The following is a 72,089-nucleotide window of genomic DNA, read 5'->3' as shown; positions in this document are numbered from 1 at the left end:
ATGATACCTCCTCTTGAATATCAATTTCCTGATGTGCCCCTACTTCTGGAGGAACAAGCATTGTAGGCAGTTGTGCCGCTCCATGAACCTCTAGTTGCAACTCTCCATGCACCTGTCCATGCGCCTCTCCTTGCGCCTCTACTTGCGCCTCTCCTTGCGCCTCTACCTGCGCCTCTCCTTGCGCCTCTCCTTGCCCATGTACTTGCGCTTGTACTAGTTGCACCTGTGGTTGTCGTTGCGGCTGTGGTTGTTGAACACTCGTCAGCTGAGTTACACCCGGTGTTGATTGGATGGTACTTTCTTGTGATGAGCCAACATCACTGGTTGATGGTGATTGAGAAAGTAAAGTGGCCGCCACAGCAGCACCCATGGTCTTGGACCTAACTTGGTGTGGTGGCACTGAGCCCAAAGAAGCTGAGGTGCTGCTTCCAGCTTGGTTCTCGGCGGACACCGCTGCTGCTGCAGGCGTAGTTTTTTTTCCCAAAAAAGGTGTCGGTTGTCACACCAGTCTCCTTGGTAGGTGGTGACACTTGGTTCTTCTGCTCCTTCCTACCGGCAGTGGCACTGGCAACTTTTTTCGCTGAGGCGCTACGGCCACCTTTCTTTGGGGCCATCTTCTTCAGATGTCAGAACAGCAGGCCGCATTTGCACGGGTTACAGAGTTGTCTTGTCTCTGGCCACACGTGAAGTCAAGTGACGTTGTGCTGCACACACCGCTGCAGGACTTCTTCCTTGCACTGGTGGTTCTCTTGTGCAACTAAAAGCAATGGAAGACAGGAACATCAGTTAAACACCCCAAAAAGTAAAAAAACACACAAAAATCACCGCAATCGAATGAAATCCATGCCCTCAATGATGCTTAAATTCAAGACACCCCACAGAAAGACTAGGTCCATGCACCACTGAGTACCCCTGGGCATAATGGTTGAAAGCAAGGCAAACTGGGTGCAGGCCTGAGCACACTGCCTGGCTTCAAAATGGCCCCTTGACCCCCACCACATGTCCAGCCCCTGCCTGTACCAGGCCTCAAAATGGCCCCCACCCACATGGCCAGGCCCCAAAAACTCCCCAAAAAGTCGAAAAACACACAAAAATCACCACAATCCAATGCCATCCATGCCCTCAATGATGTTTAAATTCAAGACACCCCACAGAAAGACTAGGTCCATGCACCACTCATTACACCTGGGCATAATGGTTGAAAGCAAGGCAAACTGGGTGCAGGCTTGAGCACACTGCCTGGCTTCAAAATGGCCCCTTGAACCTTGACCCCCACCACATGGCCAGGCCCTGCCTGTACCAGGCCTCAAAATGCCCCCCCCACCCACATGGCCAGGCCCCAACAACACCCCAAAAAGTCGAAAAACACACAAAAATCACCACAATCCAATGCCATACATGCCCTCAATGATGTTTTAATTCAAGACACCCCACAGAAAGACTAGGCCCATGCACCACTGAGTACCCCTGGGCATAATGGTTGAAAGCAAGGCAAACTGGGTGCAGGCCTGGGCACAATGCCTGGCTTCAAAATGGCCCCATGACCCCCACCACACGGCCAGGCCCTGCCTGTCCAGGGCCTCAAAATGGCCCCCACCCACATGGCCAGGCCCCAAAAACACCCCACATAAGTCGAAAACACTCAAAAATCACCACAATCCCATGCCATCCATGCCCTCAATGATGTTTAAATTCAAGACACCCCACAGAAAGACTAGGCCCATGCACCACTGAGTACCCCCGGGCATAATGGTTGAAAGCAAGGCAAACTGGGTGCAGGCCTGACCACACTGCCTGGCTTCAAAATGGCCCCTTGACCCCCACCACATGGCCAGGCCCTGCCTGTACCAGGCCTCAAAATGCCCCCCCCCACCCACATGGCCAGGCCCCAACAACACCCCAAAAAGTCGAAAAACACACAAAAATCACCACAATCTAATGCCATACATGCCCTCAATGATGTTTTAATTCAAGACACCCCACAGAAAGACTAGGCCCATGCACCACTGAGTACCCCTGGGCATAATGGTTGAAAGCAAGGCAAACTGGGTGCAGGCCTGGGCACAATGCCTGGCTTCAAAATGGCCCCCACCCACATGGCCAGGCCCCAACAACACCCAACAAAAGTCGAAAAACACTCAAAAATCACCACAATCCCATGCCATCCATGCCCTCAATGATGTTTAAATTCAAGACACCCCACAGAAAGACTAGGCCCATGCACCACTGAGTACCCCCGGGCATAATGGTTGAAAGCAAGGCAAACTGGGTGCAGGCCTGACCACACTGCCTGGCTTCAAAATGGCCCCTTGACCCCCACCACATGGCCAGGCCCTGCCTGTACCAGGCCTCAAAATGGCCCCCACCCACATGGCCAGGCCCCAACACCAACCCAAAAAGTCGAAAAACACTCAAAAATCACCACAATCCCATGCCATCCATGCCCTCAATGATGTTTAAATTCAAGACACCCCACAGAAAGACTAGGCCCATGCACCACTGAGTACCCCTGGGCATAATGGTTGAAAGCAAGGCAAACTGGGTGCAGGCCTGAGCACACTGCCTGGCTTCAAAATGGCCCCTTGACCCCCACTACATGGCCAGGCCCTGCCTGTACCAGGCCTCAAAATGGCCCCCACCCACGTGGCCAGGCCTCAACACCAACCCAAAAAGTCGAAAAACTCTCAAAAATCACCACAATCCCACGCCATCCATGCCCTCAATGATGTTTTAATTCAAGACACCCCACAGAAAGACTAGGCCCATGCACCACTGAGTACCCCTGGGCATAATGGTTGAAAGCAAGGCAAACTGGGTGCAGGCCTGGGCACACTGCCTGGCTTCAAAATGGCCCAATGACCCCCACCACACGGCCAGGCCCTGCCTGTCCAAGGCCTCAAAAAGGCCCCCACCCACATGGCCAGGCCCCAACAACACCCCACAAAAGTCGAAAAACACTCAAAAATCACCACAATCCCATGCCATCCATGCCCTCAATGATGTTTAAATTCAAGACACCCCACAGAAAGACTAGGCCCATGCACCACTGAGTACCCCCGGGCATAATGGTTGAAAGCAAGGCAAACTGGGTGCAGGCCTGACCACACTGCCTGGCTTCAAAATGGCCCCTTGAACCCCACCACATGGCCAGGCCCTGCCTGTACCAGGCCTCAAAATGGCCCCCACCCACAGGGCCAGGCCCTAACACCAACCCAAAAAGTCGAAAAACACTCAAAAATCACCACAATCCCATGCCATCCATGCCCTCAATGATGTTTAAATTCAAGACACCCCACAGAAAGACTAGGCCCATGCACCACTGAGTACCCCTGGGCATAATGGTTGAAAGCAAGGCAAACTGGGTGCAGGCCTGAGCATACTGCCTGGCTTCAAAATGGCCCCTTGACCCCCACTACATGGCCAGGCCCTGCCTGTACCAGGCCTCAAAATGGCCCCCACCCACATGGCCAGGCCCCAACAACACCCCAAAAAGTTGAAAAACACTAAAAAGCACCACAGTCCCATGCCATCCATGCCCTCAATGATGTTTAAATTCAAGACACCCCACAGAAAGACTAGGCCCATGCACCACTGAGTACCCCTGGGCATAATGGTTGAAAGCAAGGCAAACTGGGTGCAGGCCTGAGCACACTGCCTGGCTTCAAAATGGCCACTTGACCCCCACCACATGGCCAGGCCCTGCCTGTACCAGGCCTCAAATGGCCCCCACCCACATGGCCAGGCCCCAACACCAACCCAAAAAGTCGAAAAACACTCAAAAATCACCACAATCCCATTCCATCCATGCCCTCAATGATGTTTAAGTGCAAGACACCCCACAGAAAGACTAGGCCCGTGCAATACTGAGTACCCCTGGGCATAATGGTTGAAAGCAAGGCAAACTGGGTGCAGGCCTGACCACACTGCCTGGCTTCAAAATGGCCCCTTGACCCCCACCACATGGCCAGGCCCTGCCTGTACTAGGCCTCAAAATGGCCCCCACCCACATGGCCAGGCCCCAACACCAACCCAAAAAGTCAAAAAACACTCAAAAATCACCACAATCCCATGCCATCCATGCCCTCAATGATGTTTAAATTCAAGACACCCCACAGAAAGACTAGGCCCATGCACCATTGAGTACCCCTGGGCATAATAGTTGAAAGCAAGGCAAACTGGGTGCAGGCCTGAGCACACTGCCTGGCTTCAAAATGGCCCCTTGACCCCCACTACATGGCCAGGCCCTGCCTGTACCAGGCCTCAAAATGGCCCCCACCCACATGGCCAGGCCCCAACAACACCCCAAAAAGTTGAAAAACACTAAAAAGCACCACAATCCCATGCCATCCATGCCCTCAATGATGTTTAAATTCAAGATACCCCACAGAAAGACTAGGCCCATGCACCACTGAGTACCCCTGGGCATAATGGTTGAAAGCAAGGCAAACTGGGTGCAGGCCTGAGCACACTGCCTGGCTTCAAAATGGCCACTTGACCCCCACCACATGGCCAGGCCCTGCCTGTACCAGGCCTCAAATGGCCCCCACCCACATGGCCAGGCCCCAACACCAACCCAAAAAGTCGAAAAACACTCAAGAATCACCACAATCCCATGCCATCCATGCCCTCAATGGTGTTTAAGTGCAAGACATCCCACAGAAAGACTAGGCCCGTGCAACACTGAGTACCCCTGGGCATAATGGTTGAAAGCAAGGCAAGCTGGGTACAGGTCTGAGCACACTGCCTGGCTTTAAAAATGGCCCCTTGACCCCCACCACATGGCCAGGCCCTGACTGTACCAAGCCTCAAAATGGCCCCCACCCACATGGCCAGGCCCCAACACTACCCCAAAAAGTCGAAAAACACACAACAATCACCACAATCCAATGCCATCCATGCCCTCAATGATGTTTAAATTCAAGACACCCCATAGAAAGACTAGGTCCATGCACCACTCACTACACCTGGGCCTACTGGCTAGTGAGGCTTTACAGGCACCCCAAAATTTTAAAAAAAATCAACATATAACCGTGAGCTAAAATTCCATGACATAAATGAGAATTAAGTTTAAAAAAAATCACAGAAACAGTTGTATCATGCACCCATGACTAATCCTGGGCTTACTGGATACTGTGGCTACCCACCACAATATATATTTTGTTAAAGTTGTGAAAAAAGTTTTAGAACTGTAGTTGCCTCAACTGCAATGCCCCAAACAAACAACACCAACTTACTTGTAAAATCTCAAGTCCAAAAGTGATCCAAACTCCAAAGTCCAAAAAGTCCTCAAATACAAATATCCAGCAGCAGCCACAAAAAGTAATCCTTCCAGCTCCACAGCCAAATCAAAAGTGACCAGGACATGGACAAAGCACTGGAAGGAGCCTGCTGGACAGGAACAGGAAGTTGGAGACTCTGGGGCACTTTCTTCCTCCCACCCCACCCCAAAAAATGGACTCCTGCACCAAAAAGTGCAGCCAAATGTCAATCTGAGGAGTTACTCTGATCAAAATCATCATTTTCACAAGATTTATGCTTCCTGTTGTGGATTTATTGTGCAGAATTGCAATTTTTGCAATTTCGGGAACGGGAGCTTTTCAAATCTCCCGCCGGAAGTCAGCTGCGTGCCGCATCTACGTGTTCGGCATTGTTTACTCCCGCAATGCGTGATTGCAGGCCTTTATGACGTACTCGCGTTGTCAAACTCTCGCTGTGCAAGATGGCAAGCCGCGATAACGTAATTGCGTTCGAAAAAATCTCGCGCGATCACGCAGCGAGATCGGAAATGGCGCAGCACACACAAAACCGGGAGAAAAACAACTCGGCGGACTCAGAATCACGGTAAGTCAACGCCACGTGCGCGATATTGTATTTTTCAAGCGCGACCAAGCAAAATAATTCGTAGCTTGCAAATTTGCGGATTTTTGGGCAAATCGTCAAAAATCCGCAAATTCGCCCGCGAAACGGATTTTACGCCCACGCTTAACCAGACCTACACACACACTCCACTGGACACAACATTGACCCAATTTTCACTTCCTTCAATGAAATCAAAATCACTGCAGCTACACTCTCACCTGGGTTAATCATGCCATCATCCAATTCAAAATCAGCATCTCTCGCCAATCAAAATCTGCGACCTCAAGCTTACTCAGATGCAGTTGGAGCAGCATGTTCAGCTGCAAATGGCCCAACACCCTGCACCAGAATCAGCCCAATCCCATTGACAACTGAAACCACAACATCAAACTGCTGGATAAGTAGATCACAAAATGTGCCAACTCCCTTACCCCCAGGAAACACAAGACCTGGAAGCATACAACCTGATATACAGAGGATCTCTTCATAGCCAAACAACACCACAGACAACAGGAGCAAAGATGGACCCCTACCCCAACCACATCTACTGCATGGGCACCTCCCCAAACTGAAAAGTTCTCATAATTAACAAATCCATCACTACTGCTATGTAATCAGATGCTTGGAAACATGCAATGATCAACACACTGCTAGAGAAACCTTTTGAAGACTCCACTCTGCTATCTAACTACTGCCTGATCTCCCTTCTATCATACAAAGCCATAGTCATGGAGAAAGCCATCAATAAGCAACTCATTCACTACCTCATTACAAACGAACTCCTGAACACCACATGTAGGAAAGTGGAATCTGCTTTCATGGTTACCCCCACCTTTTGCTGGTGTCATTCTGTTTTCTGACTAGTCTGACTGAGATCCTGATAATCAGGACCCCAGTCTCTGTCCTTCTTCCCTAAATTGGACCATGGTGAGTACTTAGGTCCCCCCAGATTGGCTACTGGTGTACCCTTATAAGTCTCTCAAACGGTCTCTCAAACTCTAGGTGAGTGAGAGGCGTATGCAAATCAAAAACGGTTGGGTACTGTACTTGAAATTTGCAAGTACATTAATGTTGTTAGTTGTTGAAACTCAGGATCGATGACTTTCATTAATGTGTTGTCCTATTTTTCTCTGTTTTCTACCATATGTGTCGTCTACACATGATCGCTTTTGCCTGTGGCAATCAGCTTCTACTAAACAGGAGCCTTGAGAAGGCCTACTCAGGTGATATCCTACATATTTGTTTGATTTCTATTATGCACACACGCACTTTATAGAAGCAGTAGCAAAATATAACTTTGGTCCTGAAGAAGCAGGTGATACACTTAGTATCTGCAACTGCAGAAACATGTCGACCATTCTATACATGCAGTAGATATTTGTTTAAAACTACTGTTATTTTGCACTTCACGTTTTTTAATCTTGGAAGTGGTTTGCTCTTCATTAAAGTCTTTTGTTGCTTCCACTATCCATTTTTAACCACTCACTCTCACTTATTTTTTGTGCACTGCTTTTCAGTTACTTACGTCTGAGTGTACTGATTGTATGTTGTGGACATACCACTTGGTGAGACTTGCCCAAATGATGAAAAACAGGGCGGTCCAGAGCGTGTAACTGATGGGATTCCATATCACGGAGTGATGGGTCCAAGCGTATCATGTAGTGGACTAGACACATTTTTGAACACAGAGTTCTGAGTTTCTTTTAGACCCATAGTTATTATTATTGTAATATAGTGTTCTGCTTGGGGGCTATAAATGTGAATGGGTCTTTAAATATTCCCCTGGACCCCTCCCTCTCCGTATGTGTTGTGATTTAAGTGCAGTTGTATGACTGCGGGTCCTTCCTTTTCCATTCTTTATGGTAACTTAGACCAGTGTGAAGCAGCGCTCCACTAATTTATCCCAAACCAATAAACCACAAACCTTGACAGTGTTTGCCTCTATCAGACGACTGCCTTTTCTCTCTCTTTGACCAGACAATGGCGACCAACCTAGGTTTGGCATTTGATGAGGAAGAAATCCAATCCATTTTAATTGATAACCCTAGTATGTTGGAATCAATGTCAGTCCAACCTGTCATCAACAAAGATGGATGGCCGAAGATTTTAATATTAAAAAAGAGCTATTCCCGCATCTTTGAACATGGAATTGCCATGGCCGAGTATCTCCGAGGCAACTGTGCACCATCGGGATTGATAGTCACCAATGCCCCTAGACCTTTTCTAGATGACAAAGACTTTTTACGCGACTGGTCATTAATAGCATGGAAATGCACTCGTGACTGGCTGGTGTTGATTATTAAAACTGCAAAACGGATCTCCGACAAAATGCTTGTGGAGATTCAGGTACTGGAAGGTCAAATTAGGACTAAGATCACAGGGAAGCTATTTACCAAACAGCAAGATGAAAATAACAAAACTACCAAAGAGTTTAAGGACTCCATTCTATTTGCAAAACTTGAAAAGTGCAAAAAAGATCTGGCAAAATTTGCCATGGACAAGGTTTATCCTTACACCAGCGCTACCTATGTACCGCCCACATACAACAGGAATGGACGTAGAGGGGGTTCTACCTACGGCACTTCAACTTCTGAGGATAACTCTAGTGACTCAGACTCGAGTAACCAAGGTAACTACACCAATCAACAACGAGGCAGAGGGAACAGAAGAAATTGGAGAGGCCAGAATTATGGCCCCAATCAATTCAACCCTTGGTGGTCACCTAATCCGTGGATGACTGGAGGTCCTTTTCCTCCACAACCCATGGGTCCTTTTGGCCCTATGCCTTTTCCTCATAACCAGAATATGCAGCCTTTTTTAGGGTTTGGCCAAGGAAGGACAAGAGGCAGAAGACGATCTTCTCGAGGAACAGTGCAGTGGACTGTCCCCCCACAATCGATGGGTCTGCGGAGTGGCAAGCAAGTACCCCAGGACCAAGCGGGGACGAGTGCAGAGGCAGTTTGATAATCAACTTAAGCTCCAGAGAGCTTACTTCTACTGAAACTCAAGTGTTAAATAGAGGACTAGGTTTTGTCCAGACCACAACTGGAGATCCTTTTCAGATCAATACTGAACTTGCCCAGCTTTTCAGGAAGGTTAGGTTACATTTTTTCTTTTTGAAATCAGAGAGCCTACCCACTGAATCTAACACAGGACTGAAAAAAGCTTCAAACTTCACGCCTTTATCTCACACTATCCCTACTAAGGTACTAACCTTTGAGGAAGCAGTAAGACATGACATTCAGACCCTGTTTACAAGGACCAACAAACCATTCATGAACCTCTCAAAGCAAGAACAGCAGGCCCTGTCAGGTTTAGCAAAGGACGACACAGTTACTATTAAGCCTGCAGACAAAGGGGGTGCAACGGTCCTTATGGATACGAGTACCTACAGGCAGGAGTGCCTAAGACAACTAAGTGACACCAAATCATACAGTCCATTGTCCGAAGATCCGACAAAGAGACTCTCTTTGAATATTAAACATCTCACTGAAGAGGCATTGTCAGAAGGCTGGATCACGGCAAATGAGGCCTCGTTTCTCTGTACTCCAAATGCGGTGATGCCATATATTTATGTGCTCCCGAAAGTTCACAAACAACAACGCCCCCCACCGGGACGACCCATAATCTCTGGTATTGGGTCTATCTTGGAACCGTTATCGACATTTGTCGACTTTTTTCTACGACCCTTGGTAAAATTGATGCCAACATACATCCAAGATACGAAGGATTTGTTAAGAACTCTACCTAATATTGAGTTCGACACCGATCAGGATATCCTAGTATCCTTTGATGTAGAGTCCCTCTACACCTCAATACCACAAAATGAGACACTAGAGGTGATTGAGAAGCTACTACATGAACAAACTTGGGACTCCATCACTCCGATATCTTTTATCATGGAACTCGCCACTATGGCGATGATAGAGAATTTTTTCCGGTTCGAAGAGACAGTGTTCCTCCAGACCTCAGGGACCAGTATGGGCAGTGTTTTTGCCCCGTCCCTAGCAAATCTATATGTTCACAAGTTTGAACAAGATTGTGCATTATCATCTACGAATCCCTATTTACCATCGATAAGGGTTTGGAAACGCTACATAGATGATATTCTGGTAGTGTGGCGGGGAACCGTAACTGAACTAAAGGCCTTTCATGTGTGGTTGAACGAGCAGAACACGTTCCTACGCTTTACCATTGAATTCTCAGAAACCACTTTGGCATTCCTGGATCTTCGTATCACGGCCACCACAGGGGGTTTGGTGTCTGAATTGTACAAGAAACCCATGGCACGAAACTCATTGCTTCAATACGACAGTTGTCATCCGAAGGCGCTCAGGGACAATCTACCCTTCGGGCAGTTTCTGCGTATCCAACGCAACTGCAGCACCAAAGAAGGTTTCCATAAACATGCGGGAGAACTTGAACAATGTCTTCGTGACAAGAAATATCCTAGGAAATTGATCCGAGACTCCATAAAAAGAGCTTCAAATAACCATCGAGAATCACTTTTGGAAGAGACTCTCCCCAAACCAAAGAATGAGAGGATAGCGTTTGTAAACACTTTCAATGCACGATCTAATGCAATCAAGAAAATTGTAAAGCAACACTGGAGGATCCTCAACACCAGTCCTGATAACCAACCTATACCATTGTTTGCGTACAAAAGAGGACCAAGTCTTAAAGATCGGTTAGTGCACACCAGACCAGGACCAAAGAAAACTCATCAAGTTGGAACTCTATGGGATTTGCCACCGGTCGAGGGTGATCATCCTTGTGGGAATTGTGCTGCATGTGCTCAAACAACCCATTCTACAAGCATCGATATAGGGACTCCAAGACGTTGGGAACAGAAACAGTTTACTAACTGTAACAGTTCCAACCTCATCTACCTCATCAGATGCCCCTGTCCCCTACAATACGTGGGAATGACGACGAGAAAAATTAAAGTAAGGATATCGGAGCATAAAAGTACGATCCGATGTAAAAAGCAAGCGACCCGCCTCACAAACCACTTCTTAGAGGTAGGACACGCACCTACAGATTTTTCTTGGACTGTCTTGGAACAACCACTGATTTCCCCGCATGTGACTGACATCACAAAACATCTTTTCAAATTGGAGCAGAAATGGGTATATCGTATGAATACAGACAAAAATGGTCTCAACGAAGATATTCCCTGGACCTCTCTGTAGGGTGATCCCCCTTCTTTGACCTCCGGTACCAATTTTCCGACTAGAGCTGATAGGTAAACAGGATGTTTCGCCTTAGATGGCATTAGATTTCATATACCATCTTAAAGACAACTGAGATAATGCCTATATGCTCTATCACAATTTAGATTTAATTCTAATGCCTACTGACACTACTGGATCACTCATGGAAATTAGTTGTACTTTTACCTATGGGTGTCTGTAGATAAACCTACCCACTATCGATCACTCCAACGTCGTCAATTACCCTCTGGCCATTGACACAGGAAACACTGATTGACCAACATCAGGTCTCTTTTCTAGACATATTATGACATCATAACCAAAATTACCGGTTGCCCCTAATGTACGTAATAGGCAAGGTCCCGGTATTGTTCAATGATTCTAAACAAGCGATCCTTCACCCGTAAAAGGATGTCAGTGACATCATATCGCTGTGTTTATATTCATTATTCAGTTTTGATTTCCCACACCAGTTTATTTAAAATTTAATGTCCTTACTGACCACTCTCAAATGCAATTTGGATGTAGTCTCGATAATATTGGGCTCGGTCACACTCTATCGTAATTGAGCCATCTTACTACATTTCCCATGATGCCTCCGGACGCTGCATATACACGTAGCGCGCCGTGCGCCGGTAGGACCGGCGCATGCGCACTGGCACTACCACGGGATATTCGAGATTACAGCGTCTAGAAAAGCGTCATGTAAACAACGTCCGGCGCCTCCCCGTACAGCGCAGATGCCTGACTGGGGTGTCGACGGACAGGTAGGTGAGCTAACCGCGCTAAGTACATTAGTCTTTGTGCTAGGTGCTGAAGCCGTTAAGCACTGGAACTTGCTATTGCAGCACCATTAGAGTCTCAATACCTTTGGACTCTTGCTTGGCATTTGATGCTTTTTAACGTGTAATTGCGATACCTTTTTCAGTGCATTATATTACCATAACACCTTGTTTCCAGCGCATTATATCACTATCTTGCTCGATAGCAGCACTTCTATCGGGATTTATCACCATCTATGAATAGAACAGATACTAGGCACTATATGAGCCGATTTTTGCAGCGTAAGCACAGCTTATGTATCCTTTGATACCAGTTGGGTCATTTGACGCTAAGACACATTCTATAGTCAACCATCCTGAATGGAGTGCTATATCTTCCAAATTGGCGGCACAACATCCAATTGGCACCCTTAATGAATAAGAACTGACTCAATGGGCTATAAGAGATGTTGATGACTTTTGTATTTATTTAATGGTCTACTGTTTGAGATTCGGCGGTCGCCAAGAGGCTTTTCAATGTTATTTTTGTGGTCTATTTTTTTTAAAATTAGAGCGGTGCCCCATTTTCCTGAGCTGTGGCCAGGCGAGGAGCGGCGCCGGTCTCTCAAACTCTAGGTGAGTGAGAGGCAAATGCAAATCAAAAACGGTTGGGTACTGTACTTGAAATTTGCAAGTACATTAATGTTGTTAGTTGTTGAAACTCAGGATCGATGACTTTCATTAATGTGTTGTCCTATTTTTCTCTGTTTTCTTCCATATGTGTCGTCTACACATGATCTCTTTTGCCTGTGACAATCAGCTTCTACTAAACAGGAGCCTTGAGAAGGCCTACTCAGGTGATATCCAACATATTTGTTTGATTTCTATTATGCACACACGCACTTTATAGAAGCAGTAGCAAAATATAACTTTGGTCCTGAAGAAGCAGGTGATACACTTAGTATCTGCAACTGTAGAAACATGTCACCATTCTATACATGCAGTAGATATTTATTTTAAAACTACTGGTATTTTGCACTTCACGTTTTTTAATCTTGGAAGTGGTTTGCTATTCATTAAAGTCTTTTGTTGCATCCACTATCCATTTTTAACCACTCACTCTCACTTATTTTTTGTGCACTGCTTTTCAGTGCACAAAAATGAGTGTACTGATTGTACGTTGTGGACATACCACTTGGTGAGACTTGCCCAAATGATGAAAAACAGGGCGGTCCAGAGCGTGTAACTGATGGGATTCCATATCACGGAGTGATGGGTCCAAGCGTATCATGTAGTGGACTAGACACATTTTTGAACACAGAGTTCTGAGTTTCTTTTAGACCCATAGTTATTATTATTGTAATATAGTACCCTTATAAGACCATAGAATATGGCACTAAGGTACTCAGGGCATAAGTACACCAGGGGTCCCCCATGGACTAAAGCATGTAATATACCACCCATGGGAGTCCACACAAATTGTGACTATAGGCTTGCCATTGCAGCCTGTGTAAGCTAGTGATAGAACCACTTACAACAGATATACATTTTCTTATACCTGAGGTCACTACACTTAAAACCTATAAGTCACTCCCAAGGCAGGCCGTTCAATCATGATTACAGGGTGCTTGGTTATACGTGTGAGGGTACCCCTGATTGAGCAGAACAACCCTACAATCCCCAGAATCAATTCTTGAGGCATTTTAAGTGCATCAGACATTATGATAAGTAGGCTGGGCATGCGTCATTATGCGATGGCTAACTCTAAACTGGCTTTAATGAAACCTGGCATGTTAGGTCTCATATAGGTTGGAATCTTATACCAACACCGTAAATGGTGTTGGAGGTATGATTTAATCCACTGTGCGGCTCCTCTGGTAAGTCCTCTGTGCTCCCTGTACCAATCGTACAGCGTCTGACAGTGAGCTATGGCCAACCACAGACATGATTTTGCCCTCCTGCTGCTGAGCCAAGCTCAAGCAGGGGAAGGTAAGTCAATAGGCTTCCTGTCACAGGGAGGTGTGACCACCTCCCAGACAGGATTTAGTGTATTGGGCTAGGGTGGGGGTTCTTGCCAGTGCCACTAGACTGCTTTAAAGGGCACATTTGATGCCCTCATTGGATACTCCAGTTGAAACCAGTTTAGGGAGCCGTTGGCTCCTGCTCTGGCACAAAACTGGACAATGGACATGGGACTATTCCCCCCCACTGTCCAGTCCCTCCTCTGGGAGGGACCCCTGAATCATCCCAACCCTTTACTTAGGGTACTTAACAGTTACCTGAGGGTGGCTCTTCAGAATCATCGTGGGGCAAAGATTGAGATCCCAAGCCACTTCATCTTCAACCATCTGGCCACTTTACCCTTTGTTGGACTTCGCTTTAGGAAAGAAGACTGGATCTTGTAGACTCCTCCTGCTCCTTGTCTCGTTGTCCTGCCAGTCTTCTGCATCGTCTGTGCCTGTGCTCTATACAGATTCTTCTTTAGGCCTGTGAGCATCAAAGACACCTGAAGGTATCTCCCATTGAGTCAAGGAGTCACTCCCTTGCATCCGCAGGCACCACAACTAATCTAACCTTTCTACTGCTCCTGATGTCCCAGACTCTGAAAGGCTCAGCAACACAGGGGGTGGTTCTGCAACTTCATTCAGGTCTGCCCTGTCTTCTCAGCAAGCTTGAAGCCAGTATCCCTTGTCAGAACCTCTGAAGCAGTACCCGTGTGCACCGAGCTGACTTGCCTTTGCCAATGCTGGTTGACTCTCTTCTCCAGAGATCTTTGGGCTCCAAGAAGCTCCAGACTCCAGCATTCCTTGCTATAGAGATCTTTGTCCTCACTACATCCTCTGCTCCATGGGTCTGTATTTTTAGTAAGCTGCTCAAGGTCCTCTTGTGACTCCTGTGCCTTTGGCCTGTGGTTCCTCTTGTGGGTCTTCTTTGGCTCCAGTGAGATCCCCTGTTTGGTTTGGGCCTCCTCTGACTTACCTGCACTTGGTGAGTCCCTTGCTGGTCCCGATACTGCACCTTTTTTGTCTGCCAAGTTTGTTGCCGCTGCCAAGGCTTGTTGGTGCTCCCGCCGGACACCGACCCCCTGGCTCTTGACTTCCGGTGTGGGCAGCTCGTGAATGGCTCCTTGTCTTCCACAGTGTTGGCCGGTCCGCACAGGTACAGCTCCAAGGTCACCATCAACTCTCTCTCACCTTCTGACATTGGTTGGAATTCGTCTTCTGTGCCTCCTGATCACTCCTGAGTGGCATATCCTCTGTTTCCTCTGCTTGCAGGTACCTGTCTTCCTGAATCTACCCTTGGATTCCACCGGACCCTTTCAACTTCTTCGCCAGGGGCATCTTTACTGAAGTCCTCCATTGTAGTTTATGGCTGTTTCCAAAGCTACTTTGCACCTATGCACCTGGCTTCCCTGGTGTAAGTATCCTGGTTCCGAGGGTATCAACGGGTGGGATGACTCTCCAACCTTCTATCTTCCATGGGGTTTCTTCAGGGTCCTCTGGGAAGGGTTCTTCTTCTTGAAACCTGCAACCACAGCGACTTCCCCGTTCCCCATTCTCCATTGACTTATATTGAGCAAGCAGTTGTGTTTCTAATCTGCACATGGCCTCCATGTGGTTCCTGGGTACTTACATTGGGTGGTTCCTTGGGTCCCAAGCTCTACTAAGTCTTCTGGGTCCAGTCTCGACTTTGGTTGTGGGTCGCATTCCACTCTATTAGTACATGGTTTGGTCTCCCCCTGGTAACCACTGTGTATTTGTGCTACTTACCTGTTCTATTACTCAAGTATTGTGTGTATTGAGATTATATCTTCGGAAATTAGATATTGCAATGTGTTAGTGAGTGTTTATAATTAATACATTGTTTTTATAACTGCACTGTATGGTTCTTTTTCTCTTAACCAACATTATAAGATCAGTACTGGTAAAACAAGCAGCTTCACACTCCTTCTGGACTAAGCCTGAAGGCTGCTCTCCAGAGCTACCACTTAGAGAGCTTTCTAAGGTTGTCTAAGACCACTAAAGTCACCCTATGTGTTGTCTGGATTAGTGCATGGTGCTCCACTTATATGAGTGATACAAAAAGAACAATTGATGGACAGAATGCAGAACAATGTCATACATTCATCCCAGGACATAGATCTGGGCCTAAATCCATAGTTGGTATGCTCACCATGTCATTCCAATTTGAACCCAGCCATATGGAAATCAGTCTTCACCCTGCGCTCAATGGTAACAGTCCAGTCCGAACTGCCAGGCCAGGTCCTCCCTGGACTGGAAACGAGTATCCTAGGACTGGTTTCGGGTTTTCAGCCCTCATCAGCCAGGATATATTGACTCCAGTGGCATGGAGAGCAGACGACCCACGTCTGAGCAGACCCGTCCCACTCGGGGTGACAAAAGCAAAAATAACAATTGATGGACAGAATGCAGAACAATGTCATACATTCACCCCAGTTCAGAGATCTGGGCCTAAATCCATAGTTTTTATGCTCACCATGCCAGTCCAGTTTGCACCTGCCATATGCAAATCAGTCTTGACCCTGCGCCCAATTGGAATAGTCCAACCCGAACTGCCAGGTCCTCCCTGGACTGGAAACAAGGATCCTAGGACCGGTTTCAGGCTTTCAGCCGTCATCAGCCTGGAAAGATTGACTCCAGTGGCATGGAGAGCATGGGACCCACGTCTGGGCATTCATCCCTGTACAGAGATCTGGGCCTAAGTCCATTGTGTTTTTGCTCAGCATGTTATTCCAATTTGAACCCAGCCATATGGAAATCAGTCTTCACCCTGCGCTCAATGGTAACAGTCCAGTCCGAACTGCCAGGCCAGGTCCTCCCTGGACTGGAAACGAGTATCCTAGGACTGGTTTCGGGTTTTCAGCCCTCATCAGCCAGGATATATTGACTCCAGTGGCATCTGTGTATGAACCTAACAGATCTCTTAGATCCAAAGGAATGGGTCTACTCAAAACTACCTGCCCCAAAAAAGCTAAAATGGGTGGCAGATCATTCCGCACCTTAGCTGCCAAGCAATGGAACCTCCTGCCTCTAGATATCAGGTTGGAGAGTAATGAAATCGTATTCAGGAAGAAGCTGAAAACTTGCCTCTTTGCTGTGTGAACTGGTTCTTTCTTTTTTCCTCTGCTGCTGCATTCTCTCTCCATAGCGCGGGGACACGCCGGGAGGTGTTACCAAGCGCTCTACAAACTCCTTTAAACTAAACTAAACTAAATGGAGGGCAGACGACCCACGTCTGTGCAGACCCGTCCCACTCGGGGTGACAAATGCAAAAATAACAATTGATGGACAGAATGCAGAACGATGTCATACATTCACCCCAGCTCAGAGATCTGGGCCTAAATCCATAGTTTTTATGCTCACCATGCCAGTCCAGTTTGCACCTGCCATATGCAAATCAGACTTGACCCTGCGCCCAATTGGAATAGTCCAGCCCGAACTGCCAGGTCCTCCCTGGACTGGAAACAAGCATCCTAGGACCGGTTTCAGGCTTTCAGCCGTCATCAGCCAGGAAAGATTGACTCCAGTGGCATGGAGAGCATGGGACCCACGTCTGGGCATAACCGTCCCACTCAGGGTGACAAATGCAAAAAGAACAATTGATGGACAGAATGCAGAACAATGTCATACATTCACCCCAGTACAGAGATCGGCACCTAAATCCATCGTTTTTTTGCTCACCATGCCATTCTAGTCTGGACCCAGCCATATGCAAATCAGTCTTGACCCTGTGCCCATTGGGAACAGTCCAGCCTGAACTGCCAGTCCAGGTCCTCCCTGGACTGGAAACAAGCATCCTAGGACCGGTTTCAGGCTTTCAGCTGTCATCAGCCAGGATAGATTGACTCCAGTGGCATGGAGAGCAGACGACCCACATCTGGGCATACCCTCCCCACTCAGGGTGACAAATGCAAAAAGAACAATTGATGGACAGAATGCAGAACAATGTCATACATTCACCCCAGTACAGGGATCCGGACCTAAACCCATTGTTTTTTTGCCCACCATGCCATTCCAGTTTGGACCCAGCCATATGCAAATCAGTCTTGACCCTGCGCCCAATGGGAACAGTCCAGCTCGAACTGCCAAGCTGATATGACTGATTTGCATGTGCTGGGTCCAAACTGGAATGGCATGGTGAGCAAAAGAACAATGGATTTAGGCCCAAATCTCTGTACTGGGGGTGAATGTATTATTCATTTAGCATTCCGTCCATCATTTATTTGCGTAGCACTTTTCACCCTAAGTGGGATGGGTATGCCCAGATGTAGGTCCCTTGCTTACTGTGCCACTGGATTCAAGCTAGCCTGGCTGATGAAGGGTAATACCCAGGGGGCGGACCTAGGATGCTTGTTTCCGGTCCAGGGAGGACCTGGCTTGGCAGTTCTGTCTGGCCTGTTCCCATGAGGCACAGGGTCAAGACTGATTTGCATTTGGCTGGGTCTAACCTGGGGTGGCATGGTGAGCAAATGAACAATGGCTTTAACCCACATCCCTTGACTGGGGGTGAATGCGTAGCACTTTCCACCCTAAGTGGGATGGGTATGCCCAGATGTGGGTCCCTTCCTCACTGTGCCACTGGATTCAGCCTAGCTGATGTAGGTTAATACCCAGAAACCGGTCCCAGGATGCTTGATTTTGGTCCTGGGAGGACCTGACTTGGCAGTTTGGTCTGGACTGTTCCCATGAGGCACAGGGTCAAGGCTGATTTGCATGTGGTTGGGTCTAAACTGGGGTGGCATGGTGAGCAAAAGAACAATGGATTTAACCCAGATCTCTTGATTGGGGGTGAATGTATGATTTATTCAGCATTCCATCCATCATTTGTTTGCGTACCACTTATATGAGTGTGCACCATATACTAAGCCAGTCTCATACATTGGTGTGCAGCGGTTGGGATTCAAGCCTGCACTGTTTTACCAGCTAATCTATGTTTAAATTAAATGAAAAACCATCAATAGCATTAGGCACATATAAAAATGTTTTATTGACAAGTAAATTCTACAGAATTTTTAGCTTGGTTGTTAAGGGTCTAGCACAACCCTTGCTCCAATCTTAGGAATTTTCGTTTCCACTAGGGTAGGTGGGTGGAACATCACACTATACCTAGTAACCATGAATTTAATTGTAGATCCCAGTGGGTCCCAAGTCTCTAGATACAGTGGTCTTAAGTTCCAGGAACTAAGGATCCTGTGTATTTCTAGAAATATAAAGGCAGGTAACAACCCCACCACAAAGTATCTTTTAGAGCTACCTATCCAAGATGACCTCCAGAATCCTGACAGGTCAGAGAAATAGGACAATGTGGTTGGGAATGCTTGAGAAGGGAGGTCAGGAGGGGTTCCCCCTAGTGACCTTAATTCTGAGTATGGCCAGGAGGAGTCTACACTGCTAAATTCGGATCTCCAGGGAAGAGTGCAGATGGCACAGAGGGTTTCCCTAGAGGTAGATCCCCCTTTATTCCTCCTCAGAGGGTTCAGTGTAGGCAGAAGAGGTCTAGGCCTTCCGCTGCCAAGTCCAATGCTTCCAATAACTTCATAGGGATGTCCATCCCTAGCAAGAGGGAGGACTCCTTAGAGAGGGAATACCACCTGATCAAACTTGGGAGAGTGCAACTCAGGCAAGATCAGTTGGCCCTTGACAAGGAGAGCATGAAAGTACAGAAAGCTAGGAAGAATCTGGAATCAGGGATCATCATTTGACACTAGGAACCTGAGCAGGATAGTCCCTCCTTCCCAGGAGGGGATGTTATCAATAAATGGATCACTGCCTTGAAGAGGGCCTGTAAAGTTCAGAATGTCCCTCAAGGGCAGTGGGCAGCTATCCTGTGGTTCTCCTTTGCTAACAAAGTTAGAGACAAGCTCTTCACTGTTAGTGAAGAATATGCTGACAATTAACCAGTCTTAAATATTACCCTTATAGAGGGTTTGATTTAAACACTGAATAGCACATGGTTAAGTTCACGGACACCCAGAAGGCACACACTCAATACTGGGTTGATTTCATAGGCAATGCTATTAAGGCTCTGGAAGGCTAGATTCATGGAAGCAAGGTACAGGACTATAAGGGAATATGTCATTTGTTGATGAGGCAGCACGTCATTAATAATTGTCAGAATCAACAACTGCACCGGTACCTGGTGGACTCTGATCTTACCTCTCCAAAGAATTGAGAAAGAAGGCAGACAAATGGGTCCGCATCAGGGTTAAGCAGAAAAACCATGGTGGTGGAGGTGAATCAAAAGAAGCAATATTTTTCTAAAATCCAAGCCAAGGGTGGGGTCAAGGGTAAACATCAAAAGGAATCTTCTTAAGGTCCACAAAAACCTGCATCTGCGGGTGAGTCCAAAAACACCTAGAAGAGTAAAAAGAAACGTTGGTGTTACTTATGTAAAGTAAAACCCCATTGGAAAAGCGATGCTGATTGTCCTAAGGCCAAGGAAGCTACTACCACTGCCCCTAATGAAACTGCTCTCCCTTGCACTGGTACAAGTGGTAGTACAACAACTTAGGGATTAGTCGGTTTAACCTTGGGTTCTGAAGTGGGTTCTAGCCTAATCAGAACTCCCATTCGGGCTGTCCTTATCAGTGATGGTGAATTACGAAAAAAGTGATGCCACGGTATTTTCTTCAAGAAAATTATTTATCAAGACAAAAACTATTAATTATCTGTCTCGTCACAACATGAATTGTATGGTATATATCTGTCATCAAATATAACGTTCATCCAATGGTTATTACCAACAGTTACAATTACAAAATAAAAAAGGAAAAACACAACAAAACAAATAATCTGATTTGTGAATTATTTTTAAAGGTCCTTTTTCATTTTATACATTATTAATACAAATCAGCCAACCAAACAATATTCAATCTTGTAAGGAATGACGTTTCAACATCCAAAAACCAAGTATTTTATTCTAGATCCAAGAACTCCAAAAAGTCCTATTGTTGTGAACCCTTAATCCAAGGGTTGTGTAAGAAGCCCAATAATTTATTTACACGGAAAAAAATGGCAGTGTCTTTTCTTGGCCTAATTTCCTTTTCGAACACCAAAATAGCATGGAGCATATGAAGCCAAACAGGTTTTTGTGGCTTCAAAACCAAATGATGCTCCTGGGAATATATCCACACAATCTCCAAATCGAAACAGGTGTCGAAATGATAACTGTCGACGCGTTTCGGCCTTTCAAACAGTTTTAGGCCTCATCAGGACAAAGGGCAACATAATTCATATAATTGATCCTACAAAAAACAAAAATTAACACAATCAATAAACAACGACTTATAAAATTGAAAGTTTGACAGTCTGTTAGTCTGTTTCACGGACACAGGCACCCAAAGGGGCCCCTTCCACTATAAGATCAATAAATCCTCAAGGTATTTTTGGTATCGTATAGACTATTTACACAGCGGAAAAAGAAAGAGAAAACGTGATCAGTAAACCATCACCATAGATTACTATTCTTATTTACACTTATTCAATAAAGAGGTCATTCAGAAAAAAGCCCTTTCGTCACCGTGCTTAATACCAAAGTGTACGGTTACACGAGTGAATAAAACCAATAAACAAAAAACAAAAGGATTCACCAAGTCCTTTTTACATACCAGAAGCTAGACTCATTGAAAAATATCAGACTTCCAAAACTGGACTGAATGACAGGGACGAAATATGGTCACTTATCTGTTAAAGGGTTTAGCTGATTTAGGTCACTGTTCAAAAAATGTTTATGTCAATTTTGTATATAAAGGAGTATGGAGTTTGTTTTTGTGTACATATAATTCATTGAAAAATGTTTATGTATATATTGTGGAATTTTGCAGAATAAATTAGTTTTAGATTGGAAGAGGTATATGATATCACACTAGGAAATGGGTTGCACGTTTTAATTTGCCTTCTAATTGTAAATTTTCTCTTTATTATTGTTTTTCTCTTGGTTTAATTTTCTTGTTGTATCGTTATTCTTTCTCCCTTTTCTATTTAGTTTAGAAACAGTATATTTGCAGAAACACAGAGTAATCGGTGTGAATGTGGTGCGAGTGTGAATGGAAGGCGGCCATGTTGGTTGAGTGATGCAAGTGTTCTCAGTCCGTTTTTGTTTTCCTCTGGCCAGGATGTTTCCGGTTGATTTAATCAGGGAAGGCGGAGTTCCGCTTTGAAAGTTTCTTAGCCCGGCATTTCATTTCCCGGAGGCTTAGATATACGCCGAGTAGTAGGAGACTCTGGCTCGTTTCCCAATAATGATGTGGGTTGATACACCCTGCGGATGCTGGTAAGCTTGGTTTTACTTTTATACAAAGCCCTGTTATACCCGTTTAAATAGTGAACGTTATACTCCTGTGTAGATGGTTACGCTATGATTTGGGACTGTATCCGGGCGTAATCTTGAGTATGGAGGCACTTTTTAGCATTGGGAATTTGCATGTGGAGCGTTAGTTGTACTTAGTAAACAGCTTTTAGTTTCAACTAGTTTGGCAAATTATTTTTTTAAAATACTGTACTAATTCAGTGTAGCGATTGAGGGCCATATATGACAATTCCTTCATTATCTGTTGATTCAGGTGATTGGACTACATGTTTGAGAACAAAACGAAAGTTGGATAAGCCCAGGTGTGCACAATAAAGGAAGTTCATCTTGGCTTTAGTTACATTTCCGAAATATATCCGCAGCCTTGGACCACCTTAGTTGAAATCGGCGTTTATATTTATATTTGGATAATGACCTTCTGGTATGTAAAAAGGACTTGGCGAATCCTTTTGTTTTTTGTTTATTGGTTTTATTCACTCGTGTAACCGTACACTTTGGTATTAAGCACGGTGACGAAAGGGCTTTTTTCTGAATGACCTCTTTATTTAATGAGTGTAAATAAGAATAGTAATCTATGGTGATGGTTTACTGATCACGTTTTCTCTTTCTTTTTCCGGTGTGTAAATAGTCTATACGATACCAAAAATACCTTGAGGATTTATTGATCTTATAGTGGAAGGGGCCCCTTTGGGTGCTTGTGTCCGTGAAACAGACTAACAGACTGTCAAACTTTTAATTTTATAAGTCGTTGTTTATTGATTGTGTTAATTTTTGTTTTTTGTAGGATCAATTATATGAATTACGTTGCCCTTTGTCCTGATGAGGCCTAAAACTGTTTGAAAGGCCGAAACGCGTCAACAGTTATCATTTCGACACCTGTTTCGATTTGGAGATTGTGTGGATATATTCCCCAGGAGCATCATTTGGTTTTGAAGCCACAAAAACCTGTTTGGCTTCATATGCTCCATGCTATTTTGGTGTTCGAAAAGGAAATTAGGCCAAGAAAAGACACTGCCATTTTTTTCCGTGTAAATACATTATTGGGCTTCTTACACAACCCTTGGATTAAGGGTTCACAACAATAGGACTTTTTGGAGTTCTTGGATCTAGAATAAAATACTTGGTTTTTGGATGTTGAAACGTCATTCCTTACAAGATTGAATATTGTTTGGTTGGCTGATTTGTATTATTAATGTATAAAATGAAAAAGGACCTTTAAAAATAATTTACAAATCAGATTATTTGTTTTGTTGTGTTTTTCCTTTTTTATTTTGTAATTGTAACTGTTGGTAATAACCATTGGATGAACGTTATATTTGATGACAGATATATACCATACAATTCATGTTGTGACGAGACATATAATTAATAGTTTTTGTCTTGATAAATAATTTTCTTGAAGAAAATACCGTGGCATCACTTTTTTCGTAATTCACTATATTCACCCAGATGCCGTTTGGTTTACCGGGTACCCCCTGTTATTAATAATGACTTATCAGTGATGGTGGCATAGATCACCTCACTAGTAAGTTCCACTAACTTGAGCAAGTACAGGCAACAACCCTCAATCAATGGAAAATAAGCTATGGCTTACAGGGACACTTGGGGCCAGTGTCACAATGGTGACAGAGAAACTTGTTAAGCATGGCGTAAAATCCGTTCCGCTCGCGGATTTCGCGGATTTTCGTTAAATTCGCAATCCACGAACTCTCGCGAATTTGCCCAAAATCCGCAAATTCGCACGCGGCGGATTTTTTTGCTTGGTGATACAATATTGCGGCGCGCGGCGTTCACTTACTGTCATTCAGCGTTTGCCGAGTTGTTTTTCGCGATATTTTGCGAGTGCTGCGCCATTTTGGGTCTTGCCACCTTGTACAGCACGCATCGCGAGAGTTCACAATTGCGAACACGTAGATGCGGCGGGCAGCAACAATCTGGCACTCACGAAATTACAGAATTTGCAATTCTGCACAAGAAATCCACCAGCAAGCAGCATAAACCTTCTGAAAATGATGATTTTTATCAGAATAACTCCTCAGGTTGACATTTGCCTGAACTTTTTTTTGCAAGGAGTCCATTTTGGGGGGGGGGTGGGAGGAAGGAAGTGCCCCAAAGTCTCCAACTTCCTGTTCCTGTCCAGCAGGCTCCTCCCAGTGCTTTCTTCATGTGCTGGTCACTTTCATTCGGATCGTGACCTGGAAGGATTACTTTTTGTGGATGCTGCTGGATATTTGGATTTGAGGCCTTTTTGACATTCTTTGGATCACTTTTGGATTAGAAATTTCACAAGTAAGTTTGTTTGGGGCATTACAGTTGCTGCAACTACAATTTTGGAATTTTCGATTTTTGGGCTGTTGTTGGGGCCTTTTGCCCAGGGGTAGTGAGTGGTGCATGGACTGAGTCTTTCTGTGGGGTCTCTTTAATGTAAACATCATGGAGGGCATGGATGGCATGGGATTGTGCTGATTTTTGTGTGTTTTTCGATTTTTTTGGCTGCTGTTGGGGCCTTTTGCCCAGGGGTAGTGAGTGGTGCATGGGCCTAGTCTTTCTGTGGGGTGTCTTGAATTTAAAGTCATCGAGGGCATGGATGGCATGGGATTGTGCTGATTTTTCTGTGGTTTTCGATTTTTTTGGCTGCTGTTGGGGCCTTTTGCCCAGGGCTAGTGAGTGGTGCATGGATGGAGTCTTTCTGTGGGGTCGCTTTAATGTAAACATCATGGAGGGCATGGATGGCATTGGATTGTGCTGATTTTTCTGTGTTTTTCGATTTTTTGGGCTGTTGATGAGGACTGGCCATGTGGGTGGGGGCCATTTTGAGTGCTGGTACAGGCAGGCCCTGGCCATGTGCTTGGGGGCAAGGGGCCATTTTGAATGCAGGCAGTGTTCTCAGGCCTGCACCCATTTTGCCTAGCTTTCATCCATTATGCCCAGGGGTAGTGAGTGGTGCATGGGCCTAGTCTTTCTGTGGGGTGTCTTGAATTTAAACATCATTGAGGGTATGGAGGGCATGGGATTGTGCTGATTTTTATGTGTTTTTCGACTTTTTGGGGTGTATAACTGAACTGATGTTCCTCTGTCTTCCATTGCTTTTAGGTGCACACGACTCAAGAGAACCACCAGTGCCAGGAAGAAGTCCTGCAGCGGTGTGTGTGTGCAGCATAACGTCACGCGACGTCACGTCTGGCCACAGACAACTCTGCAACTCGTGCAACTGCGGCCTGCTGTTCTGACCTCTGAAGAAGATGGCCCCAAATAAAGTTCCCCGTAGCTTCTCTAGCAAGAAAGTTGTCAGTAAGGAGCAGAAGAAGCAAGTTACCAAGGAGACTGGTGTGGGAATAAAAAAAAAAGTACGCCTGTAGCAGCAGCGGGATCTGCTGGGGACCAAGCTGGGAGCAGCACCCCCGCTCCATTGGGTTCAGTGCCACCACCACCACGCCAACTTAAGTCCAAGCCCTTGAGTGCTGCAGAGGCAGCCAGTCTACTTGTTCAATCACCATCGACCAGTGATGTTGGCTCATCGCAAGAAAGTAGCAGCAATGTCCCTCAATCAACACAGGTTGTTGTAACTCATCTGACGAGTGTTGAAAAACCACAGCCACAACAACAACCACATGTGCAAGTACAAGCCCAAGTACATGTGGAAGGAGAGGCAGCGCAAGGAGATCCGCAAGCAGAGGTGCATGGAGGGGCACAAGTGCCCACAATAGTTGTTCCTCCCGAAGTAGGGGCACATCAGGAAATCGACATTCAACCAGAGGTATCGTTTGAGGAAGCCTCTCCTCCTGATCATTCATTGTCTTCCACATCCCTAGCAAGGAAAAGATCAAGGATGGTGTCTACATCTTCTTCAAGCCCACCTCCTTCTGATGATACGGATCAAACTTGGGAACCACCACTGCCGTCTGAGGGTGAGGCACACCATGATCTGACAAAGTTAGCTAAGCATAAAAGGAAGGTCCCCAAAAGTCTCATAGTCATGGAGTGTGATGACGCTGAACAAGAAGTGGCGTATACTCCTGCTGATGAAGACTCTCACGACGACGACGCAGTCATCATACACGTCACTCCGGCCTCAGCAGGCATGCAGCAAACAGACATTTTTACCCTAGCCCGAAAAGCTGCTGAGCGTGATGATGTTGTCGACGAGGAGGCAATGGGAACACCACCATCATTGGAGTTAACTAGTACACCACCACCTACCGCTTCCATATTTCTTTCTCGCCAGAAGGGACCTCCATCCACCTCGACCTCAATTAGTGGTGGTGCAAGTGCACAACGTAGTAAAGTTCGGCAAAACACATCCTCCACTTCATCTGGCATTAGCAGCATGACCACCACCAGTATCGCCTTCTCCGCCCCCCACAGACATTTCAAGTCCGCAGTTTGGGACTTCTTTAGTGTTTGCCCAAAAAAGGAAAACATAGCCATTTGTAGCATTTGTAAGCTTGCAGTTAGTCGTGGTAAGTTTGGTACCAACTATGGTACCGGAGGCCAGAGAGGTCATCTTGAGAGACAGCACACTGTCCAATGGTTTGCGCACCTAAAGGAGATCAAGGAAGCCCGAATTGGAAGTCAACAAACTGTATACGTTGATGTTTCATCTGATGATGGCGAGGAGGAAGAAGCGTCAAAAACTTCACTTACACCCAATACCCCTGTTAGCACACCCCATGTGAGCCACACTAAGAGTATGGGAGAGAGTGAAACACCAATGCGAAAAAGTTCATCATCAAGCGTAACTGGGTGGAAGAAGTCATCATCATCCCGTAAAATGGTCCAGCCCACCATTAGAACCATGTTGTTTTCAGATGCGCCATTTGATCGCAACCACCCACTGACGCGTCTGTATAACACTAAGCTGGCTAAAATGCTAGCTCTGGACCTTCTCCCTTTTTTCTTTTGTGGAAGGGGTTGGTTTTCTAGAATTAGTGGCAACGCTCAGCCCTAAATGGAAGGTTCCTAGCCGGTTCTATTTTGCCAGAGTTGCGGTTCCAGCACTACATGAAGATGTGCGGGAGGTGATTGGGGCAGCTTTGCAGAAGAGTGCTGTTCACATTATCATCTGACAACAGACATGTGGACCAGTGGCGCAGGCACTGATTACATGTGCATTACTGCACACTGGGTCTCTTTTTCAGGGGTTAAAGCAAAGCTAAACGCAGGTGTTGACCCGGACAACGTTTTTAAAGCTGCTCGGAAACATGCAACACTAGCCATGTTTGGCATGGAGACAAGTCATATAGGAGAAAACATTTTGCATGAGTTTAACACAAAGGTCTTTCAATGGCTGTCCCCAAAAAAACGCAAGATTGGTTATGTTTCCACGGATAATGGCGCCAATGTAGTTAAGGCCATGGAGCTGGGTAAATATTTCAGAGTGCCGTGTTTGGCGCACTGTATAAACCTGGTTGTTAAAAAATTCTTGAGTGAAGAAAGTCCAGTGTGCGAGTTAGTGACCACCTGTCGAAGAATGTGCAACCATTTCAGCCATTCTTTTAAAGAGCGGAAGCATCTGAGGGGCCTGCTACATGAACGTCGAATGCCAGTGAAAGCACTCAACCAGGAGGTGCCAACACGTTGGAACTCAACCTTCTACATGCTTGAGCGTCTGTATGAGCAGTTTACGGTACTCGATCAGTATTTCTTAACACTGTGTACAGCTCAGAAGGACCTGAGGCTAGATGCGGCGCAATGGGAGCTAGTTAAAAGCCTGACAGACATGCTTCATCCTTTTGAGGGCTTCACGCGTGCAGTCAGCAGGGAGGACTGTAATTTGGGAAAAGCTATCCCATTGTTGCGCATGCTGGAGCACCAACTGAAGGCGGTGTCTTCTATGTTTCAAAAAGATGAAGGAAAGCAAGAAGCTTTTGTTTTGGTGGAGAAAATATTACAGCGCCTACTTGGCGATGAACGTCTTCAAATGATCCACTCAGAACAGCATTACATTTGTGCTACTATTCTGGATCCACGCTACAAAAAGGCACTGGCAGGCAGCGCATTCTTTGCTTTTGGTGACGCAGATGTTACAAAGTACAAACATTGGCTAGCTGTGTCAGCCATGAGGTTTGAAAGAGAACGGCAGAAAATTGAAGGAAAAGGTAGTACATCAGCATCAGCAGGCCATCCCCAGTCAAAAGAATCCACTTCTGCACCTGTGGCTATGGCAGAAGTGACCTCTCAGCCATTAAAGACACCGGCAACCGGATCATCTGCACCAGACACAACAGAAACATTGGGTGAAGAAGAGGATTGGCTAACTAAGCTTGGGTTTGCTTCTCAAAAGGTCCCATCAAAAAGTAAGCAAAGTGGAGGAACCGTGGAGAACCTTCAGTCGATGGTGCAGGACTATATGAATGACTCAACAGAGGTCTATGTTAATGCTGACCCATTGGCGTATTGGCATGGGAAAAAAGAATTGTGGCCAGAGATCTCCAACCTGGCTATAAACTACTTGTCTTGCCCACTCGCAAGCGTGTCTTCTGAACGTGTTTTCAGTGCTGCTGGTGGACTTGTAACTTGCAAAAGGACCCGCCTGTCGCCCAAAAATGTGGAGAGGTTAACAATGATCAAGATGAATCAGCACCTCATACCACCAGATTACAAAGTACGAGAATACACGCCGGAAGAAGACGAGGAGGACAGCAACTTAGATGAGGGAATTTCTTCTCTGTTAGGTGACCTACTCCCGCCTGAATTCGCAGAGTATGAGGACGAACTCTTATTCCCTGACACCGAGCCCTGAAAATGAGCCAATGAATCAATAACTTTCTTTTTCGTCCTTATTCACTTTTATTCCTGTGTGTCTGTCTTTCTTTGTTTTGCACAGTTAATATAATTAAAACTTTAATCACCTAATCACAAAAACAAGCCCATCAGCAGAACTGTCTTCACTTATTTGCTTATTGATTTGAAGGTGCCGCAGTCTGCATTCCTCAGGTTCACAAGTTCACAAGAACATGCTCCTCTATCCTCCTCCTCCAGACTCCTATTTCCCTCAAAGCAGAGGGCTGGATTACGCCCAATGAAGAAAGACTCTGCACTTGTGGGGGTGTTCTACTTCTTTGCGGGTGAGTTGGCGGGTCTTGGGGCATTGCTGGGAAGGTCTAATACCGGATAAAACTGGTTTGGACAAAATCAGATTTGAAAACGTTTTTTGCCTTTTTGCTCAATATCATGTTTTCGGGGGCCTGTTTGGGGGGCTTCCGGGTGTTTGTGGGTGGGTTTTGGGGTCTGGTAGCACTGCTGGCACAGTCTAATTTTGATTGCATTTGCTTTTCAGGAAATCCATGGTTGAAAACGGGAGTTATGACCTAGCTGCACAGCGCGTTTGGACAGAAGGCCGAAAAATATTGTAAGTATGCGATTTTCCATTTAGGCTTTTTGGCTGTTTGGGGGTGTTGTGCTTTTTTGCGGGTGGGTTGGCGGGTCTTGGGGCATTGCTGGGAAGGTCTGATACTGGATAAAACTGGTTTGGACAAAATCAGACTTGAAAACGTTTTTGCCTTTTTGCTCACTATCATGTTTTCGGGGGCCTGTTTGGGGGGCTTCCTGGTGTTTGTGGGTGGGTTTCGGGGTCTGGGAGCACTGCTGGGTATGGATACTTTTGATTGCAAGAGGTTTGAAGCAAATCCATGGTGGCAGAGGGGAGTTAGGGCCTAGCTGCAGAGCGCGCGCGGAGTGATTTTGGAAATTGCCCTGAAAATGACTGTCCCCATTTTTGTACTTTTGCTTTTTGGCTGTTTGGGGGTCTTCTACTTGTTTTCGCCTGGGTTGGCGGCTCTGTGGCCATTGCTGGGAAGGTCTAATACCGGATAAAACTGGTTTGGACCAAATCGGATGCAATTTTTTTTTTGCGTTTTTGCTGACTTGCTTGTCTTTGAGGTGCTCTTTGGGGGGGTTCCGGGTGTTTGTGGGTGGGTTTTGGGGTCTGGGAGCACTGCTGGCACAGTCTAATTTTGATTGCATTTGCTTTTCAGGAAATCCATGGTGGAAAACGGGAGTTATGACCTAGCTGCACAGCGCGTTTGGACAGAAGGCCGAAAAATATTGTAAGTATGAGATTTTCCATTTTGGCTTTTTGGCTGTTTGGGGGTGTTGTGCTTTTTGCGGGTGGGTTGGCGGGTCTTGGGGCATTGCTGGGAAGGTGTAATACCGGATAAAACTGGTTTGGAGAAAATCTATGCAGAAAAGCCTTTTGGCACTTTTTGTAACTTAGGGTTCATTAGGGTTAGCACTAGCAGCAGGATTGCATGTGTTTCGGGGTGTTCTAGATTTTTGCAACTGAGTTCTGGGGTCTTAGAACACTCGTGGGAATGTGTAATTTTGGTTGCAAGTGATTTGAAGAAAATCCATGGTGGGAAAGGGGGGATTTGGCATAGTTAAAGAAAGCGTTTGCCACTATTCTTAACTTAGGGCTCGTTAGGGTTAGCAGTATTTGTATTGCATGTGTTTGGGCGGGGGGCTGTTTGTGGGGGGGTTTGCGAGTCTTGGAGCGATGCTGGTTTATGGATACTTTTGCTTGCTTGCAAGTGGTTTGAATACAATCCACGGTGGGTAAGGGGGGATTTGGGCCTACTTTTACTTTCAAAGTACGTTTTGTCACCAGTTTTCTACTAGGCCTCGTTTTTTGAAATCTGATTGGGGGTCTTCTACATTTTTGCGACTGGCTTTAGTAAAGGTCTGGGTGGGAGCACTGCTGGGAAGGTCTAATTTTGTTCTAAAACACAGTTTACAGTACACCTAGCTTAAGGGGAAAGATCCGCTAAATTAATTTGCCCATACTTATTTATCCTTCAAAAGGAGACTCAGACAGAGTACGCACTTTCAAAAATATTGTACTGTCTATTAGGAAACTCAAAGTGTGACTTTTTGCACTACACAGCGTACATACCTTATATTTATTTGTCAGTGGTGTTCTAATATCACTTCCTGTTTTTCCATCAATAACTACAGGCCGGGTTTCAGTCTGTGCAATGGGAAAAAAAGGATGAAGTCAGACTTCACATTAGCAAGCCGCAATTCAGCATCCGCCAGGCAGGCAGTGGGCAGGGTGTCTTCTGGTCACCAACATTTATGGACGGAGCGTCAGCTGGAATGGAGGAGTCCCGCTAATAAGAGGAATGGTTTGATGCGTGCAACTTACCAAATTCAACAGGACAACTACAACAACATACAGATACAGTATCCGTTCTTTTCTAATTATCTTTTAAGTAATGTTATTGCTGCCTGTGAACTTCTATGAGTGTGACTGCATTTCTTGGATCTCTCTCTGCTTCTAAATTCATCCGTACAGCCATTCTATAGGTTTTACTTCTGCTATTTTTTAAACCTAATTTAATGTAAGAAGTGTTTCTCTGAGTGCAGAGATAGGCAAGTGAAAACGCTGCAGCCCTGTGCTGTTGCATTCTGTCATTCACGGTTGTCGAAAGTACTACTTACTTTTCAGTAACCATGCATGCAGTAGTGCATGCACTTCCTTTATGTCACTTAAAAGATTTATGGTTAGCTTTGTACCCAAAGATTTCTTTATCTTCAATTATTGTTTGTCCATGCTGTGCTTTTTTTTTCTTCTCTCAACAAAACTTTCCCAAAATCCCCCATTCCCATCCATTTTCCAAACCCTAACCCTCTTCCCCCGGGCTGTGTGGTTTTGATTGATGTGTGACTAAATGACAGCAATAATTCCACACACTTGCTGGGGAGGATAAGGTCATAGCAACAGGCTGGTGAAGGAATCCGAGGATATATTCTATTCTTACTCAGCTTGACACTCAGTCACTATTGGCAAATGAAAGCAGATTTTCATGTGCGCCATCAACTTGATAGGTCATCAAGAACATCCTCGTCCTAGACGTGGCAAATTAATATGCTGCTGTGCCCTTCACCTTCGGTACTATTTCTTGTAGTAGTAGCCAATGTCAAAGAAATTCAACGCAAGTACTAGTTATACTTTCAATACTTTACCAATTGTTAGGCTACATTGTGGCACTGTTCTAGTGTACTGTCACCTGCTATATTCTCTATCGCACCGTTCTAATGCTACGGTAAGGACAAACAAGGTTTCATTTTCTTTTTTTTCAGATGCTGCAACTGCCACTGTGTAACACCACTAGTACCAACGCAATGATGACATTTCATCCGCCCAGGATTGCCAACCTTAATCGCCATTTGCCGTGCAGCCAGCCCTGTGCCTAGCCTTATTTCCAAACACAAATTACAGGTAAGATAAGCGTTTTGGGGGGAGGAAGTATAATGGAGTATTAGGAGAGACGAGAGACTGACGCTAGTACTAGTAAAGTCCTAGGACTATTGAATTCACTTACTCTGGGAGAGGCACTTAGTTTTGAAAACATTTGGGCAATTAATTACACAACTTGTATCAAGATGCCACTTAAGTTTCACGAAAACAAAGTTACTGTTAAACCCCCACCCACCAGCCTCAAAAGCAGTAAAAAAAAACATGTATGCTAAGATAAAGTTTAAAGTATATTTATATCCCTGACAAAAATAATCTCCCACAAGGCCCAACCCACCCCCACTCCCTAACCCCAACGAATGTCCGTGAAAAGTCCAAAAAAGTGAAAAAACCCAACTCCAAATTCCCACCCCCCAGAAGTCTTTAAAAAAGGGGCAAGGGACAGTACTGGCTGCTGCTGTTGACTTTCCGGGCCAGGTCGGAATGCTCCTTGCGGAGGGTCTCGAGCAGGGTTTTCGTGTTGAGCAGCTCCTGCTCGAGGTAGGAAACCCTCAGGGAAAGGCGGTGCATGCGTTTTTTGCAACTGCTGTGGGGGGCAGCTGATTTCTTTGCTGCTCGGCGGTGGCGGGTGGCTGCGGTACCCCGGCTCCGTACCGCTGGAGACCTGCTGCGCTGACTGGGTGACCCAGGGAGCGTGGAGGAGGATGCAGCTGTGCCGTTTTTTTTTTTTTTTTTACAGATTTGTAGAGCGCATGGCTGCCCATGGGCGTCGCAGCGCTGATAAACAAGAACCTGGTGTGACGTGCCTTATGGGAAAAGCCATGTTTTGAGTGCTCTGCGGAATGTGAGAAGGTTAGGTTGGGCTCTAAGGTTTGAGGGAAGCGAGTTCCATAGTTTAGCCGCGTTATATGAGAAAAGTCGGCCGCCAGAGCGGGCTTTTCTGATCCTGGGTACCGAGGCTAAATTGCAATTGGAAGAACGGAGCGTTCTTAGGGTGGTGTGAGGTAGGATGAGGTTTTGGAGTATAGGAGGGGCCTTGCCGTGCAGAATTTTGTGGGTCGTATAGAGAGCCTTAAATTGAATTCTCTCTTGAATGGGGAGCCAATGTAGGGCCTTCAAGGAGGGTTTGGCTGAGCAGCGACGATGGGTTCCTGTAAGGATGCGGGCTGCCGCATTTTGAGCCGTTTGAAGTTTTGCTAGAACTTTTTTAGGGGCCCCCAGATACAGGGCATTGCCATAGTCCAAACGGGATAGCACAAGGCCGTGGATAAGGAGTTTGCGGGATTGTGCCGGAAGCAAGGGAAGGATTTTCCTTGCTGATCTTAGCAGGCCGTGACAGGTTCCAGCGGTTTTCCGTGCTTGGGCTGAGAAGTTGAGCTCTTCGTCTAACCAAATGCCTAGGCTCTTAATTTCAGGTTTGGGCGCAGGAGGGGGGCCCATGGCTGACGGCCATACGGAGATGGAGCTGTGTAGAGATTTGTTGCCTAGGAACATTATCTCGGTTTTTTCGTTATTTAGCTTGAGGTGGGAGCTGCTCATCCATTTCGTTATTTCGATTAAGCAGGAGTGGAGGTTGGGAACGGAGTGGTCTTGCTGGTTTAGGGAGACCACCAGTTGAGTGTCGTCAGCATAGGTCAGTAGTTTGATTCCGTAAGGGGCGACGACTCTCTCAAGGGGGGACATATAAACATTAAAAAGGGTTGGGCTCAGAGATGAGCCCTGGGGTACCCCGCAATTGATGGCTGTAGGTCTGGACGTAAAGGTGCTCTCTGTCACCTGAAAGGATCTGTTTTTGAGAAAAGATTCTAGCCAAGCCAGAGCCGTTCCTGCAATTCCAAGATGCCTGAGTCTTTGGATCAGGATTGAGTGGTTGACGGTGTCGAAGGCAGCGCTGAGATCCAGGAGGATCACTGCCACTGATCCCCCTGAATCGATGATCTTCCTTGCCTCTTCGACTACCGCCAATATTGCAGTCTCGGTACTCTGGCCTGGCCTGAATCCCGTTTGGGAGGGTTCCAGTAGTTTATTAGATTCGAGGTATTGCGAAAGATTTTGATTAACATGTTTCTCGGCTACTTTGCTGATGCCTGGGAGTAAGGAAATTGGCCTGTAGTTGCAGAGGTCAAGTGGATCAAGATGAGGTTTTTTGAGCAATGCTTTCACCATTGCTCTTTTCCAGCTGGGAGGGACGATGCCTAGGATGAGTGAATTGTTGATGAGTTTTGTCAGATAAGGTAGAATAGTAGGTCCGACTAGTTTCAAAATATTAAGTGGAGCGGCGTCAGTTGGGCTACCACTTTTAATGGAGTTGAGTATGAGGAGGGTAGTGTCCGTTGTAAGCGGGGTGAAGGCTGGCAGCTGAGTGGAAGATACTATTGGTGGTGAAGTGGGCAGATTGATGTCCGGGAGGGCTGTAGGGGTGTCCAGAGGGGTAGGGGGAAGTGATTTGATGATGTTGACAATTTTTGAGTTAAAGAATTCCGCAAGTTCATTGCAGCGAGTGGTTGAGGGTTCAACCAGGGGGGGGGGGCTCCGGTATTTTGAGGAGTTTCCTGGCTATTTGATACGTTTCTTGGGAAGAATTGGTGGATGATTTTATTTTTTCCTTAAAGTAATCGATTTGAGTGGCTTTGATTGCTTTCTTGTAGGTGAGAAGAATTGTCTTGTATTCGGTTTTCCTGGTGTGGTCGAAATTTTTCCTCCATTCTCTTTCTGATCTCTTGCAGGCTTTTTTTAGGAGACGCAATTCATCAGTGAACCAGGGGGAGGTGGCTTTGTTCCGTGGATTACAGGAGATTTTTTTGGGGAGAGTTTTGTCCAGGGTGTTGCCTATCCATGCTGAGAATTCTGCGTCAGCACTAGTGGGGTTGTTATCGAGTGCAGGCGGGGTGCTCTCTAAATGTTGTTTCCAGGTTTCTACATCAAGTTTAGACCAGGATCGTGAAGGCTTGCTAGGAGGGGCAGTGGGACGGGGAGCGCGAGTGATCTGCCAGTTTAAAGGGATAAGGAGGTGATCAGTCCAAGGGACTGGGATGGGGTCGAGGGCCGTAAGATCGTTGATGTTGGTAAAGACCGGGTCCAACAGATGTCCTAAGATGTGAGTGGGAAGATGGCCTAGTAATTTTAATTGAAGGGTTTCGAGGTCTGCTATCAGGTCAGCAGTAGGTTTGACTTCCTTTTTGTCAAAATGGATGTTCAGGTCGCCCAGGATCAAACATGAGGAGTTGGTAGCGGCCAGAGTGTAGGAATGCTCCATGAGGGATTCGCAAAAATGACCTAGTGGTCCTGGGGGGCGGTAGATGAGGAAGCCTGAAATGGATTGACAAGGGGAGACCTGGATGGAGAACATGGCGTTTTCGCAGTCAGCGAGGGGACTGCCTTGGAGACGGCATGAAAACTGATCTTTATGAATTATGGCAATGCCCCCACCCTTTCCCTTAGGGCGATCTATACGTTGAATAAGGAAGTCCGAGGGAAGGGAGTTGACAATGTCAGGGTCTGAGTCCGGTCCTAGCCACGTTTCTGTTAGGAAGAGCACTTCTAAGTTATAATTTTCCAGCAGAAGATGGATTTCTGTCGAGTGCTTGGGGAGAGATCTGCAGTTAATGAGGGCCATTCGTATAGGGGTAGGGGATGGCAATTTAGGTATAATGGGGGTGAGTCTGTATGGGCAGTGGGAACATCGGCTAAGGGGGTGGTCAGCGAATAGGCCATGTAAGCATGAGTCATGTACTTTTTTATTAAGGTGGAGTAGGTCGTCCCTTTCATATCTCCGTGTCAGGTTGCTGGATTTAGTGGTATCGCTTGGCTCTGCGCTCTGCCTAGCGCGGAGGAGCGCAGACGAGCTTGCCTTAAGCGCGCCTTCGGCGCGCCATCGTCGCGCCCGCTGCGCTCGTCCGCTGCACTGCCTGCTCTGACACATGATTTATAGATGGAGTTGTTGCGATGGAGGGGGGGGCGTGGCCACCAGGGGTAGATGTTGTTGTAGACTGCGTGTCCCCCTCCTCCTGGGCCACAAGCCGCCGATATTCAGCGACAGTGGCCTCCAGCCTCCGTTGCCGGGCCCGTCTAGCCAGCTCCTTCCGGGTTGGTTTGGAAGGAGCATCTATATGAAGAAAGAAAGACATAGTCTGTAACCAATGCTCTTTAAGATTAACACAAAATGATTCAGCAGAAAGTTGTGTCACAGTAGAACTAGCAACTTGCAAGTGCAGTACATAACTATTGTGGCCAGTATCTATCTAACCTCCCACTTCTTCACCCTTGCTCTAACATTAGTGGGAGTTTAAGGAATCAATTCTACGAGCACTATGGACTCACTCCATTAGAGTCGACTATGACAGTACACCAGTCTTATTCTTATTCTTCTCTCTTGTTTAGCAAAATTGGTACGTTAACTTCTGCAAGCCGGCATAATGCCAGCGCAGTCAACTTGCACCCGAGAAAAACAGACGCCCGCCATGATGAGTGAGACAGACTTGCGTTACTGCACCAGTCCAGTACATGCAGGTGGTGATGCTCTTACTTTTCTATTACGGGTGGCACTGAGAATACTCTGTTACAAGGGCTACTGCTTAATTAATTTAACTTTCACCCTACAGTGCCAATGAATACTAGAAAAGGAAAATGAAGAAGATAAATAATCTGATTATCTATCACTGCACATGGTATGTATTTGCTTACATATGGGATGACTTTAGGTGCTTTGCTTTTTATTGAGTGAACAGTGATACATCCACACATGAATGACCGAGTTCTACTAAACTTATTAACAGAGGTAGTGAGTGGCCATCGTAATAGCCGGATATATGCTGTGCTTGCAATACAAACTACTGCTACTATTCATGGTAGTATTCGGACAAAATTACAACTTCTTTTCCTTGCCTTTCCTACACTGGGACGGACGTGCGGGTGCGGTGTTACATGCTCTTCAAAGTAACACTTAGTTCATCCAGTGACCGTCTACTCTCTCTAGATACACATATGCTATCTAAGAGTCAGATAGTACCATGATCCAGGCATCCATCCATTCAAACTATGGGGCAGATTAGGATTGCGGATTTCCCGCATCCTCCGGGCCGGCAGAATCCACCGCCGGCCCGGAGGATGCGGGAAATCTGCAGCGGACTGAAAAAGACCCCCCGCCAGATTAGGATGGCTGGGGGATCATTTTTCAGTCCGCAGCTTTTCCGCCGCGGTCGCCTCCCGTCCGCGGCGAAAAAGCACTAACATGGCTGGCGGTGTCTATCAGACACCGCCAGCCATATTAGGATGTCTGGAGGAACATGCCTTTACACGGCGGCATTTCCGAAGTGCAAAGGCATACGGATTTTTGTTTGGGGGCCCGTTGCGGGCCCCCAGAGGTGAAGGGGGGTGGGGTTTGCACATGGGGGTACCTATGGTACCCCCCTGCATTTGCCTGCACAAAGCGGCAGGCACCGCACGGTGTCTGCCGCTTTGTGCATGCAAATGCACAACTTACATTTTTATCATTGCGGCAGGTGCTGCTTCAAACAGCACCCGCCGCAATGATAAAAATACAGGATGTGACCGCCAGGGTGGCGGTCACATCCTAATTACCATGGAGGGACCGCCGCTGCCCCTGCGGACGGTCCCTCCTACTCTATGGTGGCGGACGGACTCAGGTCCGTCCGCCATCATAATAGGCCCCTAAATGTCAATCTTTCTTCTTCATGTCTCTCATCTGGACAAACCTTACATTTTCTCACGGGGAGCAGCACACTATGCAGTCTGCAATCTCAATAAGTAAGGAATATAAGAGCTTACCACTGCCCGCCACTACCGTGGCAACCCGCACAGCAGTTTGGTCTGGCACTTGCTCCGCCTCCTCCCCAGAGCTTCCCTCCACCTCCGCGCTGGGCCCAGCACCAGATGTTCCACCTACAAAGTACATTTAAGAATGTTAGATGTCATAGACATACACCACTCACTAGTATTTTGTCTAGGAATGAAGAAATGTGAATACAGAAACCAATCTAATAATTTGTGACTGTCTACTCTGAAGTAAAAATGTCCCTTTTTCCAGGGAAGGGTGTTGTCTTGCTGCACTTTTTGGCACAACTGATGAATGGTTGCTTTTTAACACGCACCATTTTCCTCATAACAGACAGAAGCTTCACTTCTAAGAACAAATCATTAGGACGAAGGGACCAATGATTCAGCACCAAAAAGAAAAATGAAAGTTCAAACCAGGTGAGGGCTCGGCTCGCCCACAATAAATGTGTGAAATAAAAAATGACTATAAGCACTTTTCCATTTTTAATCAACCGTTTATGTTTTATGACAAGCTTGATTTTAATAAATATTTTTACTTTTAATAAAGCTTTAAAACTTAAATAGACTCTGTGGTTTGTGGTCATGAGTAAATGAGCAAATGGTTTTGCAATTTGCAAGCATGAGTCCGTGCCTCTGACACTTCTGGACTCTGACTCCGTACTCTTGTCCTGCGTTGGATAATCATCATTGGGGATCAATCATCGATGAATTCGGGAGCTAAATGACTCTGCCACACTATCCAGTCAGTAAGGAGATTGGGGGTTCTCCAAAGTCTGATATCACTGAGGTATGTGGAAAGTCTACCTGCGCCTATTATAATTGATAAACAATGCACTATTTAGTGTCCATAGTTCTGTTTGTGCAGATTTGTCCCTGCAACAGTAGTAGAATGGATTGTCCTCCTATCCAAACCAAAAGTAAAGTAGTATCTTATTCTTTCTTGGTGGTCATTCACCGTTTTATTGTTGGTAATTGTCAAAGCATAAACATTTAGAAGATTTGAAAAGACATTATGGACAATCCCAGAGGACTGCACTCAGGGCATAGAGCTATTGCTGACTAGTATGGGAGTTTCGTTTTACACCTTTTGCCAAATGTGCAATCTTAGTTAGCTACACAGACAGACTAATAAGAATAATCTAGTAATACCACAGGGAGTCATAGTCGAGGCAGGATAAGAATTTAGATACAGTCTACAAGAAGATCAAAGACGATTTTGAAAAAATCGAATGAGGAACGCTAGGAAAAAATAGGTACTCTGTGCACAATTACTGGCGCATCCCTGCTACTTTGCAGGGATGCGCCGGTAATTAAAAATCTGACCCTTAGTGTCTAGCATTACGCAGTTCTTAAAACTACACTCATACATAATTTCACAGGCCAATGAAATGAACACAAAATCGAAAACAAATAAGCATAGTAGCAACGCTACTGAGAAGGAGAGCAGTGCACCTGAAATGCACAGAAGATTTTGAAATATAATTTACCTACAATGTAATCAGCAGCATTATTGCTCTTGGTAAAAAACAAAAATTTGCAATATAATAACACACAGAGCAGGAGAAAACAGAGTAGTAAAGAAATAGCTACTACTACTCACCAAGCCCAGGGATCTCAAGGCCGAGCAGGTCGAGCAGATCGCGTTCCCGGTCCAGGACATCCGTCCAATGGTGGGTGGCCTGGTTGTAGGTGCGCCGGACCCGAGAGTGTTGGTACATAGCCCGGCACACATTCTCCCACCGCTTCCGGCGCTCCTGGATCCCGTGCCCGCTAGCGATCCTGCCGCCTGCCATGATGGTCCTGGGGAGGCGGCGCTGAACATAAAATACTAGTGCGGCCACCTCCTCCGGGCTGAAGATCTCCCTGGCTGTGACCTGCTCCCCCCTCAAAAGCCCGCACGGGAGCCGGGCACGGGGTGCGGGACCCTTCCCCTTCTCAGGATGCTTCCCGGCTCCCTTTACCATGGTCTGGGCAGAAAGGAAGCTAAATAATAAAGAAGAAATAGAATAGGGAAGAAGAAAAGAAAAGAGTTTAAAAAAGTAGTTTAAAATTAACCAAAAGTAGCAGAAAACACAAAAATATAGAGCTAGAAAAATACAGGGATTGATAATAAGTAAAATAGATTAAAAAAAACTTCAAACAAGCAAAGGATGGCAGAGATTCAGAGAGGATACAGAAAGCATGCCCAGAACCATAGCAATGAATGAGAAACAAGATGGCCGCGCCCGTTCATGACTGCGTGGGTAAGTTTGCGCGAGATTTTCCTCGCGATCACACGCAAAATTGTACTAGCGAACCGCACACTTTGCGAGATTACACATCGCGCCCGGAAACGGAAATACGTCATGCAAACAAGATGGCCACGCCCGTGAACGACCGTGAGGGTAACTTCGCGCCGTTGCGCTACAAGCGGCTCGCTAAAACGCACAAAACCTTGCGAATTAACACGCCGCAAAAAAACAAATCGCATATTCGCACGAATTCGCGGCTTCCGAATTGGATCTCGCGCAAATTGGCGCCCCGCGAAATCCGCATAATTGCAGAAAAATGAGTTTTGCAAAACTGAAAGCACTCAGCAGGTGCAAAAGTTCAAACTCATCATTAGTAACCATTCCCTGTAGTGCTTCCTGAGGGGCCCCTCCAGAGTTCAGTTGCCTACTTGCAACTATTCTATGACCCTGCTCTGACCCTCACAGCAGGCTCATAGAATAGCTACAAGTAGACCACAAAGGTCCTGGGAAAAAAATTGCACTGCAACAGAAAGCAAATTACAGATAAGGAAGCAGGTGCCAGACTGGAAGTTTAAATTCAGTGACACATTAATTAACCCTAAATTAATTCATGTCAGTTGAAGCAGGGCAGGTGTGCTTGATTTCCCCCCCCATAATCTACAGTGATGAACCAGAGGGTGGCAGTGATGTACCAGAGGGTGGCATGGGTGAACCAGAGGGTGGCAGTGGTGAAACAGAGGGTGCTGTGAACCTGTGATGATGAACCAGACGTAGAAACAACATAGTCGCGACCGTTGCGAGCCGACAAGTAAGTTCGCAATTGCGAACTGGTACAAAACCCTCGCGAACTGGCAGAAACCCTTGCGAACACACAAAAAAAAATCCGCAAATTCGCGAGAGTTCGCGGATTTAGCGGATTGCGAATTCGCGAATACGCAAATTCGCGAACGCCAGATTCTCAAAATTCGCCCATGCTTAAAACTTGTGTCCCCTGAGCAGATCATACTTGGTCAGTTGTACCAAGTGACCAATGCTAGCAATATCAGGACTGATCACTCCTTGGAAGTTGTGAATCTCAGCTGGGGAGGGGTAACTGGCCCTAAAAGAGTTGGGGTTTCTCTAGACCTATTTGTAGATTGCCTGATGGCCAATGGTTTAGAAACTTCAGCTTGGTCTAAAGTGGAGATCAGGACATATGCAGAGATGATGGGCATCTCTGCCAGTGCATTTGCTATCACCAGGACTCAGGCCAAACAGTTCATCAGTGAAGGGACACTGGATCCTGAAAGAGTGGAACAGATTGCTCCTAAGAGAAGGAACAGGAAGGGTAACTAGTTATCCTCCTCCAAAATTCCAGTGAGGATCAGTCTCCTGAGGAAGATGATCTCAGTGGCTGTGAAGGAACTGTCCCAGAGTAACTTGGGCCTGACCAGGCAGAGTTCTTTGAGGGCAGGGGGACCCTCCAAGGCAGACTTGAGTTTGGAGCAGAAATCCTGCCCCTGTCTTGACCAGTTAGGACTCCTAACTTTACAACTACTAAACTGAGAAAAATCCTAATTTTAAGACTTTCGGTATTCACAGAAAGCATTTAGGATTCCTAAAGTTTGGAGTCCTAACTTTACTACTACTAAACTAAGAAAAATCCTAATTTAAGACTTTCGGTATTCACAGAATGCATTTGGGAGTCCTAAAGTTAGGACTCCTAACTTCTGTGAATACCGAAATGAGTAAGTGCCTTCTGTGAATACCAAAACGAGTAAGTGCCTTCTGTGAATACCAAAATGGTAGTAAGTTTAGGATTTTGTCTTAAGTTAGTTCTGTGTAGTCGGGCCCTAGGACTGATGCCCATCCCATTCCAAGGGCATATGAGCTTGTAGATACTTTGGCCTCATCTAAATATCTGAGTATATTTTACCTGACTGCTGGCTACAGGCAAATTAAACTCTCTGAGGATGCCAAGCCAAAAACAGCATTCTCAACCCCCAGTGGACATTATACATTTATTGTGATGTCTTTTGGCTTGAAGAATGCACCTGCCACATTTCAGAGGTTGGTGAACAAAGTCTTAATTGGTCTAGAAGCCTAAAGTGCAGCATTTCTAGATGATATTACTGTCTTTAGCTCCACCTGGGAGGACCACTTGGTCCACCTCAAAACTGTCCTGGAGGCCCTGAAAAAGGCAGGCCTCACTATCAAGGCCACCAATTGTCAGATAGGGCAGAGCAAGGTTGTTTACATAGGTCACCTGGTAGGTGGATGCCAAGTTCAACCATTGGAGATCCAAATCCATACCATCCTGGACTGGTTTGCTCCCACTACCCAGACTCAGGTCAGAGCTTTCTTGGGCCTGACTGGGTACTACAGGAGGTTGGTTAAGGCGTATGGGTCTATTGTGATTCCCTTTATTTAACGCACCCCCAAGACAATGCCAAAGAAAGTTCAGTAGACAGTTAGCTGCCAAAAGGCATTTGATGACCTGAAACAAGCCATCTGCACTGCTCCCATTGTGCAAAGTCCTTATTACTCCAAAACCTACATTGTCCAGACATATGCTTCTGATGTAAGGGTAGGAGCTGTTTTATCACAACTTAATGCAGAGGGCCAGGACCAACCAGTAGCTTTTGTAAGCAAAAGGTTGACCTCAGGTACAAACATTGGTCAGCTATAGAGAGGGAGGCCTTTGCTGTGGTCTGGGCCTTGAAGATGTTGAGGCCATAACTGTTTGGTATTCACTTCCTTGTTTAGGCAGACTATAAGCGCCTCTTATGACTTAAACAAATGAAGGGTGAAAAACGTAACTTTTGACGTGGTTCATTTCGCTACAGGGGATGGGCTTTTCAGTGGAACATAGGCCTGGGAGTAACCATGCCACCACAGATGGACTCTACAGATATTTCCCCTTAGAAAATAAAAACTCAACTGGGCAAGGTTTGTCTCATCTCCTTATGTTTGGGGATTTGTGAAGGAAAGTAGGATCTGTTTTCATGGTTACCTCCACTGTTTGCTGGTGTCATTCTGTTTTCTAACTAGTCTGACTGGAATCCTGCTAATAAGGACCCCTGTCTCTGTGCTTCCTCCCTATATTGGACCATGGTCAGTACCTAGGTACCCCCCAGATTGGCTACTGGTGTATCCTTATAAGTCCCTAGTATATGGTACTAAGGTACCCAGGGTATAGGTCGAACAGGGGTCCCCAATTGGGCTGAAGCATATGTTCTGCCAACCATGGGAGACCACTTGAATTGTGATTACAGGCCTGCCAGTTCAGCCTGTGTAAGCTTACAACAGATATAAGGTTTCTTCTATCTGAGGTCATTACACTTAAAACCTATATGTCTCCCCTAAGGCAGGCCTTTTAATCCTGAAAGCTGGGTGCTTGGTTATAAGTGTAAGGGTGCCCCTGCAAGAGCAGGATACCCCTACAATCGCCAGAGTCCTTTCTCCAGGCATTGTAAGTTCTACCAGCCATTACGATACATAGAGTGGCCATACGTCATTACCTGATGGCCAACTCTAAACTAGCTGTAACGAACCCTGGCATGTTTGGTATCAAACATGTTGGAGCCATACCCCTACGCAGTATGATTCCATGCACTGTGGGGCTCTTTGGAAAGCCTTCCGTGCTCCCTGTTACAGTTTTCCAGAGTCTGACAGCAAGCTATGGCTGCTGCTGACTACAGATACGATTTTGCCCTACTGCTGCTGAGCCAAGCTCAAGCAGGGGACGGTAGGACTATTGGTTTTCTGTCACAGGGAGGTGTGACCACCTCCCAGACAGGGTTTAGAGTATTGGGCTAGGGTGGGGGCCCTTGCCAGCGCTACTAGACTTCTGTGAAGGGCACATTTGGTGCCCTCCTTGCATACTCCAGTTGGAACCAGTTCAGGGAGCCGTTGGGGTCTGCTCTGGCGTAAAACTGGAAAAAGGACATGGAAGTATCCTGCCCGTTGTCAAGACCCTCCTCTGAGAGGGACCCCTGAATTACTCTGGTCCATTCCTTTCACCTTCCCTCTGGCCGTTTCTCCCAGCCCTTATTGCCGGCTGTGAAACTGTAATTTTAAGTTCCTGTTTCTTAAACTGTGAGAGACTTTTTGCACATTTCCTAATCTCACCTGCAAAGAGGAAGCGGTGAACGAGGTGGGCCAACTGCCTGAAGGGACACTGTGACAAAAGGCCCTAAATGAAGCCTGCATTTGTGATGTTTCTGGCACTGCTCATGTGTCTGTGTGCACTGGGTAAATCCCAGCATTTGGAAGTGTTTCATTCTGACTGTGGGTTTCATCAATGGGAGGAATCCACCCTGTGTGGTAGGTGACCTACTGTTTCCAGACATCTCAGAATGCCCCAGTGTGGAGTGATGCTACCAGCCACTGAAGAAACCGATGCAGACCCTGCTGTGCGGCTGAAAGAACCAATGCATCGTGGTCCTGTGGCTGGATAGACCAATGCAGCTCTGTTGCTGCATTGAGAACCCTGGCACTTGGGCAGAAGCTCCACAATAAGAATTCTCATTGTGGAGATTCTGCCCCAAGTGCAGAGACTCATTCAAAACTGCGGGGCCTCCACCATGAGTGTGGAGGCCCTTTATAAATAAGGACCTATACGTTGGACATGTAAAATTAGCTTTTGTGAGGTCCATAGGCTATAGTGTGTGGTAATTAATGTACATTGACTGGAGTTAGGAGAATATTTAAAGCACAGCTTTATAAAAATCAATGTGCATTTGGTAGGACAACAACTATTAACATTTTTGGACTCTAATCACATTTAGTTGTAAGTGACATTGGTTATCCTGGGTTCGCTTGTAATTAAGGTTGGCTGCATCAAGTCTTTAGAGTCCTCCAACCCACTCAGGTTCAAGGACTCTGTCCTATCAAATGCTTGTAAACCATGTCTTAAGGCCATTCCCTGTTGCCAAAGCAGCTCAGTGATAGTGGTTCAACTTCTTTTCTGTTGCTCCCTTCATATTGTGCCAAATATTTTATTACTCATCAACTGTTCTCAGTGTTGGGTCAACCACATTAACCTAATCAAGGATATATGATCACTCTACAATCTCTTTTTCATATGATATCTTGGATGATGTAAATAGATGATCCCTCTTTGTTATGACTGAAGTCAACAATTTTCCCACCTCCTGTTTTGTGACTTTCGTCTTGTGCTTCCTTTGAATCTCTTGGCTTCCATTTGCAATTGCATGCTCCTTGTCCATCTCAGCGATTGAAACACTGAGGGGCAGATCTACAAGGAAGTGCCGCAGCACGGCAACGCAAGCCCTTTGGCTGTGCCGCGCTGCAGCACTACCGAAGCACAGGAATGTGACATATTTACAATAATATGTCACATTCCTGTGCTCTCCCCTGCGCCGACGCACAAACTGCAGCCATGCACTGGTGCAGGCACCCTTGCACCATGGTGCAAGAATGCCTGTGTCATGGGGAGATTATTTTTGTGCAGGAAGGGGCACCATCCTGCACAAAAACAATCACTACAGGCATTTCCCTCTTTCAATGCGTGCTGTAGAATGCAGCACGCTTTAAAAGAGGAAAAAATGAGAAGAAATAAAAACACTTCTCCTCAGTGCGCCCCGCTACGCTTCCCCTGGGGAGTTGTAGCATTGACACGCATTTCCATATTTACGATTACTCATAAATCTGGAAATGTGTCTCTTTCCATGGGTGTTGTGTAAGCATGGGCGTAAAATCCGTTCCGCTCGCGGATTTTCGGTAAATTTGCAATCCGCGAACTCTCGCGAATTTGCCGAAAATCCGCAAATTCGCACGCGGCGGATTCTTTTGCTTGGTGATACAATATTGCGGCGCGCGGCGTTCACTTACTGTCATTCAGCGTTTGCCGAGTTGTTTTTCTCGATATTTTGCGAGTGCTGCGCCATTTTGGATCTTGCTGCGGGATCCCGCGGGAGTTTGGCGACCGCGATTACGTAATCGCGGCTTGCCACCTTGCACAGCACGTATCGCGAGAGTTCGCAATTGCGAACACATAGATGCGGCGGGCAGCAACAATCTCGCACTTGCGAAATTACAGAATTTGCAATTCTGCACAAGAAATCCACCAGCAAACAGCATAAACCTTCTGAAAATGATGATTTTTATCAGATAACTCCTCAGGTTGACATTTGCCTGCACTTTCTTTTGCAAGGAGTCCATTTTGGGGGGGGGGTGGGAGGAAGGAAGTGCCCCACAGTCTCCAACTTCCTGTTCCTGTCCAGCAGGCTCCTCCCAGTGCTTTCTTCATGTGCTGGTCACTTTCATTCGGATCTTGACCTGGAAGGATTACTTTTTGTGGATGCTGCTGGATATTTGGATTTGAGGCCTTTTTGACTTTCTTTGGATCACTTTTGGATTAGAAATTTCACAAGTAAGTTTGTTTGGGGCATTACAGTTGCTGCAACGACAATTTTGGAATTTTCGATTTTTGGGCTGTTGTTGGGGCCTTTTGCCCAGGGGTAGTGAGTGGTGCATGGATTGAGTCTTTCTGTGGGGTCTCTTTAATGTAAACATCATGGAGGGCATGGATGGCATGGGATTGTGCTGACTTTTCTGTGTTTTTCGATTTTTTGGGCTGCTGTTGGGGCCTTTTGCCCAGGGGTAGTGAGTGGTGCATGGGCCTAGTCTTTCTGTGGGGTGTCTTGAATTTAAACATCATTGAGGGCATGGATGGCATGGGATTGTGCTGATTTTTCTGTGTTTTTCGATTTTTTTTGGCTGCTGTTGGGGCCTTTCGCCCAGGGCTAGTGAGTGGTGCATGGACTGAGTCTTTCTGTGGGGTCTCTTTAATGTAAACATCATGAAGGGCATGGATGGCATGGGATTGTGCTGATTTTTATGTGTTTTTCGATTTTTTGGGCTGTTGATGGGGACTGGCCATGTGGGTGGGGGCCATTTTGAGTCCTGGTACAGGCAGGCCCTGGCCATGTGCCTGGGGGCAAGGGGCCATTTTGAATGCAGGAAGTGTTCTCAGGCCTGCACCCATTTTGCCTAGCTTTCATCCATTATGCCGAGGGGTAGTGAGTGGTGCATGGGCCTAGTCTTTCTGTGGGGTGTCTAGAATTTAAACATCATTGAGGGCATGGATGGCATGGGATTGTGCAGATTTTTCTGTGTTTTTTGATTTTTTGGCTGCTGTTGGGGCCTTTTGCCCAGGGCTAGTGAGTGGTGCATGAACTGAGTCTTTCTGTGGGGTCTCTTTAATGTAAACATCATGGAGGGCATGGATGGCATGGGATTGTTCTGATTTTTCTGTGTTTTTCGATTTTTTTGGCTGCTGTTGGGGCCTTTTGCCCAGGGCTAGTGAGTGGTGCATGGACTGAGTCTTTCTGTGGGGTCTCTTTAATGTAAACATCATGGAGGGCATGGATGGCATGGGATTGTGCTGATTTTTCTGTGTTTTTCGATTTTTTGGGCTGTTGAGGGGGACTGGCCATGTGGGTGGGGGCCATTTTGAGTGCTGGTACAGGCAGGCCCTGGCCATGTGCCTGGGGGCAAGGGGCCATTTTTAATGCAGGCAGTGTTCTCAGGCCTGCACCCATTTTGCCTAGCATTCATCCATTATGCCCAGGGGTAGTGAGTGGTGCATGGGCCTAGTCTTTCTGTGGGGTGTCTTGAATTTAAACATCATTGAGGGCATGGATGGCATGGGATTGTGCTGATTTTTCTGTGTTTTTCGATTTTTTGGGCTGTTGTTGGGGACTGGCCATGTGGGTGGGGGCCATTTTGAGTGCTGGTACAGGCAGGCCCTGGCCATGTGCCTGGGGGCAAAGGGCCATTTTGAATGCAGGCAGTGTTCTCCGGCCTGCACCCATTTTGCCTAGCTTTCATCCATTATGCCCAGGGGTAGTGAGTGGTGCATGGGCCTAGTCTTTCTGTGGGGTGTCTTGAATTTAAACATCATTGAGGGCATGGATGGCATGGGATTGTGCTGATTTTTCTGTGTTTTTCGATTTTCTGGGCTGTTGATGGGGACTGGCCATGTGGGTGGGGGCTTTTTTGAGTGCTGGTACAGGCAGGCCCTGGCCATGTGCCTGGGGGCAAGGGGCCATTTTGAATGCAGGCAGTGTTCTCAGGCCTGCACCAATTTTGCCTAGCTTTCATCCGTTATGCCCAGGGGTAATGAGTGGTGCATGGGCCTAGTCTTTCTGTGGGGTGTCTTGAATTTAAACATCATTGAGGGCATGGATGGCATGGGATTGTGCTGATTTTTCTGTGTTTTTCGACTTTTTGGGGTGTATAATTGAACTGATGTTCCTCTGTCTTCCATTTCTTTTAGGTGCACAAGACTCAAGAGAACCACCAGTGCCACGAAGAAGTCCTGCAGCGGTGTGTGTGTGCAGCATAACATCACGCGACGTCACATCTGGCCACAGACAACTCTGCAACTCGTGCAACTGCGGCCTGCTGTTCTGACCTCTGAAGAAGATGGCCCCAAAAAAAGTTCCCCGTAGCTCCTCTAGCAAGAAAGTTGCCAGTAAGGAGCAGAAGAAGCAAGTTACCAAGGAGACTGGTGTGCCGCCCGCCACATTTTTTGGGAATAAAAAAAAAAGTACGCCTGCAGCAGCAGCGGGATCTGCTGGGGACCAAGCTGGGAGCACCACCCACGCTCCATTGGGCTCAGTGCCACCACCACCACGCCAACTTCAGTCCAAGCCCTTGAGTGCTGCAGAGGCAGCCAGTCTACTTGTTCAATCACCATCGACCAGTGATGTTGGCTCATCGCAAGAAAGTAGCAGCAATGTCCCTCAATCAACACAGGTTGTTGTAACTCATGTGACGAGTGTTGAACAACCACAGCCGCAACAACAACCACATGTGCAAGTACAAGCCCAAGTACATGTAGAAGGAGAGGCAGCGCAAGGAGATGCGCAAGCAGAGGTGCATGGAGGGGCACAAGTGCCCACAATAGTTGTTCCTCCCGAAGTAGGGGCACATCAGGAAATTGACATTCAACCAGAGGTATCGTTTGAGGAAGCCTCTCCTCCTGATCATTCATTGTCTTCCACATCCCTAGCAAGTAAAAGATCAAGGATGGTGTCTACATCTTCTTCAAGACCACCTCCTTCTGATGATATGGATCAAACTTGGGATCCACCACTGCCGTCTGAGAGTGAGGCACACCATGATCTGACAAAGTTAGCTAAGCGTAAAAGGAAGGTCCCCGAAAGTCTCATACTTATGGAGTGTGATGACGCTGAACAAGAAGTGGCGTATACTCCTGCTGATGAAGACTCTCACGACGACCACGCAGTCATCATAGACTTCACGCCAGCCTCAGCGGGCATGCAGCAAACAGACTTTTTGACCCTAGCCCAGAAAGCTGCTGAGCGTGATGATGTTGTCGACGAGGAGGCAATGGGAACACCACCATCATTGGAGTTAACTAGTACACCACCACCTACCGCTTCCATATTTCTTTCTCACCAGAAGGGACCTCCATCCACCTCGACCTCAATTAGTGGTGGTGCAAGTGCACAACGTAGTAAAGTTCGGCAACACACATCCTCCACTTCATCTGGCATTAGTAGCATGACCACCACCAGTATCACCTCCTCCGGCCCCCACAGACATTTCAAGTCCGCAGTTTGGGACTTCTTTAGTGTTTGCCCAAAAAAAGAAAACATGGCCATTCGTAGCATTTGTAAGCTTACAGTTAGTCGTGGTAAGTTTGGTACCAACTATGGTACCGGACGCCAGAGAGGTCATCTTGAGAGACAGCACACTGTCCAATGGTTTGCGCACCTAAAGAAGATCAAGGAAGCCCGAATTGGAAGTCAACAAACTGTATACGTTGATGTTTCATCTGATGATGACGAGGAGGAAGAAGCGTCAAACACTTCACTTACACCCAGTACCCCTGTCAGCACACCCCCTGTGAGCCACACTAAGAGTGTGGGATAGAGTGAGACACCAATGCGAAAAAGTTCATCATCGAGCGTAACTGGTTCGAAGAAGTCCTCATCATCCCGTAAAATGGTCCAGCCCACCATTAGAACCATGTTGTTTTCAGAAGCGCCATTTGAGGGCAACCACCCACTGACGCGTCTGTATAACACTAAGCTGGCTAAAATGCTAGCTCTGGACCTTCTCCCTTTTTCTTTTGTGGAAGGGGTTGGTTTTCTAGAATTAGTGGCAACGCTCAGCCCTAAATGGAAGGTTCCTAGCCGGTTCTATTTTGCCAGAGTTGCGGTTCCAGCACTACACGAAGATGTGCTGGAGGTGATTGGGGCAGCTTTGCAGAAGAGTGCTGTTCACACTATAGATCTGACAACAGACATGTGGACCAGTGGCGCAGGCACTGATTACATGTGCATCACTGCACACTGGGTCTCTTTTTCAGGGGTTAAAGCAAAGCTAAACGCAGGTCTTGACCTGGACAACGTTTTTAAAGCTGCTCAGAAACATGCAACACTAGCCATGTTTGGCATGGAGACAAGTCATACAGGAGAAAACATTTTGAAGGAGTTTAACACAAAGGTCTTTCAATGGCTGTCCCCAAAAAACGCAAGATTGGTTATGTTTCCACGGATAATGGCGCCAATGTAGTTAAGGCCATGGAGCTGGGTCAATATTTCAGAGTGCCGTGTTTAGCGCACTGTATAAACCTGGTTGTTAAAAAATTCTTGAGTGAAGAAAGTCCAGTGTGCGAGTTAGTGACCACCTGCCGAAGAATGTGCAACCATTTCAGCCATTCTTTTAAGGCCCGGAAGCATCTGAGGGGCCTGCTACATGAACGTCGAATGCCAGTGAAAGCACTCATCCAGGAGGTGCCAACACGTTGGAACTCAACCTTCTACATGCTTGAGCGTCTGTATGAGCAGTTTACGGTACTCGATCACTATTTCTTAACACTGGGTACAGCTCAGAAGGACCTGAGGCTAAATGCGGCGCAATGGAAGCTAGTTAAAAGCCTGACAGACATGCTTCATCCTTTTGAGGTCTTCACGCGTGCAGTCAGCAGGGAGGACTGTAATTTGGGAAAAGCTATCCCATTGTTGTGCATGCTGGAGCACCAACTGAAGGCGGTGTCTTCTATGTTTGAAAAAGATGAAGAAAAGCAAGAAGCTTTTGTTTTGGCGGAGAAATTAATACTGCGCCTACTTGGCGATGAACGTCTTCAACTGATCTACTCAGAACAGCATTACATTTGTGCTACTATTCTGGATCCACGCTACAGAAAGGCACTGTCAGGCAGAGCATTCTTTGCTTTTGGTGATGAAGATGTTACTAAGTACAAACATTGGCTAGCTGTGTCAGCCATGAGGTTTGAAATAGAACGGCAGAAAATTGAAGGAAAAGGCAGTACATCAGCATCAGCAGGCCATCCCCAGTCAAAAGAATCCACTTCTGCACCTGTGGCAGAAGTGACCTCTCAGCCATTAAAGACACCGGCAACCGGATCATCTGCACGAGACACAACAGTAACATTGTGTGAAGAAGAGGATTGGCTAACTCAGCTTGGGTTTGGTTCTCAAAAGGTCCCAGCAAAAAGTAAGCAAAGTGGAGGAACCGTGGAGAACCTTGAGTCGATGGTGCAGGACTATCTGAATGACTAAACAGAGGTCTATGTTAATGCTGACCCATTGGCATGGGAAAAAAGAATTGTGGCCAGAGATCTCCAACCTGGCTATAAACTACTTGTCTTGCCCACTCGCAAGCGTGTCTTCTGAATGTGTTTTCAGTGCTGCTGGTGGCATTGTAACTTGCAAAAGGACCCGCCTCTCGCCCAAAAATGTGGAGAGGTTAACAATGATCAAGATGAATCAGCACCTCATACCACCAGATTACAAAGTACGAGAACACACGCCGGAAGAAGACGAGGAGGACAGCAACTTAGATGAGGGAATTCCTTCTCTGTTAGGTGACCTACTCCCGCCTGAATTCGCAGAGTATGAGGACGAACTCTTATTCCCTGACACCGAGCCCTGAAAATGAGCCAATGAATCAATAACTTTCTTTTTCGTCCTTATTCACTTTTATTCCTGTGTGTCTGTCTTTCTTTGTTTTGCACAGTTAATATAATTAAAACTTTAATCACCTAATCACAAAAACAAGCCCATCAGCAGAACTGTCTTCACTTATTTGCTTATTGATTTGAAGGTGCCGCAGTCTGCATTCCTCAGGTTCACAAGTTCACACGAACATGCTCCTCTATCCTCCTCCTCCAGAATCCTATTGCCCTCAAAGCAGAGGGCTGGATTACGCCCAATGAAGAAAGACTCAGCACTTGTGGGGGTGTTCTACTTCTTTGCGGGTGAGTTGGCGGGTCTTGGGGCATTGCTGGGAAGGTCTAATACCGGATTAAACTGGTTTTTACCAAATCAGACTTGAAAACGTTTTTGACTTTTTGCTCACTATCATGTTTTCGGGTGCCTGTTTGGGGGGCTTCCTGGTGTTTGTGGGTAAGTTTCGGGGTCTGGGAGCACTGCTGGGTATGGATACTTTTGATTGTAAGAGGTTTGAAGCAAATCCATGGTGGCAGAGGGGAGTTAGGGCCTTGCTGCAGAGCGCGCGCGGAGTGATTTTGGAAATTGCCCTGGAAATGACTAAGACCTGTTTGGGGGGCTTCCTGGTGTTTGTGGGTGGGTTTCGGGATCTGGGAGCACTGCTGGCATGGTCTAATTTTGATTGCATTTGCTTTTCAGGAAAATCCATTGTGGAAAACGGGAGTTAAGGCCTAGCTGCACAGCACGTTTGGACAGAATTGAAAGAAGGCCGAAAAATATTGTAAGTATGAGATTTTCCATTTTTGCTTTTTGGCTGTTTGGGGGTGTTGTGCTTTTTTGAGGGTGGGTTGGCGGGTCTTGGGGCATTGCTGGGAAGGTCTAATACCGGATAAAACTGGTTTGGAGAAAATCCATGCGGAAAAGCCTTTTGGCACTTTTTGTAACTTAGAGTTCGTTAGGGTTAGCACTAGCAGCAGGATTGCATGTGTTTCGGGGTGTTCTAGATTTTTGCAACTGAGTTCTGGGGTCTTAGAGCACTCGTGGGAATGTGTAATTTTGGTTGCAAGTGATTTGAAGAAAATCCATGGTGGGAAAGGGGGGATTTGGCATAGTTAAAGAAAGCGTTTGCCACTATTCTTAACTTAGGGCTCGTTAGGGTTAGCAGTATTTGTATTGCATGTGTTTGGGCGGGGGGCTGTTTGTGGGGGGTTTTGCGAGTCTGGAGCGATGCTGGGTATGGATATTTTTGCTTGCTTGCAAGTGGTTTGAATACAATCCACGGTGGGTAAGGGGATTTGGGCCTACTTTTACTTTCAAAGTACGTTTTGTCACCAGTTTTCTACTAGGCCTCGTTTTTTGAGATCTGATTGGGGGTCTTCTACATTTTTGCGACTGGCTTTAGTAAGAGTCTGGGTGGGAGCACTGCTGGGAAGGTCTAATTTTGTTCTAAAACACAGTTTACAGTACACCTAGCTTGAGGGGAAAGATCCGCTACATTAATTTGCCCATACTTATTTATCCTTCAAAAGGAGACTCAGACAGAGTACGCACTTTCAAAAATATTGTACTGTCTATTAGGAAACTCAAAGTGTGACTTTTTGCACTACACAGCGTACATACCTTATATTTATTTGTCAGTGGTGTTCTAATATCACTTCCTGTTTTTCCATCAATAATTACAGGCCGGGTTTCAGTCTGTGCAATGGGAAAAAAAGGATGAAGTCAGGCTTCACATTAGCGAGCCGCAAATCAGCATCCGCCAGGCAGGCAGTGGACAGGGTGTCTTCTGGTCACCAACATTGATGGACGGAGCGTCAGCTGGAATGGAGGAGTCCCGCTAATAAGAGGAATGGTTTGATGCATGCAACTTACCAAATTCAACAGGTCAACTACAACAACATACAGATACAGAATCCGTTCTTTTCTAATCATCTTTAAAGTAATGTTATTGCTGTGAACTTCTATGAGTGTGAGTCTGCATTTCTTGGATCTTTGCTTTTAAATTCATCCCTACAGCCATTCTATAGGTTTTACTTCTGCTATTTTTTAAACCTAATTTAATGTAAGAAGTGTTTCTCTGAGTGCAGAGATAGGCAAGTGAAAACGCTGCAGCCCTGTACTGTCGCATTCTGTCATTCACGGTTGTCGAAAGTACTACTTACTTTTCAGTAACCATGCATGCAGTAGTGCATGCACTTCCTCTATGTCACTTAAAAGATTTATGGTTAGCTTTGTACCCAAAGATTTCTTTATCTTCAATTATTGTTTGTCCATGCTGTGCTTTTTTTTTCTTCTCTCAACAAAACTTTCATAACTGTGGAATGAATTTGGAATGAAATATGTTGTGCCTGCTAATCTCCACTCAACCAAAATAATATATTCTACGAGTAACCCTGATTAAAAATAAGAAGTGGAATCAACAAATATCAGTGCCATATATTTCCTGCTGAAACCTCTTCATTATTAAAAACATCAGAACCTCTGTTCTAAGAAATAACTGGAACCTACTCCACAGGATAACGAAGTAAAGAACTTGTTGTACACCTGTCTGTGTGTAAAAAACGAAATGACGGTCACCTGATGAAGGCCTCAGGCCGAAACGCGTTGTGTTCTATTCTACCGCATTTTGCCTTCATATAATTTTCCACCGACCGAACATATCGTACAGCACCTTTTTTGTATTTAACTGTATTTTGTTGTATGTTTTTGTTCACAATAGGTATTGTATGTTATTTATTGTCACTGGTATGAACTATAATGGTTACTCTATGAATTTAGTGAATTTACATTTTAAAAAATAGAAACACAATATTTTGTTGTCCGAAATGGAAAAAAAGATATAAAAATGAAACAAACAATAAGAAAAATAAAATAATCATATATTTTGCATACGTTGCTGTCTAAGCGAATTATTAATGTCAATGCAATAAATATGTAAAATGAGGTTGTAACAAGGGCACTAATAATATCAATTGGTTTGCTATTTTTTCCTTTTCAACTTATGTCTGTACATTCCCTACGATTAGCAAGCCACTAGGTTGTAGGGGTCCCCTCTTTCCAATTTGTGAAAAAGACCCCCCGCCAGATTAGGATGGCTGGGGGATCGTTTTTCAGTCCACAGCTTTTCCGCTGCGGTCGCCTCCCGTCCGCGGCGGAAAAGCACTAACATGGCTGGCGGTGTCTATCAGACACCGCCAGCCATATTAGGATGTCTGGAGGAACATGCCTTTACACGGCGGCATTTCCGCCGTGCAAAGGCATACGGATTTTTGTTTGGGGGCCCGTTGCGGGCCCCAGGGGTGAAGGGGGGGTGGGGGGTGCACATGGGGGGTACCTATGGTACCCCCCTGCATTTGCCTGCACAATGCGGCAGGCACCGCGCGGTGCCTGCCGCTTTGTGCATGCAAATGCACAACTTACATTTTTATCATTGCGGCGGGTGCTGCTTCAAGCAGCACCCGCCGCAATGATAAAAATACAGGATGTGACCGCCAGGGTGGCGGTCAAATCCTAATTACCACGGAGGGACCGCCGCTGCCCCTGCGGACGGTCCCTCCTACTCTATGGTGGCGGACGGACTCAGGTCCGTCCACCATCATAATAGGCCCCTAAATGTCAATCATTCTTCTTCATGTCTCTCATCTGGACAAACCTTACGTTTTCTCACGGGGAGCAGCACACTATGCAGTCTGCAATCTCAATAAGTAAGGAATATAAGAGCTTACCACTGCCCGCCACTACCGTGGCAACCCGCACAGCAGTTTGGTCCGGCACTTGCTCCGCCTCCTCCCCAGAGCTTCCCTCCACCTCCGCGCTGGGCCCAGCACCAGATGTTCCACCTACAAAGTACATTTAAGAATGTTAGATGTCATAGACATACACCACTCACTAGTATTTTGTCTAGGAATGAAGAAATGTGAATACAGAAACCAATCTAATAATTTGTGACTGTCTACTCTAAAGTAAAAATGTCCCTTTTTCCAGGGAAGGGTGTTGTCTTGCTGCACTTTTTGGCACAACTGATGAATGCTTGCTTTTTAACACGCACCATTTTTAACAGACAGAAGCTTCACTTCTAAGAACAAATCATTAGGACGAAGCGACCAATGATTCAGCACCAAAAAGAAAAATGAAAGTTCAAACCAGGTGAGGGCTCGGCTCGCCCACAATAAATGTGTGAAATAAAAAATGACTAAGCACTTTTCCATTTTTAATGAACCGTTTATGTTTTATGACAAGCTTGATTTTAATAAATATTTTTACTTTTAATAAAGCTTTAAAACTTAAATAGACTCTGTGGTTTTTGGTCATGAGTGAATGAGCAAAAGGTTTTGCAATTTGCAAGCATGAGTCCGTGCCTCGGACACTTCTGGACTCTGACTCCGTACTCTTGTCCTGCGTTGGATAATCATCATTGGGGATCAATCATCGATGAATTCGGGAGCTAAATGACTCTGCCACACTATCTAGTCAGTAAGGAGATTGGGGGTTCTTCAAAGTCTGATATCACTGAGGTATGTGGAAAGAAAGTCTACCTGCGCCTATTATAATTGATAAACAATGCACTTTTTAGTGTCCATAGTTCTGTTTGTGCAGATTTGTCCCTGCAACAGTAGTAGAATGGATTGTCCTCCTATCCAAACCAAAAGTAAAGTAGTATCTTATTCTTTCTTTGTGGTCATTCACCTTTTTATTGTTGGTAATTGTCAAAGCATAAACATTTAGAAGACTTGAAAAGACATTATGGACAATCCCAGAAGACTGCACTCAGTGCATAGAGCTATTGCTGACTAGAATGGGAGTTTCGTTTTACACCTTTTGCCAAATGTGCACTCTTAGTTAGCTACACAGACAGACTAATAAGAATAATCTAGTAATACCACAGGGAGTCATAGTCGAGGCAGGATAAGAATTTAGATACAGTCTACAAGAACATCAAAGACGATTTAGAAAAAATCGAATGAGGAACGCTAGGAAAAAATAGGTACTCTATATTAAAATTAAAACTTACCGGGGCCAGCAAAGGAGCCCTCGCCTGACCGATCCTGGCCTTGTTCAGCAGCAGCAGCAGCCTCCTCCAATGCCCTCTTGCCCATGGGGAGAGCTGATGTACAACATGAAAGAAAGAAAGACCAGAAAACATGGATGATATTTGTCAACCTAATCAAACATTTCAAAAGAACAATAACAAAATATTTTGGTGAAATAGCAAATGGACAAGTATTCCACTGGATATATTGACCTATATCATGTGGTCTACTACGATATTAGTATTGCTTGATTTGCGGACCTTCGACTTGGAAAGTTATGTAACTCACTAAACAAACTACTAAAAAGGTTCGCCTAGGACTGGCAGGCAGCAGTCCACAGCACGCGAAGTGACAGACAAAGTCCATCGTGATTGCAGATCAGCGACAACACTAAAAAGTTTCCTACTACATTAACGAGTCATTAAAATACTCAAACTATCAATCCACCACCAATATTTCTTCTTATTGCCAGGTGTACAAAGGAAGGACTGGACTTGAGTCTGTAGGGGCTGATTTAGAAGCCCCTTGCGGCTCTTTTGCTCCATTGTTGCGTGACTTTTGTGACGCAGCGGCAGAACAAAAGAGGGGCCATGGTGCGGCGTATATTAACAACGTGACGCATATGGGAGATGCATCACGTTGTAAAGCCCTGCGCCATCAGGGGGCGTTCCGGCGCAAGGGAGGGCATTCCTGCGCAGGAACGCATCCTAAAAGTGGCTGAGGGAAATCTACAAGATTTCAATCAGTCACTTTGACGACAATGATGCGTGACTCAAACCCTGCGCCTGCTTAAAGCAGACGTACTGCTTGACGCAGCATTGGAGAGATAGGGCACCCCAGAGCATTGCTGGAGCTGCGCCATCGTTGCGACGCAACTCCAGCAATGCGCTGCCTTTACGGCACAGATGCGTAACGCTTCGGTGACGTTTTGGGCCCATGGTGCGCCGCATTGTAAATACGGCGCACCATGGGTGGTGGTGGTGTGGCGCACAATTACTGGCGCATCCCTGCTACTTTGCAGGGATGCGCCGGTAATTTAGCATTACGCAGTTCTTTAAACTACACTCATGCATAATTTCACAGGCCAATGAAATGAACACAAAATCGAAAACAAATAAGCATAGAAGCAGCGCTACTAAGAAGGAGAGCAGTGCACCTGAAATGCACAGAAGATTTTGAAATATAATTTACCTACAATGTAATCAGCAGCATTATTGCTCTTGGTAAAAAACTAAAATTTGCAAGATAATAACACACAGAGCAGGAGAAAACAGAGTAGTAAAGAAATAGCTACTACTACTCACCAAGCCCGGGGATCTCAAGGCTGAGCAGGTCGAGCAGATCGTGTTCCCGGTCCAGGAGATCCGTCCAACGGTGGGTGGCCTGGTTGTAGGTGCGCCGGACCCGAGAGTGTTGGTACATGGCCCAGCACACCTTCTCCCACCGCTTCCGGCGCTCCTGGAACCCGTACCCGCTAGCGATCCTGCCGCCTGCCATGATGGTCCTGGGGAGGCGGCGCTGAACATAAAAAACTAGTGCGGCCACCTCCTCCGCGCTGAAGATCTCCCGGGCTGTGACTGTCTCCCCCCTCAAACGCCCGCACGGGAGCCGGGCATGGGGTGCGGGACCCTTCCCCTTCTCAGGATGCTTCCCGGCTCCCTTTACCATGGTCTGGGCAGAAAGGTAGCTAAATAATAAAGAAGAAATAGAATAGGGAAGAAGAAAAGAAAAGAGTTTAAAAAAGTAGTTTAAAATTAACCAAAAGTGGCAGAAAACACAAAAATATAGAGCTAGAAAAATAGAGGGATAGATAATAAGTAAAATAGATTTAAAAAAACTTCAAACAAGCAAAGGATGGCAGAGATTCAGAGAGGATACAGAAAGCATGCCCAGAACCATAGCAATGAATGAGAAACAAGATGGCCGCGCCCGTGAACGACCGTGAGGGTAACTTCGCGCCGTTGCGCTACAAGTGGCTCGCTAAAACGCACAAAACCTTGCGAACTAACACGCCGCAAAAAAACAAATCGCATATTTGCACGAATTCGCGGCTTCCGAATTGGATCTCGCACAAATTTGCGCCCCGCGAAACCCACGAAATTGCAGAAAAATGAGTTTTGCAAAACTGAAAGCACTCAGCAGGTGCAAAAGTTCAAACTCATCATTAGTAACCATTCCTTGTAGTGCTTCCTGAGGGGCCCCTCCAGAGTTCAGTTGCCTACTTGCAACCATTCTATGACCCTGCTCTGACCCTCACAGCAGGCTCATAGAATAGCTACAAGTAGGCCACAAAGGTCCTGGGAAAAAAAATTGCACTGCAACAGAAAACAAATTACAGATAAGGAAGCAGGTGCCAGACTGGAATTTTAAAACAGTGACACATTAATAAATCAACCCCAAATTAATTCATGTCAGTTGAAGCAGGGCAGGTGTGCTTGCTTTTCCCCCCCATAATCTACAGTGATGAACTAGAGGGTGGCAGTGATGTACCAGAGGGTGGCATGGGTGAACCAGAGGGTGGCAGTGGTGAAACAGAGGGTGCTGTGAACCTGTGATGATGAACCAGACGTAGAAACAACATAGTCGCGACCGTTGCGAGCCGACAAGTAAGTTCGCAATTGCGAACTGGTACAAAACCCTCGCGAACTGGCAGAAACCCTTGCGAACACAAAAAAAAATCTGCTAATTCGCAAGAGTTCGCGGATTTTGCGGATTGCGAATTCGCAAATACGCACATTCGCGAACGCCAGATTCGCAAAATTCGCCCATGCTTAGTGTTGTGTGGGAGCACCCATAGCAACACCCATGGAACGCCCCTTCCACCTAAAGTGCTGCATGTGAAGGGGCCATATTTACAAGGAGAGGAAAAGTCACGCAGGGTGGCTTTTCCTCCCTTGTAAATATGAAGAAGTGGAATGCGCCTCCAGTACGTCACAAAAAGTGACGTACTGGTGGTGCAGGGGGGTTGTAAATCTGCCCGAGTTGCTTTGTGAAATGGCATTTTGTGTGGTTCGGTTAAATGGATTTTGACATGGCATGATGCACATGGCATTTATTTGTTTTATTTTGATGTATTTTTTATTTTGAAAGTTTTATACATCACCCTCATGGGTATAAGAGCCCTTTACAAATGCTCAAGGAGCAGAGATAATTTAGAACCAATAATGTCATAATCAAGAACAGCATAGGATAAGGCAATTCGCCAGATGATGACAGTCTCATCTCAATGTTAAGCCAGATGGATCAAAAATGACATTAGCATAACAAGCGACCAGTAGTCATGAGTGATGTTGAAGAATCAAGGTATACGCAGAGAGAGGAGTTCCTGAGGTCTGGGACAGAAATATGTTCATAAATAGTAGTTTGACTTCTTTATTGAAAGATGCAATTATAGGAGTGAGTCTGACTTCAGGGGGAAGGGAGTTCCAAATTCTTGGGGTGATACCAGAAAAGGCTCTTCTGTAAGATTTCTTTTTGAAGAAACTCTGTGGTTTCAGCAGTGAGGTACTGGAGCATCTACAGAATAGGAAGCCACCTGAAAGTTCAAGTTTCTGAGTGAAGTAGCTATGGGTGTTGGAGTGTAAAGCTTTGTGGGTCATGTATGCAATTTTCTGTTGAATTTTTGCTTTGTAGTGGAGCCAATTGAGTAATGATACCTGCAGCAGAGTTAAGGGAGATCCTTAATGGAGTCGTTTTGGATCTATGCAAACCACAGAAGGTAAAACCTCCACAGTCAACCTGGGAATCACTAGGGCTTAGATAGCAGACTTTAAGTCATTGTGGGGGAGGAAAGGTTTTAATTTCCTTAAGATGTTCATTTATAGGTTTGCTTCTTTAGGGGACCCACTAATGTGCTTCTACATGTTAAGGTTGTGATAGGCAGTTGAAGGGTTATAAATCCTCATCCATTTATTAACAATTGGTGACTTTGGGTTGGGCAATTAGGAGGAAATCAGTTTTGAGGTGGTTGCATGACAGCCAATGTTGGGTTTTTAGTAGAGTTAAGTTGAAAGCTTTGATGTCTTCAGGGGAGGAGACTTTCAGGCATCATTTTATGTCATCTGCATATATGTGATCATGGATGTTGGAAGAACTCAGAATTTCCATTAGAGGCACCATGAACAAGTTAAAGAGGGTGGGTGAGAGTGAGGAACCCTGGGGATCCATGGCGGCCACCCGATAACACGCATATGGCAGGCGTGTATTAGAATCCTAAGTGAATACGCTCAGGTATTTCACCTCTTACTTTCCTGATAAAATGGCGTGGCTCATCTTGGCGGCCACCCAATCAGATGCACATGGTAGCTGTTGAGCAGAATTAATGGTGGAAACCCCGTTTTCCTTTGTTCAGGGCATCAACCCCCCGATGTTCCTGTTAATATAACAGACCTTCTGGCTACCCTTCTACTCAGGCCATTGCTACTTATGTCCATGCGAATTTTTTAAGACATTCTCTGCTCAATACTTTTAATAATTCCATCGCTTTTTGGGAAACCTCCTACTTCCTTTGATGAGATCTTCTCGCAACTAGTGGACTATCCATGTCTTCTGGTGGCCCATACTCTTCCGTGTGTCTATAACTGCCATCACATTAGAACATCTTTTCCGGATTAGCTATATCCCTTACCAGTTTCAGTGCAATAGACGGTTACCTGATGAAGGCCACAATGCCGAAATGTGCGTAGTTCCCATCTACCGCATTGCCTCCATCAACTCTTGTCTATGGTTGTTTGTGTTCTTTTTAATTTGAAAAATATTTTTTTAATGTATATATGAATGTCCAAATGAATACTATTTTCGATATCAATTTTGCACTAAAATGTATATTGTGTGGTTGAAATAGAGATATATGACCCACAACAAACCAATAATTGAAAAATATCATTAATTAATAAAATGAAAAAAAATTCTTATATTCATGTGTGATAATTTTGTTTTATGTGTGACGGTTTTTGTTAACCTGGTGGGGTGTTACATGTTACTGTTAGACCTAAAACTGTTTATGTCAAGTGTTTGACTGACCTAGCTATAGACCTTTACTTAAAGTGTTTCTTTCCCTGTGTATAGCGAGTCTATTAGATATATAGGGGTCCCCTTTTTTCAAATTTACATTCCTGTGCTCTCCCCGGCACACAAATTGCAGCCATGCACCAGCACAGGCACCCTTGCACCATGGTGCAAGAATGCCTGCGTCATGGGGAGATTGTTTTTGTGCAGGAAGGAGCACCTTCCTGCACAAAAACAATCACTACAGGCATTTCCCTCTTTCAATGCATGCTGTAGAATGCAGCACGCTTTGAAAGAGGAAAAAACGAGGAGAAATAAAAACATTTCTCCTCATTGCGCCTCGCTACGCCTCCCCTGGGGAGGTGTAGCATTAACACGCATTTCCAGATTCACGATTCCTCATAAATCTGGAAATGTGTCTCTTTCCATGGGTGTTGCGTGGGAGCACCCATAGTAACACTCATGGAACGCCCCTTCCACCCAAAGTGCTGCGTGTGAAGGGGCCGTATTTACAAGGAGAGGAAAAGTCACACAGGGCGGCTTTTACTCTCCTTGTAAATATGAAAAAGTGAAATGCGCCTCCAGTACGTCACAAAAGTGACGTACTGGTGGTGCAGGGGGGATGTAAATCTGCCGAGTTGCTTTGTGAAATGGCATTTTGTGTGGTTCGGTTAAATGGATTTTGACATGGCATGATGCACATGGCATTAATTTGTTTTATTTTTATATATTTTTTATTTTGAAAGTTTTATACATCACCCTCATGGGTATAAGAGCCCTTTACAAATGCTCAAGGAGCAGAGACGTATAGAACCAATAATGTCATAATCAAGACCAGCATAGGATAAGGCAATTCGCCAGATGATGACGGTCTCATCTCAATGTTAAGCCAGATGGATCAAAAATGACATTAGCATAACAAGCAACCAGTAGTCATGAGTGATGTTGAAGAATCAAGATATACGCAGAGAGAGGAGTTCCTAAGGTCTGGGACAGAAATATGTTCATAAATAGTAGTTTGCCTTTTTTCTTGAAAGATGCAATTATAGGAGTCAGTCTGACCTCAAGGGGAAGGGAGTTATAAAATTCTTGGGGCGATACCAGAAAAGGCTCTGCTGTAAGATTTCTTTTTGAAGAAACTCTGTGGTTTCAGCAGAAAGGTACTGGAGCATCTACAGGATATGGAGCCACCTGAAAGTTCAAGTTTCTGAGTGAAGTAGCTATGGGTGTTGGAGTGTAAAGCTTTGTGGGTCATGTATGCAATTTTCTGTTGAATTTTTGCTTTGTGTGGGGAGCCAATTGAGTAATGAAACCTACAGCAGAGTTAAGGGAGATCCTTCATGGAGTGGTTTTGGATCTGGGCAAACCGCAGAGGGTAAAACTTCCCCGGTCAACCTGGGAATCACTAGGGCTTAGACAGCAGACTTTAAGTCATTGTGGGGGAGGAAGGGTTTTAATTTCCTTAAGATGTTCATTTATAGGTTTGTTTTTTTAGGGGCCCCACTAATGTGCTTCTACATGTTAAGGTTGTGATAGGCAGTTGAACGATTCTAAATCCTTCATCCATTTATTAACGATTGGTGACTTTGGGTTGGGCAATTAGAAGGAATTCAGTTTTGAGGTGGTTGAATGACACTCAATTTGTGGTTTTACCCAGAATTTCCTTTAGAGGCACCATGAACAAGTTAAAGGGGGTGGGTGAGAGTGAGGAACCCTGTGGGACACCTAATGTGACTGGAGCTGTCATAGACAGGAACAGATTAACCTCAAACTTTCGAGTTCTGTTTTGGAGAAATGGAATTGGTCAAAAAGATTGAATTGTTCAAGGTGGTTACAAAGTTGTACCTGTACACATTTTTCAAGGAGCTTCTCCGATGTTAGAATGTTGGAGATAGGGAAGAAGTTATTTAGGTCAGTGTGATCTGCAATTTTTTTTTAGGATGGGGTAACCTGTGCAGACTTTTAGCAATCAGGGACTGTGCCTTGGAGTAGAGAGGCATTGACGCTCTAGGTCCAAAGTGGGGGTATCAATGTTTTAATTTCATTTAAGAGGTAGATGTAGTAAGTCGTTGAAGTGGTTTGAGGGCTTCAAATCTGCTAGAATTTTAAGAATGGCATTTACCTGCAAGGTTTCTAAAGAGTACCATGAGGTGTTGTTTTTGAGGCAGTGCCCCGGTAGACATGAGGGCACAATAGTCCGGGAAGTGGAAAGGCTGGGGTCTGAAAAGAGAGGACATTGCTCAAATGCAAACTCCAAGTCAGTTCTCATGTTTTCTGTCTTCGTAATGAAGAAGGAGGTAAATTCTTTGCAGTTTGCTAGTGAAATGGATCTATTTAGCAAAGAGTTTGGCAAGCCAATTTATTGAAGGTCAACAAGCTTCCATAGTTTTTTGGGTGGGTTTCTAGCTTGATGTAGGTGGTTTCTGAAGAAATTTGCCTTCAAGTTTCTGATGCTTTTGTAATATGTATTCCTCAGTGACCTCAAATGTTTGAGGTATTCACGGAAGGTGAGGATCTCCACTTTTGTTCAGCTAGTCTCAAATTATGCCTTTTGTTATTAAGACTACCATGATTCCATGGATTATAGTCTTTGATGGTCAATCTTTTTCACTGTAGGGGAGCGAGCAAGTCTAGGGTATTCTTCATGGAGCTTGTATAGTGGTTTGTAAGATCTTGAACATGTGACATGTCTCCAGGAGGACATATGCTGTTATCATTGAGGGATGTCAGCTCATTAAAATTAATGTTTTGTGTGCTCCTTTTTCCATACTTTGGGTTTCGTTACTTGAGCAGTATTTGTTATCATGGGTTCAGAGATGAAGAATGTGATGCGGTAGTGGTCATAGCATTCACATGGGGAGGATAGATTCCAGTTGGATAGAGTTAGCCTTTGCTATGCTAAGATCTAAAGCCTCTCCTTTGATGTGTGTGAGGTTTTCACAGATTTATGTCTGGTTAAGTTCAACAAGAAAGGAAGAAAGGATTTAAGGTGTTAACTACAGGGTCATTTAAATAATTGTAGTGGAGGTTGAAGTGTCCAAGGAATATGTGCTGACCTTTGTTTGTTGTGATTTTTTCCATAAGTTGTTCTATGAAAGAAAGGTTATCTGTGGGCGGTTGGTAGAAGGTGTGTAGCTTGCATAGGGGTCTGTCATTGCATGTGATATTGATGCATAGGTATTCGCATATGGATGGAGCAGAGGATTGTGTCTGTTTGATGGAAAAGCTGTCACAGTCCCCCTGAGGCACTTGCTAATTTTCTCATGGTTATCTTTAACATGATAATTAAATAAGGGATGTTTCTCACTTCAATGAAACAAGCAGCTATACTCCCCTTGCTGAAGAAATCCAACTTAGATCACAGTGACCGTAAAACTTTTCACCAGACTGCACTTTCCTGGTAAAATCATTGCAAAAAAACTTAAACCAACAAGTGGCTACTTTTATTCATATGCAGAGGCTCCTGGACCATACACAGTTTGGTCTAAGGCGATGTCACAGTACAGAAACTGCGCTGATTATGGCCATGGAGAGATCAAGCTTATTTTAGATGATGGCAGGCATTCAATATAGTCAACCACTGCTTGTTGGTTGACTGTCTAGGGATTATTGGGATCAACAGTTCTGCCCTGTCCCTCCTGAGCTCCTTCCTTAGTGGAGGGAACCAACAGTATCCTTGAAGAATGTCGAGTCTGAACAATTTGTTCTGCCTTGTGGAGTTCCGAGGGGGTCTTCTTTAAGTCCCTCATTATTTAACGTTTATGTGACACCCATGGCAGCCTTATCAAATCATACAGGTTTTCTTTAACATCTTATGCTGATGATGCACAAACTGTGGCTTCTTTTTCTGACTCATTAGACCAGGGGTCTCCAACCGGTCGATCGCGAGCTACCAGTAGCTCGTCGACCTCCTGAGAGTAGCTCGCGCTGCTTTCTAATTATAGAGACTTTGTTTAAGCATTTCATTTTTTATCCCTTTATTGTCTTTGTCAGCTGCTCTGATTAGCTGACGGGAGCTTAGCTGGGGCGGGGCGGGCCAAAAATCGTGACGTTCTTCCTTAAGTCATGCGCCACCGGCCTTTTCCAGGCAGGCTCCCGGACTTCAAAATTGCTGTCTCATCCTCCCGGGAAGGTGCGCAGGACTGGTAAGTGTGCACCTGAATTAATTGCATCACAGTTGTTCAAACCGGCTAAGACAGTGTATTGAAAGGCCTTTGATTTTAACATCGGCTGCCACCGCGCTTTACATCTGCCTTCAGTAACAAAGCGCAGTGGCAGCCGATATTAAAATCCAAGGGCCTTGCGGGCATTGAGCTGCTCCCACGGTCGCAGCCAATAGAAAAATCAAAAATGCCTGCCCTGAACTGCTTCAACTGACTTAAACACGGTTTTAAATTTGTCTTTGTGCGGAAGTCAATAAAAGCGGCTTAGTCCATGCAAGGCCCTTTGAGTTTAACATCGTCTGCCACCGTGATTTGTTACTGAAGTCCGATATAAAGCACGGTGGCAGACGATGTTAAACTCAAAGGTACTTCCAGGCACTGAGCAGCTACCACGTAACAGGCAATGTTAAAGTCAAAGATTCTTGCCTGCACTGAACTTCTTTCACTGACTACAGCACGCTTTAAATATGCCTTCGTGTTGAAATCAGTGAAAGCAGCTCAGTGCATGCAAGGGCCTTTGATTTTAACATCGGCTGCCACTGTGCTTTAATACATCTTCTTTCAGTTTTAAAGCGCAGTGGCAGCCGATGTTGAAATCAAAGCCATTTACATGTACTGACCCGATGCCTCCAAAAACAGGCCCATCACTTCTCTGTCCGTCTCACTCCCAATTTCTCTGTCTCCCACACTCTTCATTTGTGCCAAGGCAGCTCTGCTTGGTAACACGGAGCTGTGTCTTGCTGCACCACATCTGCGCAAAACACATTGATTTGTTAAGTACTTTTAATGGTATGTGTTTATTACACTGATTTAGAAACTCATGCCCTATGCAGGAGGAAAGCAGGCTGATGAATGCGGTAGTGATCTGGAGTGTGTGTGCGTGCACGAGGTGTGATCGAATTGAACATTTTGTTTTTAAGGAACAAATTCATGCTCACTTGTTTGGAGCGTTTTCAGTATTTCATGATGTGTACGTTTTAATAAATTAGATCTGTATATTAGATTTGTTAATGTATAAGTACGCTATATTTCTCTTATTTCAGTAATATATCAGTTTAAACGAGGGGCCTTCTGCTTCAATATTGACATTTTCAATTAAAGCAAATAGGAGCTATGATGCAGCCCTCTTTATGCATACTCACAGAAATGTCTGTGAAATATCAGTTTTCCCTATGGTCTGGCCGGGAGATGAGAGCCCATTTGAAATACCATGAGAATAATGTGTTCTACCAGTGTCCTATTTATTTTTCATACTTATTTTCAGGAAGTTATGTTTTATCTAAACATAATCCAGCTATCTGTTTTTCCATGTGTTCGTATTGTTTGTAGGTGAGTCCTACTTAACAGAAGTGTGATAAGGCTGGATGAATGTATTGTATTCCTTTTTTAATTGATTACAAAGGGTCGTTCCTGGCTAGAACCTGTTATTGGGCCCGATTCACAGAATGAACTTAAGACTCAATCCTAAACTTACTACTATTTTGCTATTCACAGAATGCACTTACTACTTTTGGCATTCACAGAATGAACTTACTACTTTTGGTATTCACAGAAGTTAGGATTTTGTCTTAAGTCTGTCTTAAGTCTGTCTTAAGTTTGTCTTAAGACAAACTTAAGACAAAATCCTAACTTCTGTGAATACCAAAAGTAGTAAGTTCATTCTGTGAATGCCAAAAGTAGTAAGTGCATTCTGTGAATACCAAAATAGTAGTAAGTTTAGGATTGAGTCTTAAGTTCATTCTGTGAATCGGGCCCATTGATCTGACTATGGAGCTTTCTGTTTATTGAGGTATGCGCTGAGGGACATTGCCATATGTTTCATGCTACTATATTATTACTGGAAGTTGCTTGCCTTTAGTAGCTCACGACGATTTTCAAGGATCAGCAGTAGCTCTCACTACAGAAAAGGTTGGAGACCCCTGCATTAGACAGTACCTGCCACAATTGTATGCTAGCTATCAATGACTCGATGAACAGAAATCGTCTAAAATTAAATTTCAGCAAAATAGAGGTTCTTCTTTTTGGGAAGGACACCTCTTTTTGGATGCCAGCCTCTTAGCCACAAGAATTAGGGCCCCTACATTCTCCAGATAGCAAGGTAAATAGCTTGGATATCCTAATGAATAACAAGCTTGCCCTGGGAGATCAACTGAGTGTGACTATATCCACATCCTTCTACAAACAAGATAATTAAGAAGATTCTGCCTTTTCTACCTTCAACTCTTCAAACAACTGTGGTAACCACCTTAGTCATGTCAAGACTTGACTACTGTAACGACCTTTATCTTAATATACAATTGCAGTATGCCAACGAGATTTAGGTCCCCCAGAACGCAGCAGGCAGGCTGTTACTATGAGTCCACAAATTTCAATTAGCAAAATCTGGCCTACAGAAACTTCATTGGCTTCCAGTCAAGCAAAGAATGAGGTTCAAAACCCTATGTATCACCTTCAGGGCACTACATGATTCTGGTACGAAATACTTCCAAGACAGGTGCTCATGGTACACGTTGGAGAGGTCACTCCGCTACAGTCCTGCTAGAAATGTGATTATCCTTCAGGGTTAAACTTTCCTCCTGGGGTGGAAGAATTTCGTGGTGGGGGCCTCCAGACTCTGGAACTCTATTTCGGTGTACATCAAGTTATCATCAAAGTTATTGTCTTTCACAAAGGCTCTCAAAACTTGTCTTTTTATTAACTAGATGGGCTTACTCCTGTCCCGATTACTGCAGTGCCTAGATGCCTCCGGGTGAGTGTTGCGCTCAACAAGAATATTTAAAATTAACATTAACAGTGAATGCAGGCAATGCCAAAAACCTAGTCATCTGGATCTATCTAATCTAGTGATGTTGTAGCTAGGAGGGACTAATATGTCATGGATAGGTGCAGAGGAAGGATTTAGCCAAGTTTCGGTCAAGATAAGGAGGTCAAGGTCATGTTTGAGGATAGGGTCAGCAAGGCCACGGCATGTCTTGCAGCCAATCTGCAGTTGAGTAGAATACATTCCCAATGTGATTTAGTGACAGAGGCGGAGCCTGAGTAAGGGTAGCTCGCTTAAGGTTATGAATGTTTACCATTCTGTGGTTGGGCTTTGATTCTCTGTGTGGGTTCGCAAAAATGAATTGGATTTGAACCTGATTGTCTGTGATCTCAGAGTGAGATGAGTTATATGATAGGAGGAGGGAATGAATATCTTTGTCAGATAGTGGATCTGTTTGACTAATGGTCCGAGAGGGTGCATTAGGGTAGGATAGGTTTCCCCTTCTCAAGAACAGGGACATCGAAAAAGGTGAGATCAGGTTAATAGGGAGTTGTGTTGGAGTTAAGATGAGGTGGTTGAGGGATTGGTCTTGATGATAAGTAGTCGATCTCAGACTCCTAATTGGCCACCGATTATTAGTAGATTTTTTTGTTATGTGGATAAGGCTCTGTAAGTCTGTCTTGAGCTGTTGTAAGATGTTTGTATTCTCATCAACTCTGGATGCTGGAGAAGTGTGGGAACAGGTTGTCGGGTCTTGGAGCAAGGGGAAAGAAGGCAGGGGTGGTGATAATGGTGTTAAATGGCGTACAGTAGGCCAGAGGGGTCTGTTGGAGGAGAAGTTGAGATGAAAATGGAAGAAAGCTTGAAGATTGGTGGAGGAGAGCTCACAGAAGGGTAAGAGAAAGTGCTAGGGACCTGTTAAAGAGACGGCTAGGGGGTTCAGATATGGGGGATTGTCATTGGTTGAGGCATGGAAGGGGTCGGAGGTATAGTTGAGGAGAAGTATTGATTTCCATGGTTATGTGACTCTGGGTGTGGGATTTGGATGTAGTTAGGCATGACGATTGATAGATGGGGTTCTGGTCCATCTGGAGATGTAGGTGAGTTTGGGTTACACTTAGGGTCAAGAAGGACTTACAGGGAGTGGACACCATAATGGCTATAGCTTTTTTGATGAGAGGGAATATTTCCTAAAATATTTCAAGGTTATAATCTGATGAGTTGATGAGGATATTCTCCTTGTTGTAAAAGAGATGGTAGCTTCTGTTCTGTAAATAGATGAGGGGGCTACTGAGTCTTAAACCATGAGGAGTTTTTCTGGATGAAGATAGTGAGAGCAATGAGAAAAAGTATTTCCTCCACTGTGCTCGTCTTTTCAAAAAAAGGATGAGGTCACTTATAATAACTTCTTTATTCTTGTAAAAGTAGGAATCAGAAATAAGAGTTTCTATATGATCTTTAAGGTGTCTACGTTTTAAGTTCTTGGAAGCATTTTTTGTTAGATTTTGGGGTGATTAATTTTATAAGCCTATCGTCCTGATGACTCCAAATTAGTATCACTTATTTTTTGTGGATCTATATAAAATATGAGCTGCAGGTGAGCCAAAGAAGGTGAGGAGGGAGTAGTCAGTAAGGGAAGAAGGAAGCAGAGCTAGATCATGCAAGGGCTAAGGGTGGAGCATTGTCCTATCTAGGGATATAACCAGGATAACATCAAGGCTCCAGAACAGGAGGTTTAGGAGTCTAATGGGGTTGAAACTAGTGAATAATGCCTTCTGGTAATGTCTTGCGAGTGAGAGGGTGATTGTTTTCAATCAGAACAACCCATAAGGGAATTGTGGCTTAATAGTAGCTCACAGATGTAGTGATCTCCCTAAGGTATGTCATGTAGACGGAACATTTTGTGTGCTATATTTTATGTGCTAGAAACAATATATAGGGGTTATGCCCAAATCACCCTCCCATACCTGAGCAAGGGACATCAAATGATGTAAATGTAAAAGAAAATGGTACAGAGGGATCAACCCAACATTTAATTGCAAACAAGATATAATTTAAGCATGGGCGAATTTTGCGAGTTTGCGATCCGCGAATTTGCGGATTTGCGAATTCGCAATCCGCAAAATTCGCGAATTCGCGCGAATTTGCGGATTTTTTATTTTTTGCGTGTTCGCGGGTGTTCGCGGGTATTCGCGGGGAACTTTGCATATTCGCGGGGCGCTTTGCGTGTTCGCAGGTTTTTTTTTGCCTGGTTCATCACTGCCACCCTCTTGTTTTTTATGCCCTTCTGCCCTCTGTACCAATTGTTTTTGTGCCTTTCTGCCCTCTGCCCCACTCTTGTTTGTGCCCTTTTGCCCTCTGCCCCACTGGTTTCTGTGCCCTTCTGTCCTCTGCCTAACTCATGCCCTCTGTCCCACTTTGTGCCCTTCTGCCCTCAGCCATAAGTCAGCTTCAACAGGAAACACTAATAGATAAAGTATAGCAGGTGCTTGAGTTGAAGGTCAAATTAAGTTACACAGTCATTAATCACCCCAAGTTTGGGGTGATTAATGATTGTGTAACTGAATTTGAGATTCAACTCTAGCACCTGCTTTACTTTATCTATTAGTGCTTCCTGTTGAAGCTGACTTTTTGTAACTATTTTAGAGGCTCTGGCAGCTTGCCGGCGCCATTCTAAAATAGTTACAAAAAGTCAGCTTGAACTTTTGACCATTTTGCGGGAAATTCGCGAATCTCGCGGATTGCGAATTTACCGAAAATCCGCGAGCGGAACGGATTTTCCGCCCATGC

The sequence above is a fragment of the Lissotriton vulgaris genome, chromosome 4_1 (genome assembly GCF_964263255.1).
Source record: "Lissotriton vulgaris chromosome 4_1, aLisVul1.2, whole genome shotgun sequence".
Classification (NCBI taxonomy): Eukaryota; Metazoa; Chordata; class Amphibia; order Caudata; family Salamandridae; genus Lissotriton; species Lissotriton vulgaris.
This window is presented reverse-complemented; position numbering follows the sequence as displayed.